This window comes from Cervus canadensis, chromosome 12 (assembly GCF_019320065.1).
Source record: "Cervus canadensis isolate Bull #8, Minnesota chromosome 12, ASM1932006v1, whole genome shotgun sequence".
Taxonomy (NCBI): domain Eukaryota; kingdom Metazoa; phylum Chordata; class Mammalia; order Artiodactyla; family Cervidae; genus Cervus; species Cervus canadensis.
Genome location: NC_057397.1, coordinates 35,075,226 through 35,147,112, shown reverse-complemented (window position 1 = coordinate 35,147,112; position 71,887 = coordinate 35,075,226). Strand labels below are relative to the sequence as shown.

The 71,887-nt window shown below is 44.3% G+C and overlaps 2 protein-coding genes across 2 annotated transcripts; one reads left to right on the top strand and one right to left on the bottom strand.

Annotated features, from left to right (window-relative positions):
• Positions 1-36,325: 36,325 nt before the first annotated feature.
• Positions 36,326-66,434, bottom strand: RDH10 (retinol dehydrogenase 10). The gene is made up of 6 exons (XM_043483368.1): positions 65,729-66,434; positions 63,877-64,112; positions 42,049-42,147; positions 40,712-40,857; positions 38,754-38,885; positions 36,326-38,646 (listed from the first exon to the last, which is right to left on the bottom strand). The coding sequence occupies exons 1-6, from the start codon at positions 66,015-66,017 to the stop codon at positions 38,523-38,525; spliced, it is 1,026 nt and encodes a 341-aa protein (XP_043339303.1). The 5' UTR covers positions 66,018-66,434; the 3' UTR covers positions 36,326-38,522.
• A 938-nt stretch (positions 66,435-67,372) lies between these two features.
• RPL7 (ribosomal protein L7) lies at positions 67,373-70,538 on the top strand. The gene is made up of 7 exons (XM_043483369.1): positions 67,373-67,691; positions 68,349-68,457; positions 68,721-68,887; positions 69,345-69,482; positions 69,601-69,710; positions 70,004-70,213; positions 70,484-70,538. The coding sequence occupies exons 1-6, from the start codon at positions 67,678-67,680 to the stop codon at positions 70,210-70,212; spliced, it is 747 nt and encodes a 248-aa protein (XP_043339304.1). The 5' UTR covers positions 67,373-67,677; the 3' UTR covers position 70,213; positions 70,484-70,538.
• The last annotated feature ends 1,349 nt before the right edge of the window (positions 70,539-71,887 follow it).

Sequence of the window (71,887 nt, the reverse complement as noted above, 5' to 3'; positions counted from 1 at the left end):
CTGAGGATAAGTTAAATGGCTTAATAGATCCTGGCAGCTTGAGAAGGGACTAATGGTCCCACGTTAATTGGGTACACAGAGTGAAGATGAATCTCTGAAAAGGTATTTCAGATTTGCCTGTTCAGCTCTCACTGGCTTCCGAGCAGCACATTGCTCAACCCCAAACCGATGCTGATTATTAATGAAGTATAAATGCTTGGAGATTAATATTTGCATCAACTCCATATTCCTCATCCTCTTGTTCACCCCTTCTGCAAACACGGAGTGAGTACCTACTGTGTGCCAGGCATTGGGCCAGGGCATAGAGACAGATGATGTCACTATCTCTGGCCCCCTGAACCTCGATTCTAGAAGGCAGAGGACAATACTAAGAAACAAAGAGACGGGTGCCTTGTTAGGTGTGGATGCAAGAGAGGTGCAAAGGAGGGAGGAGGGTGGTCCTGCCTGGGGTGGTGGATGGCAGCGAGGCTGCCTGGTTGTGTGGGGACTGGCGGAACGGGGTGCAGTCGAGAGAGGGCTCCTGGGAGGGGAGACAGTGCACCCACAGAGCCTGCGCGCTTGACTCTCTAGGGATGAGGAGTTGGAGTGGGCACACGTGAGCCGAGGGAGGGAGTGCAACCTGGAAAGATGGACCGGAGGCCTGCAGAGGAGTCTCAGCTGGGACTGTCACCAGAGGACCGGGACCCGGCCGTGCCATGCACTCAGCTTTGCCTTTTGAAAAAGACACGGACCAGAATGTGCAGATCTTACTTGAGAGGAAGTGAGATCAAAACCAGGGAAACCCCTTACAGGGGTCAAGGATGTGAAATAGGTTCTGAAGCAGTTTTGCCATTCTCACTGGTCTCTCTGAGCTCACTTAACCTCTCTGAGTGCCTCTTCAAGGTGAGGAATACAAGGCGTATCTCAGTTGCTTTGGTTGCAATCTTGAACTGGCTCAGGCAAAAGAATTGATGGGAAATCTCATGTTTGGGAAATCCTCAGGGCCGTGAGAATGCTTGCTGCTGGGAGGCGCCTCCCCATCGCACTCATTTCTGCCCTCAGCTGACTATCGGCACCTTCATACACGTTCCCTTACTCTGCACAGCGTGCAAGCATGGCCACTGCCATGACCACATCAGATCTCAGCGCTTCCCCACCAGAAGTGCCTGCAACTCTGCTTTTAGTTCCACTTTAAATCCTCTGAGGAACAAGGGACGAGATACTGGAAAACAGTGATAGCTTCCATTCCAAACTCAGGGTTGTATCCTGAAAAGGAGCATTTTCTAAAAGTATGGGTGCAATGGAGTGCAGTTCCCAGAAAAAGAATAGAGATGCTGGGCAGATAACCATTAGGTCAACTTTATAAAAATATTTTACAGATACAAAGCCCCCTGCAAATAGAAGACATCATTCACTCTTTGAGAGTGGGACTTCTTTGGACTCATTTCTAGTTGCAGTGTGTAGATACTGACACATTATAATAATGATTAAAATAGGGACTTCATAAAAAATTTGTTGTTGTTCAGTCACTAAGTCGTGTCCTCCTCTTGTGATTCCATGGATTCTAGCCTGCCAGGCTCATCTGTCCAGGGAATTCTCCAGGAAGAATACTGGAGTGGGTTGCCATTTCCTTCTTCAAGGGATCTTCCCAATCCAGGGATCAAACCCATCTCCTGCATTGGCAGTTCAGTTCAATTCAGTCGCTCAGTTATGTCCAACTCTTTGCAACCCCATGGACTGCAGCACGCCAGGCTTCCCTGGCCATCACCAACTCCTGGAGCTTGCTCAAACTCATGTCCGTCAAGTGGGTGAAGTCATCCAACCATCTCATCCTCTGTCGTCCCCATCTCCTCCTACCTCCCATCTTTCCCAGTATCAGGGTATTTTCCAATGAGTCAGTTCTTCGCATCAGGTGGCCAAAATATTGGAGTTTCAGCTTTAGCATCAGTCCTTCTAATGAGTATTCAGAACTGATTTCCTTTAGGATGGACTGGTTGGATCTCTTTGCAGTCCAAGGGACTCTCAAGAGTCTTCTCCAACACCACAGTTCAAAAGCATCAATTCTTTGGCATTTAGCTTTCTTTATGGTCCAACTCTAACATCCATACATGATTACTGGGAAAACCATAACTTTGACTAGATGGACCTTTGTCAGAAAAGTAATGTCTCTGCTTTTTACTATGCTGTCTAGGTTGGTCATAGCTTTTCTTCCAAGGAGCAAGCCTCTTAATTTTCTGGCTGCAGTCACCATCTGCAGTAATTTTGGAACCCAAGAAAATAAAGTCAGTCATGATTTCCATTGTTTCCCCATCTATTTGCCATGAAGTGATGGGACTGGATGCCATGATCTTAGTGGTTTGAATGTTGAGTTTTAAGCCAACTTTTTCTCTTCTTTTTCACTTTCATCAAGAGATTCTTTAGTTCCTCTTCACTTTCTGCCATAAGGGTGGTATTATCTCCATATCTGATGATATTGATATTTCTCCTGGAAATCTTGATTCCAGCTTGTGCTTCATCCAGCCCAGCATTTTGCATGATGTACTCTGCATAGAAGTTAAACAAGCACAGTGACATACTCCTTTGACATACTCCTTCCCCAATTTGAAACCAGTCTGTTCCATGTACGGTTCTAACTGTTGCTTCTTGACCTGCATACAGATTTCTCAGGAGGCAGGTAAGGTGGTCTGGTATTCCCATCTCTTGAAGAATTTTCCACAGTTTGTTGTGATCCACATAGTCAAAGGCTTTGGCATAGTCAATAAAGTAGAAGTAGATGTTTTTCTGGAATTCTCTTGCTTTGGCAAGCAGGTTCATTGCCATATGAGCCACCATGGAAGCCCTCATAAAAAAATGGTATGGAGTTATCAGATACCATAGATGGAGTTAGGAAAATTATCAGACAGCATACACACAGGGGAGTCAAATCTCACCAGGGATTAAACCTCAAGTCCACATGCGCTGTGGAAATGACATGTAATCGAAATAATCCTTAAAACCCTCCTCCCTCCCCCCAACCCAGGGGGATACCATATTGAAATACCACTGACCATGTCTCAGTATGTTTGACAGAACTCTTTGCGCTCCAAGTTGGAACAGATCACTGTTTCCTTTGATTGAGCACCAGATGGCTTTTATTTAAGAGTGATGCTTTCTGAAAAAACAACATGAGTCCCACTCAGCAAGGTGAGATGCCCAGGACAGGACAGCAGGTGCCCTTTGTCCATCTCATGCTTTCTGTGGATGTGCTCACTGTTGTTGCAGAGGCTCTAGGGTGAGGGTTTTAGAAGTTGTGGCATGTGGGCTCAGTAGCTGTGGCTCCCAGGCTCTAGAGCACAAGCTCAGTAGTTGTGGTACATGGGCTTAGTTGCCCTGCAGCATGTGGGATCTTCCTGGGTGAGGGATCCAACCTGTGTCTCCTGCATAGGCAGGCAGATTCTTTACCACTAAGCCACCAGGGAAGCCCTTAGATGTGTTCACTGAATGCAGTGGCAGGTGGAATTGCTTGCCTCATGTCACTGTTATTTTTATTATTCTCAGTGTTACTGAGAATTGCTGAACAAATGTAGTTAAAATTATGTAAGTCTAATAAGTTATTTCATTTGTTTGCTTGTTCATATATAGTCTGGTGTCCATCTACTAGAATGGATATTCAATCAGTTTGAAAGTGTGTCTGCCCTGTTCACTATAGACTCTCCTAGCATTGTTTAGTAAGACTTCAGTAAGTACATGTTGAAAGAGTGATCTTATTGCTCTAGACACCTTGCTTGGTACTGAAGGGGTGGGTGTGGAATGGGTGGAGGGATAAAAAGACCAGTGAAACTGGCCTTTCCCTTGGGAGCATGGTCAATCTAATAAAGGAGATGAGCTATAAAGTGCCTGAAAAGACATAAAAAGACAATAGTACCGAGCAGGAAGTGTTCACTGTCAATGAATAATAGAAGGAAAAGTTCTGGTGGACTCTTCGAGGAAGTAGGACCTATCTCTAAGGACCGTCTTCCTGCTTTTCTACTCAACTCCATCCTGTTTGCTTCTCCATTCATCCACAGAGGTGTCAGCTTTGCATCCTGGAGCAAGTTCAAGTCCAAGGATTTACTTCAAACATATGCTGGTGCTTGGAATCTGCTCAGAGATGTGCCTAGGGCGGGGAGGAATTCTCACACTGGCTGGTGATCAGTTAGTATCAAATATCAGATTTCTCTTATCTGAGCTTGACAAAACCTGTCATTGCAAGGACTAGTTGTGATAATGAGGTCTTAACTTGGTGACCTCCTGTGGTAAGGGGGTCTTACCTTCCTCCCCGACCATGGCACATCCCTACTTTGTGAGGAAGAACCTCGGGCTGTCTGACTGCCCGTGTGAGTTTACAACCCCTAGTTCCGGAGGAGAGCTTCTGGGGACAGCCCCACCTCTGTCCTCACAAACCTGCCCATCTGCTCACAGACTCTCTTCTGCTTTCAGGGGCAAGACTGCCTGACCTGCTTTGGTCTGGGAAGAGTTTCTGTGCTGGTGGCTTTAGACTCATGTCCTGACGGGGACCAGGTAACTGGGATCTTGGGTGAGTACAAGTGTGGCCAGTGTTCACCGTCTAGAAGGAGGAGTTACTTGCTTTACCCGAGGGCCAGGTCACTTACAGCCCACGTGGAACACAAAATTTATTTTATTTAATTGCAGAAAAATTAGAAAGTATGCATATATAACCACTGTACACAGGTGCATTTTTGAATTCTCTTACTCTCTCTGTGTATAAATATACAAATACAAAAAATAAGGTACTGTCATTTTGTAACCTGCTCTGTTTTTACTTTTACCATATCACAGAATTTTTTGATGTTGAGAAATACAGACTTGCCATGTTACTTTTAACGGTTACATAATATTGTGCCATCATTTACTAGCATCCTATCATTGGGTATTTCACTGTTTGGCATTTGGGGGCTATCATTAACAGGCAGTGATGTAATAAACCATTTTGTCCATGCTGTGACATTCTTTTTTGTGTGTGACATTCTTATTTGATAATTTCCTTAAAAGAAGTTCCTAGAAATAAAACTGTAGAAATAAAGGGTAGGCACATTTTAATGTTGGATCAATTTATCTCCTGCTGGGATAGATTACAGGGCCACCAGTGAGGCACATGCATTGTTTCTGTCTTTACCACTATGAGCTCTTTTGTCTTTTATATATATATATATGTATATAATATACACATACATACATATGTATATAATATATATTATTTATATATAAATATATATTAAATATATTTTAATATTAAATATATTATATCATATTATATTAGTGTTAGTATTAATATTGTTAATAATGTTATTAATTATTAATAATATTAATATTAATTTATAATATTAATAAATAAAATTATATTATAATATAAGTATATTTAAATATATATTTATATATGTATACATGTATATAATATATAGTATCTATTAGTATAATAATAATTATTATATAATATAATATATTATATAAATTATATATTATATAAATATATATAATATAAATATATAAATAATATATAAATTATATATAACAATTATTATAATATAATAATAACATTTATTATTAATATTAAATAGTAATAATTAATAATTAATAATTAATTTAATCAATGTTAATTAATTATTGATATTAAATAATTAAATATTAATTTATGATATTAATAAATAATATTATATTATAATATAAGTATATAAGTATAAGTACATATAAATATACTTATATATATAAGTGAAAAAGAGTGAATATACATATGAGTATATATATAAGTATATATAAATATAAGTATGTTTAAAATATATATTTATATATGTATATATGTATATAATATATAGTATCTATTATTATGTGTATTATTAATGCATATATTGTATGTATATATTATATGGTATAATATATATATTATATATAATTATATTTATTTTTGACTGTGCTAGGCCTTAGCTGCTGCAAAGGGCTTCTCTAGTTGCTGCAAGCAGGGATCCTCTCTAGCTGTGGTGCGTGGACGTCTCACTGTGGTGGCTTCTCCTGTGTGGAGCGCGGGTTCTAGGGCACATGGCTCCGCATCTGCGGCTCGTGGGCTCTCAAGCGCAGGCTCGATAGTTGTGGTGCGTGGACTTTGTTGCTCCGTGGCATCTGGGATCTTCCCGTATCAGGGGTCGGCCCCGTGTTTCCTGCACTGGCAGATGGATTCTTTACTACTGAGGCATCAGGGAAGCACAGCTCTTGTGTCTTGCATCAGTTTTCACTTTTTACTTCTTGTGAGTTTGGCCACTTTTTCATATGATGAATGTTTCTTTAACTTTCTTCTTTTGGGGGTTGATTGCGTCTTTGTGGGAGAATTTTAAAATTAATTTGATTCGTTTATATACTTATGTCTTTATTGCCGTGCACCAGCTCTCTCTAGTTGTGGTGAGTGGGGGCTGCTCTCTAGTTGCAGTGCAGGGGTTTCTCATTGCGGCGGCTCCTATTGTTGTGGAGCATGGGTTCCAGGGCATGTGAGCTCAGTAGCTGTGGGGCAAGGGCTTAGTTGCCTCATGGCATGTAGTATTTTCCAGGAATAGGGATCGAACCCGTGTTCCCTGCACTGGCAAGGCGGATTCTTAACCACTGGGCCACCAGGGAAGTCCCTGTGAAAGATTTTTAAATGCGAAGCAAACTGATTCCAATTTAATGGTCAGACAAATGGAAGTATGTTGTTTTACTAATGTCCACCTTTTCTTTCCTGTATTTTCCACCTCCTCTGTCTGATCCATGTTGTTGCCACCCCCATCCCCCATCACTGCACATTCAACATTGGGTTCCCATCCCCTGGCCTATCCCTGCTGTGGTCCATGGCCAGAATGACACACCACCCCCATCTCCACCCACAAATTGCTTCAGGCATCCCCCAGGACAAGATTTGGTCCATATTTCAACCTTATTAATGCTGATAAGCCTGGACTGAGCTGAGCATGAAGGGGCTAAAAATGAATGAAACAGGGACTTCTCTGGCAGTCCAGTGGTTAAGACTCTGTGCTTCCAGTTCCAGAGGTATGGATTTGATCCCTGGTCAGGAAGCTAAGATCCCACATGCCTCCAGGTCAAGAAAGCAAAATATAAAAACAGAAACAATATTGTAACAAATTCGATAAAGACTTTACAAAAAAATGAATGAAACACAGTTGTTATTCTGAGGAGCTGAGCATCTATTAGGAGAGTCAAACAAACCACACATCACTAATGCAAGGCGGACTCTGAGAGGTCCGCTGATAGCAGTGAAACAGATCTGAAAGAGGAGACTCTAATTTCCACTCTTGGATCTCAGGTGATTTCTTAAAGAAATGGAGGTTTGAGGGGAAAGGTATTTTAGCAGTACAGTCTAATAACAAGAGCAACCACTTATTAAATAACTGCCATATGTCAGGTTGGGACATATGTTATCATTAATTCTTTTAACAGCTACACATGGTAGGCATTATTCTATTTCACAGCTGAGGAAAGAAGAGCTCAGCGAGATTTAACAACCCGCCCAAGGCTGCTGGGTTGTGTTAGAGTGGGGATTTGAACCCAGGTCTATCAACATTGTTTTGTCCTCTTCCAGTTACCCTTTGATCCTACTCTTTGTAGGATCGAGAGTATGTAGATCACAGGATTCTTGGGGGATCTTGAGCTGGGCCTTGTCTCTTGTCCCTACTGCCATCAAGGCTCAATTCAGACATCACCTCCTCCAGGAAGCCTTCCCTGACTTCCTCAAGTTACCTAGATGTCACCCATATGCCTCTCCTCAACACACACATTTGTAGGTGTGACCATGTGTCTTCTTTTCTCATGGATTTACTCATCAAATATGAATTGCCTACTCATTGGTTTCTGCCCATTGGATGGTAAGCTCCTTGAGGGTAGGGCTGCATCTGGTTGTCTTCACATTCCCAGTTTGTGAGAGAATGACAGAGTCACAGGGGCACTGTGTGTGGAGAAGAGGGAATGAGTAGGCGTGAGGCATCCTGGCAGGATTTGGCAACAGGTCATGGGTGGTAGATGAGAGCTTCCCTGATGGCCCAGTGGTAAAGAATCTGCCTGCAATGTAGGAGCCACAGGAAATGCAGGTTCAATCCCTGGGTTGGGAAGATCCCCTGGAGGAGGGGCATGGCAACCCACTCCAGTATTCTTGCCTGGAGAACCCCATGGACAGAGGAGCCTGGTGGGCTATAGTCCATAGGGTTGCAAAGAGTCGGACGTGACTGAAGCAACTTAGCATGCATGCATGCAGACATGTGTGCACACAGGGATGGAAGAAAGCTCTGAGTTGCAGGGTAATGGGGAAGAGGGATGTGGAAGGAGGAGCAGGATGACTGGATGGTCCCCAGCCCTTCCACAGGGGTAGGGAGTCCAGGATCGGGGAAGTGAAGCCATTGGTTTTATTTGTGTGTGTGTGTTGCTGCTTGGGCTTTTCTCTAGTTGCAGCGGGCGTGGGCTACTCTCTAGTTGCTGTGGCTTGTCTTATTGATGATCATGGGCTCTAGAGTGTGCGGGCTTCAGTAGTTGAAACTCCTGGGCTCTGGAGTGTGGGCTCAGTAGTTGCGGCACAGCAGCTTAGTTGCTCCAACGCATGTGGGATCTTCCCAGACCAGGGATCGAACTGCATTTGGCAGGCGGATTTTTTACCACTGAGCCAGCAGGGAAGATCCTGTTTTGGATTTTGTAATTATTTTTTTACATTAAAAAAAATTTTTGGTAGTGCCTCAAGGCTTGTGGGATCTTAGTTCCCCCACCAGGGACTGAACCTGTGTTCCTTGCAGTGGAAGTGCAGAGTCCTGACCTCCAGACCACCAGGGAATTCCGAGGTGAGGCCATCTGAAGTTCACGGGTCTAATGCCATCAGGGACCCATGATAAAAGTAATGTGGGTGTGTGGGTAAACTCCTCGCCTCTGGTCTGAAACTGTCTGGGTCCAAGTTCCAGCTCCACCACCTGACCCCCTTCATACCCCTGGCAATGTGGAGACCTGTCTGTCTCAGTTTTCCTCATTTCTAAACAAGGCTTTAATCCTACTCCGAGGCTTGGGGAGGATGGAGCGGAGACTGTGTGGGACCAGGGCTCACACCATCGTCCTCCTTTCTCTCAGGACGTCTCCCAGCACCTCAAGCTCTGCCTCAGGTGCAGAGTGTAAGCAGAGTGTGCGCTTCTACTGGGGAACCAGTAGAGCTTGAAACGGCTTGAACCGGCTCAGCCTCAGGCTGAGCTTGTGTTGCTAAAACGTCTGTAGCTGAGGTGTGTGTTTGTTTGTTTAACGTTTTGGGCTCTGAAATCAGAAGTCCTGGGTCAAATCTCTACTCCAAACTTACTCCTGTGGAATCTTGAGTTTGTTACCTAACCACTCTGAGCTTCAGATTTTTTTTCCCCTTATAAAACAGGGATGATGATAACAATAGTGTGTGCCTCATAGAGCGGGTCTATCCCTGGTGACTCAGATGGTAAAGAATCTGCCTGCACCAGGTTCGATCCCTGGGTTGGGAAGATCCACTGGAGGAGGGCATAGCTACCCACTCCAGTATTCTTGCCTGGAGAATCCCATGGACAGAGGAGCCTGGTGAGTTACAGTCCATGGGATCACAAAGAGTCGGACACGACTGAGCAACTTTCACATTCACATAGTGTTGGTTGTGAGAGCTCGTTGAGATATTCATAGTATATGACTTCTCATTAAACTTTCACAGTTCTCTGTGAGTCCCCTTGGGCTCTGACTTCTGTGCAGGAAACTGATGACTGCTCCCCTCTCCACTGCCCACCCCTCATCCCATGCACACAGATCTCCCCCCTGCTCCTCAAGTTGACTTTCATCTTGGGGCCTGTGCATTTACTGGTCTCTTGCCTGAGTTTTTCTCCCCTGAGGTCTTTGCCAATTAAAAAAAAAAAAAAAATTATCCATCTAGCTGTACTGTGTCTTAGTTGTGGCTCACACTCTTAGTTGTGGCATATGGGATCTAGTTTCCTAACCAGGGATCGAACCCAGGCCCCCTATGTTTGGGAGCTAGGGGTCTTAGCCACTGGACCACCAGGGAAGGCCCAGTGTTTGCCAATCTTTCTCCCTCACTTCATCAAGTCTGCTCAGTGTGATCCCCTTCTCAGAGCAGTCTCCCCAGATCTCCCCACCACACTTGTTTCCCTCCAGCCTACCCTGTCACTCCCTCTCCTTTACTATTTTTCTTTCTTGACTAGCCCTTACTTCATGCAATATTCACATTTATTATTGTGTTGTATCTCTCTCTCCTGGAATGTAAGCTTCACGAGCATAGGGACCTGGTCTGTCTCCTGGAAAAGCAATCGGCACAGAGTAGGTGCTTAATAAATGCTTGTGGAATGGACATGTGAAAAAACAAATTTCTTACCACCCCCTAAGAGCATAACCGATTAAATGTTGGCTATTGTGCCTCTCAACATTGTCGCTACTCCTACAGAAAAGCAGAGTTATTTGGGTTAGGGCAAGAACTCTAGAGTATAGTGCGTGGTTTCAAATCCCAGCTCTGCCTTTTTCTACCCATGCAGCTGACTGTATGTTCCCTGGACGTCACCTTCATGGTGTTGTGAGGAGCAGACAGGTCAATGGTGTGAGGCCCTAGGGCAGCTTGTGGGCAGAGGAGGCATGTCAGTCATTGCTATCATGGTGTCCATGGTTCACACTCAGCCACACTTATCCGAACACTCAGGTTTTCAGAAAAACAGATGCCAAACTACCTCTCTCCCCTTTTCTACACTGTATATTTTGTTTTTACTTTTTTTAAAAAAAAATGGAGGTAAATTCAAATAACATTTTGATGTGAACTCTTCAGTGGCATTTGGTACATTCATAACATTGTGCAATCATCAACTCTACAGAGTTTCAAAAGGTTTGAGTCATTCTAAAAGGAAACTGTGTATCTATTAAGTAAGCACTCCCCAGGCCTCTCTCTCTCCAGATCCTGGAGACCAGGAATCCATTTTCTGTTTCTATGTGCTTACCTCTTCCGCATAAGATATCATATAAATGGAATCATAGACTAGATGACATTTTGTATCTGGCTTCTTTCTCTTGGCATAATGTTTCCAAGGTTCATCCACATTGTAGCAGGTGCTGATACTTTGTTCCTTTTGATGGCTGAATAATATTCCATTGAAAGGATATATGACATTTTGTTTCTGCCATTCTTCCATTGATGGACATTGGGTTGTTTCTGCTTTTTGGCTATCTATGAACATGTGTGTACAATCACCTGTTTGAATCCCTGTTTTCAGTTCTTTGGGGGAATGTATCTAGGAGTGGAATTGCTAGATCATATAGGAACTCTGTATTTAACTTTTTGAGAGACTGTCAGATCATTTTCCAATGCAGCTACACCATTTCACATTCCCACCATCAGTGGATGAGGGTTCCAATTTCTCTACATCCTCACCAACAGTCGCCTTCTGACTTTTTGATGACAGCCATCCTAGGGGGTATGGAGTTGTATCTCACTGTGGCTTTGATTTGCATCTTCCTATTGATGAATGACACTGAGCATCTTTTCCTTCACTATGTGTTGTTGAACCAGAGGCAGGACTTGACTCAATTGTCTGGTCTGAGGTTGTGCTTCATAGGAAAATGCACTGGAGACTGTGATTCTTCCCCTTGGTTTCCCCTTCATCATCAGGGTGTGAGACTGGCTTTCTGGGTCCTGTTTCACTTCCATATGTGGCAGAGGAATTGGAGCCCAACCTCCACTGCTAAACTGGGCCATCAGCCCCTGACTCAAAGTGTGGGCAGGAGAGAAGGAGGAGTAGCTGGGTGCAGACTCGGAAAACAGATTATGGGTGTTCTAAGCCTGGCTCTACATCATCTCTATGACTTTGGGCTGAATGAGTCACTGCCTGTCTCTGTGTCTTTGTGTTTGCCTGTAACTGAGCTTAATAATAGTAACTGCCTCACAGGGTTGTTGTGAAGATTAGATGAGTTACTATATGAAAGCCAGCACTCGGTCAGGGTGTGCAATTATTGTCCCCGGCATTCTGAATTTCAGCTTCAGCTAGCCACGGCCCATCAAGCTCAGGTTTTTCCTGCTCAGCTCCCCAGCCTCCTTCAAGTTCTTTAAGGACCATCTTCCATTGAACTACATAGGGACTCTCTTATCTGTTGTTTGGCTGTCTTCAAAGCAAAAAAAGAGTGTGGTCTCAGTTCATAGCTCCTATTGTATCAAAGCAAAACTTTGATGAAACTCTTTGAACAATGTGCAGCTCTGATCATCAGACATGCGGCCAGGAACATGGAATGGAAGAGGTAGAATGTGAAAGGCCAGTGTAGTCCCCTGGACCACAGCTGCCTGGGCACGATAGGCAGAAAGGGAAATCCACTTCTCCTTCTGTCTCAGCACCGCCCCCCCCCCACACCATCTCTGAATCCTGCCCTGCCTCTCACTGGACCTCAGTCCCCTTGGCATGAGGCTTAGCCAACCTCACCTCTACCCTCCAGAAATGCTTCTGGGACTCCACCTGGGACCTGTCCTAACAATGGCTCCCTGTGCCACAGCTGCGCTTCCTTCAGCTCCCCTGATTCTCTCATGCCCTCCCCTCAAGCCTTAGAAATCCTAGGCAGAAAATCTCTTTCTTTGGGGAAGAGAAGAAAGTCCCTTTGAGCTTCTGTGTTTATCATTTGTTTCACAGCCTGCTTTGCAGCCCCAGTGAGCAAAAATTGTTTCAGCTGCCAGAGAACATTCTAGCCAGGAGAGGAAGCTGGGCACTGGATGGAGAGTGAAGATGCGGGTGGGGATGCAACCCACAGCCGCATCACCAGTTCTTGTCTCAAGGGCACATCTGGGGTGCTTGGCTAGAGCCATCCATGCTCTGGGCGGGACAAGTCAACCCCTTCTGGATAATCCTTTCATCCCGCAGCAGGGGCTCTAAGGCTCCGGTCCAAATGCTTGCACACTTGTAGCCACGTCCTCATCTGAGGAGCAGGTGAATAAATGCATTCTGTGATCAGCACAGTGTCCCGCTGGCTCTGATTAGCTTCATGAGTTCTTCAAACTCAGACTTTTCCAATGACCTACCCACAAGAGTGCAGCCCAGGCTCTTAATTCAGTGGATACCCATGGAGATCCAACTTGGAGAGCCCCAGCCCAAGGCAGGCGGGAAGATCCATGGCCTTCCCAGGAGGCCTGAGACTCACACATGGTTCCTTTCTCTCCTCTCTGCGCTTCCAGAACTTCCCAGATGCTCAGCTGTGTCCACCCGTCTCCACGTTGGTAAATCAGGGATGTGGGTTGCAAAGACTGGAAACCTCAGTTTCCCACAGCTTCCAACTCAAGTTCCTCTGCTAGACCTCACCTTGAACTATGTATAGCTCTATTTATTTAAAAAAATATTTTATTTATTTATTTGGCTGCATCAGATATGGGACATGGATGTGCAAACTCTTAGTTGTGACATGTGGGATCTAGTTCCCTGACCAGGGATCAAACCCTGGCCCCCTACATTGAGAGCACAAATTCTTAGTCACTGGACCACCACGCAAGTCTCCTGGCTGTTTCCTTTGCTTAGAACACTCTCCCCCGAGATTTCTACATGGCTCACCCTCTCCCCTCTTATAAGTCTTTACTCAAAAATCACCTTCTCGGTGAGACCCACCCCATTCCCTGTTATTTTCCTCCAGATCATGTAATATCTTCTGTGAAAGTGTTAGTCACTCAGTGGTGTCTAACTCTTTGTGACCCCCTGGACTGTGCCTCCGTCCATGGAATTTTCCAGACAAGAATACTGGAGTGGGTAACCATTTTCTTCTCTAGGAGATCTTCACAACCCAAGGATTGAACCAGGGTCTCTTGTATTGCAGGCAGATTCTTAACTGTCTGAGCCACCTGGGAAGCCAACATATTGTATAATTTTACTGTTTGTTTGTGTTTATGTCCATCTCACACCATGCCAGTGTAAGTTTCCTGTGGACTTGTTTTATCACTGACGCATCCTGTCGACCTGAGAATAGGCCTGAACAGCTCACAGTAAGCTTGCATTAATTATTTGTGAAATGAACTAGTAAATTACTGAATAATTTGTAAAATACCTTTTAGTTCTGTGGGCTTCCCTGATAGCTCAGTTGGTAAAGAATCCGCCTACAATGCAGGAGACCCTGGTTTGATTCCTGGGTTGGAAAGATAACACTGGAGAAGTGAAAGGCTACCCACTCAGAGTTGGACATGATTGAGCGATTTTCACTTTTAGTTCTGTGAAGCTGGGAATTTGGCTCATGAAGGGAAAGAAGTCTGTATTTGGAATCAGAGGGGCCTAGGATTTAGTCCCAGCTTTGCCACTCACAAGGTAAGTTATCTGAAGAAAGTTAGCTGAAAATGTAGGTATCTCAGTTTCCTCATCTGTAAAATGCAGTTAATAATAGACAATGTTTATTTTGTGTTTGCTGTGTTCCAACACTTAACAAGCATAGTGCAATCCTTTTTTAAAAAATATTTATTTATTTCACTATGATTTTTTCGGCCACACTGGGTCTTTGTTGTGGCATCTGGGCTTGTCTAGTTTTGGGGAACACGGGCCTCTCTTGTGGCTCCACAGCCTGTGGGATCTCAGTTACCCAACCAGGGATCAAATCTAAGTCCCCTACACTGGAAGACAGATTCTTAACCACTGAACCCCCAGGGAAGTCCTGCACATTTCCATCTTAAACAAGTTCTACTGGGATGATCTGACATTATGAATCTCCTGATATGATTCAATATTTAGTACTTTATCACCTATGATGCATTCTTGCCAAAAATATTTAACCTGAACCTAAACGACCCTTTTGGCCTAATTTCTAGTTTACAGGAAAAACAGAGATAGGGAGACATTAAAATAGTGTCAGGAAAAAAAAGACAAATTCATAATTTGGGACATTCTTGAAGACAACTGAACCTGGAAGAATATCAGCTTCATGAAATTAACGATAGAGATAAAGAGTTGTTTTAGATTAAATAATATAAAGAGACATGCAGTGCATGACTCTTGCTTGGGAAGTAGTTTAAGAAAGCACTGGACTTCTCTGGTGGTACAGTGGATAAGACTCTGCCTGCCACTGCAGGGAACAGGGGTTCAATCACCGGTCCAGGAGAATTCCACGTGCTACTGAGCAAAAGCCTGTGTACCATAACTGTTGAGCCTTCATGCTGTAACTACTGAAGCCTGTGGGCCTAGAGTCTATGGTCTGCAACAAGGGGAGCCACCGCAATGAGAAGCCTGAGCACCTCAACCAAGAGTAGCTCCCACTCGCCGCTATTAAAGAAAGCCTGAGTGCGGCCACAAAGACCCAGCGCAGCCAAAAATAACAAAAAATTAATTAATTTTAAAAAAGAAAACACCATTTGCTTAGGCAAAAACTAGAAGAATAATACTTACAACCAGTTGAATGGATATATAAACATATATATTTTATAATAGAATATGATGTAGCAGTATAATGCATTAAACAGCACAATATTCTGGTGTGCATCCTCAGCTGTTTCAGTCGTGTCTGATTCTTTGCGACCCTAAGGACTGTAGCCCACCAGGCTCCTCTGTCCATGAGATTCTCCAGGCAAGAATGTTGAAGTAGGTTGCCATGCCTTCCTCCAGGGGATCTTCCCAACCCAGAGATCAAACTCACATCTCCTGAGTCTCCTGCATCACAGGCAGATTCTTTACCCACCGAGCCACCTGGAAAGCCCACAATTTTCTATTTAGGTATATATTAAACAATGTACTGATGCATCACACTACATATATGTATCTCAAAAGCATGTGAATTAAATAAATCAGACCCAAATGAAAAAAAAAAAATCAGTGGGACATACATTTGAGAACATTTGAATATGGACTAAGAATTTAAATTATTTTAGGAAATCCTTAGGTTTTTTGTTTGTTCACTTTTAATTTGGCTCTGCCTCACAGCTGATCCCCTTCCAGGTATTGAACCCGCATCTTGGCAGTGAAAGCACAGAGTCCTAACCACTGGACCATCAGGGAATTCCAGGAAATCCTTGTTTACCTGGTCCGGTGCAACATGGTGTTATGGTTCTGTTAGAGAGAAACCTTACTTTTAGGAGATTTCTAGTGAAGCATTTTGAGATTAAGTGTCATGATATCAGCAAATTGCTTTATGATGGTTCTGTTAGATAGATAGATAAACAGATGATAGATAGCTAGATGACAGACAAAAAGTGTTAGTTGCTTAGCCATGTCTGACTCTCTGTGACCCCATGGACTGTAGCCCGCCTGGCTCCTCTGTCCATGGGATTTCCCCAGCAAGAATGCTGGAGTGGGTTGCCATTTCCTTCTCCCGGGGATCTTCTCAACCCAGGAACTGAACCCAAGTCTCCTGCATTGCAGGCAGATTCTTTCCTGTCTAGCCACCAGGGAAGCCCAGATAAATAGATGTAAATAAAATCAGTATGGCATGAAGTTTGCAACTTTTGAATCCAGGGATAGGTGTATGGGTGTTTATTGTACTGTAGGTTTTTTTATTTTTTGTATGTTTGAAAATTTTCATAATTGAAGCCTGCAAAAAGATTCCATGGAACCTCTGTGTTTACGCAGCAGCAGGAATGAGGGAGAGGAACACTTGGCCCCAGATGGCAGCCAGTAGTGGTGCCCGGCTTGTCCTCCCTTCCCACCTGCAAAGCCCTGGGCAGCCCCTCTGCCACTTCTATAAAGTGCAATGATCAGTGACTTGTGTAATGTCCTGGAGGGGAGATCGATGTGTAAAAGAGACGCTACTTGTGTGTGTATTAGTCACTCAGCCGTGTCCAACTCTTTGTGACCCTGTGGACTATAGCCCACCAGGCTTCTCTGTCCATGGAATTCTCCAGGCAAGAATACTGGAGTGGGTTGCCATTCCCTTCTCCAGGGTCTTCCTGATCCAAGCATCAAACCTGGGTCTCCTGCATTGTAGGCCGGTTCTTTACCATCTGAGCCACCAGGGAAGCCCAACAATCCTTGTGGTTACTGTTTAAAAATTCTACTCAATTTAAATAATACTTTGAGGAAAACCCCCTAATTTTCCTTAAGCTTTTAAGTTCAACTGACAACTCATTATTTTATTTATAAATCTAGTAAATTTTAACAATCACTCTTAAAGGGGCTTTTTACATTTTATTAATCAAATCCCCTTATATATTTTAAATTGGATTTATAAATGTAACATATTTGGCTTTATTTATAAACACTTCAAATAGCTAACAATCAGAACATTCCCCAAGACTAAAACAATCCTAATAAGTATAATAAATAAAACTTAAAAATCCAACGCATCTCAAGTTCTCATAAACATTCCAAAATTGTTTACAAACCTAGTAAAATCACAAATCTAAACAATTACTCAATTACACATTTTAAATTGGAATCATGAGGCTAATATATTAGATTCTTTAATGCCAACACCTCTTAAACATTACAAACACTCAAAATGCCCAATATACACAAATCATTGCAAAACCTAATAGAAGAGTATTAATACTTAGGTTGAATCCCTTCCAAGGACAAAGACACTTACACATGGAGGAAACAGCAAAATTGAAGCTAGCAAGTTGTAGTTCCCATCTCAGTGGACGGAGGTGATTTTACTGTGGACATAGGGTCCAGTTTTCCTTGTGACTCACAGATGCGTTGACTAGAATTCTTGCTTTGTAGAGGGGTTTGGAATCTCTAGGCTTCAAAGTATATGTCACCCAAGTCTCTATGTGATCTGAGTCTGTAACTTCCTGCACCAGGGTTGCTTCATCTTTTTTATTTGTTGCCTGAGCGACTGAACTGAACTGAACTGATTCTGTTTAGAGGGGCTTCCCGGGTGGCACGAGTGGTAAAGACCCCATCTCCCAATGCTGGAGACGTAGGAGACTCGGGTTGGATCCCTGGGTTGGGAAGATCCCCTGGAGAAGGGCATGGCAGTCCACTAGAGTATTCTTGCCTAGAGAATCCCATGGACAGAGGAGGCTGGTGGGCTCTGGTCCATAGGGTTGCCAAGAGTCAGACACGACTGTGTAACTTAGTACACACATACACTCTGTTCAGAATCCCCCCCTCCCATATATTCTTCTTGTCTGGGAGGACCACAACTCTCATAGCTACTTAATGACACACATTTGGATTGTTTGCCACATGGTTTTGTCTAACTCCACACTTGCGATCATAAAAGTCATGCTAGGGCTCTGAACCTACTTACCGCCTCTGTCCCATGCTAAGGCAGCAGCTTGTCCAGCAACGTCCCTGGGGCAGGACACGGGTCTCTTCCAACTCAAATCCTCCCAGACTATTTTAGCTGTTGCCACCTCCTCATAGCTCTGCATGGGGGAGGGGCAGGAGGCTCTTTACCCTCAGACCCCAGAATCAATATTCTTTCTCAACTTCTTCTCCATCTTCTCCCTGTGAAATCCCCAGCCCTGAGAGTATTTCTGTGGAGTAAGGGTGAGTGGGATCACTTTACTCTTCTTAAACCCTCTGATCCCAAATGTTTTGGGTACATTCTTCTTTCCTCTAAGGAATGCTTCAAATGCATACATTTTTAGAAGGCAAATGCAGGAAGGGATTCATGGATTTCTTAGCTTTGTATCTTCTGACTTTTAGAAAATAGGAAGTATTCAACCATGCAAAAAAAGAATAAAAGTCAATATAAAAATGTCAGCATACTCTGGTTACTATACCACCTAGTATATTAGAGTTTAATGATTTTCCATTATTTCCCTCTGGTGTATAGGTAAATAGGATTTCCCTGGTGGCTCAGACAGTAAAGAATCTGCCTGCAATGCGGGAGACCTGGGTTTGATTCCTGGGTCAAGAAGATCCCCTTGGAGGAGGAAATGGCAACCCACTCCAGTATTCTTGCCTGGAGAATCCCATGGACAGAGGATCCTGGTGGACTACAATTCATGGGGTTGCAAAGAAAGGGAAACCACTGAAGTGACTTAGCACGTATGCACATATACATATATATACTTAGAAAACGACCAAAACCATTATACAGTTGAAACCCCTGCACACTCAACCCTCATCTGATCCTATTCCTTTCTCTCCCCTGGGGCTAGTACCATCTGGTTTTGGAGCTTAGCATTTTATGGATGGTTTCATAGTGATTCTTATATTTAATATATGCATCCAAGAATAAGCATAAAATAATTTTGCATATTTTTGAACTGTAAATAAATGACATACTGCATCTCTCTACAATGTCCTTATTGTATTCAATAATATACTTTGAGACTTACACATGTTGATGCATATAGCCATAGTTCATTGCTTTTTTCACTGCTTTATAATAATCCATTGAACGAGCATATCACAGTGTTTGTTCTCCTCTTGATGGGCCTTTTGATCATTTCCAGTCTGTTTATACAAATATATTGCAATGGTTGTTCTTGTTCACATCCTCTTGTGCACACAAGTGAGGATTTCTCTAGGCTTTTTATCTAGGGTGGGGTTGTAGGGTAATGCTGTGTGTGCTGCTTGAATTTTGCTGGAAATGTCAAAGGTGGTACACTCTCTCCAGCAATTATGAGAGTTCCTGTTGCTCCACACCCTGGACAAGGTATTGTTAGAGTTGTTTCACTTTTGCCAGTAGTGATAGGCCTGAAATGGTATCTCTTTGAGGTTTTATTTTGGTTTTTAATTTAAAAGATTTTTTTTTTTAGTTGCAGCATGAGAACGCTTGGACTTCCCTGGTGGCTCAGATGGTAAAGAATCTGCCTGCAGTGCAGGAGACCCGTGTCAGGAAGATCCCCTGGAGAAGGGAATGGCTGCCCACTCCAGTATTCTTGCCTGGAGAATCCCATGGACAGAGGAGCCTGGTGGGCTACAGTCCATGGGTTTGCAAAGAGTTAGTCGCACTGAGCGACTAACTTTCACTTTCACGTGTGAACTCTTGGTTTCAGCATGTGGGATCTAGTTTCCCGACCAAGGATTGAATCCAGGCCTCCTGCATTGGGAACTCAGAGTCTCAGCCACTGGACCACCAGGGAAGTCCCTCCTTGTGGTTTTAAATCCCATTTCCCTGATTATCAGTGAGATCTGCTTACAGATCCTTTGCTGTGAGGTTTTCTTCTCCTGTGGCCAAAAGCAGGGGACAGCCCAGCTGTTTGAAGTTGGGGGGCAGACACAAGAGTTGGAAGGAACTGATAGCTTCAACAACCATACAAAGGATGAATTTTGTTTTGTTATCCTGTAAATACACAGTGGTTGCCTTGGCAGCAGGAGGCTCCATTGCCACCCTGTTGCTTGTCTATCTTTTCCTTATCACCCCTGCACTTCCCTCTCCAGCAAAGCTTCACTTTCCTAATCGTCCATAACGAACCCGGAGTATTAGATGAGGTTCACTTGCCAAGGGCTGGGATATCCTCGACTCCAAAGGCATGGCACCTGCATAGAAAGACCTTTATCTCCATCCTGTGAGCTTTGTTTGGGCATCAGTTCCAGGTTGGAGTCAATTTTGTGGAATAAGCACTACAAATCTGGACACTCCGACTCTAGATTTTTTTAACGACGTGTAGGATCTCAGTTTCCCTGAACAAGGATTGAATCTGCATCCTCTGCATTTGAAGCACAGAGTCTTAACCACTGGACCACCAGAAGAGTCCCTGAAAGCTAGGATTCTAAATATACTAGACTCATTGGAAAAGACCCTGATGCTGGGAAAGATAGACGGCAGAAGGAAAAGGGGATGACAGAGGATGAGATGGTTAGATGGCATCACTGACTCAATGGACGTGAGTTTGAGCAAACTCTGGGAGATGGTGAAGGATAGAGAAGCCTGGCATGCTGCAGTCCATGGGGTCGCAAAGAGCGGGACATGACTGAGCAACTGAACAACGACGACCGATGCTCAATATTTCCTGGGGAGGTGTGAAGACGTTCATGGAATTCTAACTCTTGGACAGTGTCACTTTTTTTTTTTTTCCAGTGTCACTTTTTAATACCTATAGATTTTTTAAAAATTTATTTATTTATTTATTTTAACTGGAGGATAATTGCTTGACAATACTGTGATCATTTTTGCCATACATCAACATGAATCAGCTATAGGCATACGTATGTGTCCCCTCCCTCCTGAACCAGCCCCCCCACTGCCCTCCCCACCCCACCCCTCTAGGTTGTCACAGAGTGCTGGCTTTGGGTTCCCTGCTTCATACATCAAACTCCCACTGGCTATTTTACATATGGTAATGTGTGTGTTGCAATGCTATTCTCTCAAATCATCCCACGCTCTCCTTCTCCCACTCTGTCCAAAAGTCAGTTCTTTACGCCTGTGTCTCCTTTGTGCCCTGCACGTGGGCTATACCTATTGATTTTATGGCTCCCTTCCCCACTGACTGGGGCCACTTCTTTTTCACAGAGAAACAAAGTGGTATTAAAATTTCTATCACTTCTCTTCTATCTTAATGTACAAAAGCCATTAATGCCTTGTGAGTATAAAAGAATCTAGCTGGCATCTGGTCTTCCCATTTGGCCCAAGAACTCCCTTAAGTATGCCAGTTTCTTGACTTGTGGAATTCAGATTGGGCCCCAGCAAATTTTAAATGATGGTGTGTCTTCTTCAGTCTGTTTCATGAATATTCCAAAACACAAATGTGAAAACTTGAATGGTAAAAGTTTATTAAGCACATTCATTTATTCTTTTTTTAAAAAGAATTTCATTGAAATAAAATTTATGTACCATACAAATCACTCATTTAAAGTATGTAATTCAGGAAATTCCCTGGTAGTCTAGTGGTTAGAACTTGGTGCTTTCACTGCCAAGGGCTGGGTTCAATCCCTGGTTTGGGGACCTAAGATCCTACAAGCTACACAGTGTGGCCAAAATTAGTAAATAAAGTGTACAATTCAGTGATTTTTAGTCCATACACAGAGTTGTGCAACCAACATCAAAGTCCATTTGAGAGCATTTTTATCACCCCAAAGAAAAACCCCATACACTTTGGCCATCACACCCCAACCTCCATCTCTATTCCTTGTTGTAAACAACTATTGATTTAATTTCTGTACCTACAGCTTTGCCTGTTCTGGACATTTCATACAAAGGAATGACATGGCAATGTGTCATCTTTTGCACCTGGCTCCTGGGAGTAATGTTTTCAAGGTTCATTCAAGTTGAAGCCTGTAGAGCACATTCATCTGTTGATGGAAACACATATTGTTTCCGCCTTTTGACTATTGTGAATAGCACTACAATGAACACTCATGTACAAGTTTTCATTTAAATACTTATTTCTAAGTCTTTGGGGTATATGCCTAGATGTGGAATTGCTGGGTCATGTGGTAGTTCTTGGGCTTCCCAGGTGGCGTTAGTGGTAAAGAACCCGCCCACAATGCAGAAGACATAGGAGACTTGGGTTCTATCTCTGGTTTGGGAAGATCCCTGGAGGAGGGAATGGCAATCCACTCCAGTATTCTTGCCTGGAGAATCCAATGGACAGAGGAGCCTGGCAATCTACAGTCTATAGCGTCGCAAAGAGTCAGACATGACTGAAGTGACTTAGCACACACATGCACATGGGAATTCTTGGTTTAACTTTTTGAGGAACTACCAGATTGTTTTCCACAGCAGCTGAACCATTATACATCCCCACCAGCAATGTGCAAGTGTACCCAATTCTCCCACATTCTTGCCAACATTTGTTTTCTGTTTTTATTATTATTTTTATTATGATAGCCACTCTAGTGGATGTGAAGTGGTATCATCACGATCTTGATTGACGTTTCTCTAATGATTCATGAAAGTGAACATCTCATGTGCTCGTTGACTGTTTGCAGATCTTTGGAGAAATGTCTATTGAAGTTCTTTGCTCATGTTTTAATTGGGCGATTCAGTTTTATACAGTTGAGTTGCATGTATTCTTTCCGTAAACATTTTCTGAGCAAAAATTTTGTGTGAGGCATGGGAGAATGACACGGGAGGAGAAACACAAAGATGGATAAAGTAAGATCCCTACCTTCTACTTGCTTGCAGCAGAGATGTGAACAGTGAGTGCCCCTAGCACTGACCTGGCACTTGGAGAGTTCAGTGGAGGGAAGGAGACTGCACTTCTGGTGGAGCAATTTTGGGGCCCCATGGAGGGAGTGAGCCTGGGACTCCACATGGAAAGTGGGAAAATGGTAGAAATGGCCTGGCCAAAGCTCAAAGATCCCCAGGTGTCCCGCACGTTCAGTCATGTCCGACTCTGCCATGCTATGGACTATATAGCCTGCCGTGCTCCTCTGTCCTTGGGGTTCTCCAGGCAGGAATACTGGAGTAAGTTGCCATTTCCTCCTCCAGGGGATCTTCCAGGCCCAGGGATTGAACCTGCATCTCCTGCACTGGAAGATGGATTCTTTACCATTGAATCACCTGGGAAGCCCAAAGACCCCCAGGGAGATAGTAAATCCAGGAGAATGTTGGGGACAGAGGTGGGGGGAAGCATGCAGAGGAGGAGGGATACATGAATGAGATTATACACAATTAAAAATTGACAAGATGAAGAGAAGGAAATAACAACATACTCCAGTATTCTTTCCTGGAAAATCCCATGGACAGAGGAACCTGGCAGGCTATAGTCCATGGGTCACATGACTGAGCATGCACGCATGAAGGGGGGCGTGGAGGGAGACGGATTGGTAGCAATAAACAGGTAGAACTAAAAAAGGAAAAAATTGATCAGATGAAGCTACAGAACATAGAATAACAACAACAACATGAATGGAAGTTTCGTCTGAGGATTTTAAGTGCTCGGAAACGGAGTACCAACCTACCAGCAACTGTCCCCTGGATGCGGCAACAGAGCAGTTGTACCAGTTTGTGGTGGGGCTGCTATGACTCAGGTGTGTGAGTGTGGCTGAGAACAGACTGCCTGAAGACCTTGGAGCCCAGAGAAGTCCTGTTTCCTACTAGGGGACTTCTGTGTTAGCCTGGACCACTCTGCCGAGCCAGGATGACTGGTGGTCTGCCCCCGCCTCTGGCTCCCCACTCTGTCTGAGCCCACGGCCCACTCTGTGAGCTATCGGTCCCGGCAGGGCCTCAGCTTAATGGTTTCTGGTCATGCCTCAGGTCACTTCCAACCCAGAGGAAGGACCAGGACTCCTGAGAAAAACCACAGTGGCCTCATTATCTCCCACCCCAGACCAATGAGAGAACAGGCTCCCAACTAGGTAAACTCTCACCTCAGTTTGAGAAGGAAAACAATGGTGCAAAGCAATAGCTCATGTGCCCTGAAGGCCTTCTCGGTGCCCAGCCCTGGGAGGAAACCAAGACTCACCCTGATTTGCAGAGAGCCCTGGTCAACCACACAGAGGTGTAAACAGCAGCTGAATTCCCAAGGTTGCTCAGAACCGGCTACCCCTCAGGACTGGGGGGTGTTCCTGATGCACTGGGAACGGTCTCTGGCCATGAGCACTTTCCTAGGAGCATCTCTGGAGACTCGTGGGGAAAAGGTGCTGTATTTCATGTGAGCATGCTTGATGTTGTGAGTGGGGTACAGTCTGGGAGCGGGAGAAGTCACTGGAAACTGGAGCCGGCAGTGTTGGTGGCTTAGAAAGTACACCTGGCAACAGCCTTTGCAGTGCTCACACGGCAATCATTTCCTCTGTCCAGCCGTCCGTCCCCTAAGGATGTGTGTCCTGGTCACCTTTGCATCCTCACTGCCCAGCATGGGGCATCAGCTTGTAGTGCTTGCCCTGTGATTTCTTCCTCTCTTGTCACAGGCAAAGATAGCATCCAGTAAGGAAAATCTGCTATGGTCACTTATGGGTGAAATGTCACCTTCTTCATAGTGGCCCCAAAGTCCAGGCCATTCAAGTGTTTTTTGTTTAAATTGCAGTAAGATACACAAGTGGGCTTCCCCAGTGGCTCGGTGGTAAAGAATCCGCCTGCAATGCAGGAGACTTGGGTTCGATCTCTGGTTCAGGAAGATCCCCTGGAGGAGAGCGTGGCAACCCACTCCAGTATTCTTGCCTGGAGACTCCTCATGGACAGGGGAGTCTGGAGGGATACAGTCCTCAGGATCACAAAAACTCAGACATGGCTGAGTGTGTGCATGTGGCATGCACACACACACAAGATACACGGTTCAGATCAGTTAAGTCACTCAGTTGTGTCCGACTCTTTGCCACCCCATGGACTGCAGCACACCAACTCCTGGAGCCATGCAAACTCATGTCCATTGAGTCGGTGACGCCATCCAACCATCTCATCCTCTGTCATCCCCTTCTCCTCTCGCCTTTAATCTTTCCCAGCATTAAGGTCTTTTCCAATGAGTCAGTTCTTCACATTAGTTTTTTGAATGTCGAGTTCTAAGCCAACTTTTTCACTATCCTCTTTCACTTTCATCAAGAATTCTTTAGTTTCAGGAGGTGGGAGGGAGGATCAGGATGGGGAACACATGTAAATCCATGGCTGATTCATGTCAATGTATGGCCAAAACCACTGTAATATTGTAAGTAATTAGCCTCCAACTAATAAAAATAAATGAGAAAAAAAAAAAAGAATTCTTTAGTTCCTCTTCACTTTCTGCCATAAGGGCGGTGTCATCTGCATATCTGAGGTTACTGATATTTCTCCTGGCAATCTTGATTCCAGCTTGTGCTTCCTCCATCCCTGCATTTCTCATGATGTACTCTGCATAGAAGTTAAATAAGCAGAGTGACAATATACAGCCTTGACCATACTCCCTTCCCAATTTAGAACCAATCTGTTGTTCCATGTCTGGTTCTAACTGTTGCTTCTTGACCTGCATACAGATTTCTCAGGAGGCAGGTCAGGTGGTCTGGTATTCCCATCTCTTGAAGAATTTTCCACAGTTTGTTGTGATCTACACAGTCAAAGGCTTTGGCATAGTCAATAAAGCAGAAGTAGATGTTTTTCTGGAATTCTCTTGCTTTTTTGATGATCCAGCAGATGTTGGAAATTTGATCTCTTGTTCCTCTGCCTTTTCTAAATCTAGCTTGAACATCTGGAAGTTTGTAGTTCACATTCTGTTGAAGCCTGGCTTGGAGAATTTTGAGCATTACTTTGCTAACGTGTGAGATGAGTGCAATTGTGTAGTAGTTTGAACATTCTTTGGCATTGCCTTTCTTTGGGATTGGAATGAAAACTAACATTTTTCAGTCCTGTGGCTGCTGCTGAGTTTTCAAAATTTGCTGGCATATTGAGTGCAGCACTTTCACAGCTGCTATCATCTTTTAGGATACACAACTATGGTACAATTTACCATCTTGACCATTTTTAAGTTTCCAGTTCAAAAAATATTTTTTTCTGACTGCACTACATGGCTTTGTGGGATTTTAGTTTCCTTACCTCCACCTTGGATTGAAACTGGGCCCTGGCAATGGGAGCATGGAGTCCTAACCACTGGACCACCAGGGAATTCCCAAGTTTACAGTTTAATAGCATTCCACATATTCACATCTTTGTGTAGTCAGTCTCTAGAACTTTTTTGTCTTGCAGAACCGAAACTTTGTACCTATTAAATAAATTCCCATTTCCTTTCCCCCCATCCTGCCCTCCAGCCTGCCCCTAACAACCAACATTCTACTTTCTATTGCTGTGAATTTGATTATTCTAGTTATCTCGTATGAATGGATCGGACAGTATTTGTCCTTTTGTGACTTGTCTATTTCATTTAGCATCATGTTCTCAAGGTTCATCCCTGTCGTAGTATGTCTCAGAATTTCTTGTCTTTGTAAGGGGGAACAATATTCCATTGTATGTCTATTCCAAATTTTGTTTATCCACTCATCTGTCAATGGACATGTGGGTTTCTTTCACTTTTTCAGTCAGTCAGTCAGTCAGCTCAGTCGCTCAGTCGTGTCTGACTCTTTGTGACCCCATGCACTGCAGCATGCTAGGCCTCCCTGTCCATCACCAACTCCCGGAGTTTACTCAAACTCATGTCCATCGAGTTGGTGATGCCATCCAACCATCTCATCCTCTGTCATCCCCTTCTCCTCCTGCCTTCAATCTTTTCCAGCATCAGGGTCTTTTCCAATGAGTCAGTTCTTCACATTAGGTGGCCAAAGTATTGGAGTTTCAGCTTTAGCATCAGTCCTTCCAATGAATATTCAGGACTGATCTCCTTTAGGATGGACTGGTTGGATCTCCTTGAAGTCCAAGGGACTCTCAAGAGTCTTCTTCAACACCACAGTTCAAAAGCATCAATTTTTCGGCACTCAGCTTTCTTTATAGTCCAACTCTCACATCCATACATGACTACTGGGAAAACCATAGCTTTGACTAGACGGACCTTAGTTGGCAAAGTAATGCCTTTGCTTTTTAATATGCTGTCTAGGTTGGTCATAACTTTTCTTGTGAATAGAAGCTATGAACATAGGTTACAAATACCCCTTTGAGGCTCTGCTTTATTTTTAAATTTTTATTTATTTTTTTATATTTGGCTGTGTTGGGTCTTCATTCCGGTACTTGAACTTCTCATTGTGGTGACTTCTCTTGTTGCTGCTGGTGGGCTTCAAAGCATGGGCTCAGTAATTGTGGCACAGGGGCTTACTTGTCCCAAGGCATGTGGGATCTTCCCAGACCAGGGATTGAACCTGTGTCCCCTGCATTGGCAGGCGGATTCTTTACCACTGGACCACCAGAGAAGTCCTGGAGACCCTGATTTTAATTCTTCTGGATATATATGGAGAAGTAGAATTGCTGGATCATATGAAAATTCTATTTTTAATTTTTTGAGGGACTACCATACTTTTTCCATAGTGGCTGCAGCATTTTATGTTTTAGCACACAGCTGTTTACAACAGCACTCAGGTGTTCCAGTCTTTGAAATACCTGTTCTTCTAAGACTGAGGTGTGCTCTTTAAATAGCTTATTTGAACTTAGAAATACAGAAACATTTTCTTTCTTTTCCTTTTTCATCTTCCCACCTCCCAGATTGTAGCTGGTGTGGTTGCAAATGAATCTGGTTTTTGGAGGTCTGATACAATGAGAAAATACTAGAAATCCCAAGGCTGATTAAGGAATCTGCTTCAGGCTAAAACACTCCACTGCCTGGGAGGGCCAAGTAGACTGGCCTGGGGAATCCTACAACTGTGTGTATTTTTCTGTAGTCCACCATCACCTCCTCCCTTCCTCTTAAGCTGACAATGAACTGATCTGTGAAGTTACTTGATTTTTTTCAAGTAACTTTAAAGCACTACTTCTTCCCTTCTAAGAGAAATAATTTCAAATGGACAGTTCTTCATTGAGAACCCAGATTGCGCACACTTTTTATCCTGTGGCTCTCGGAGCTAAAACCTAGAATTGCGAATGAAAGTTTTTCCCGAAACCTCCATCCCAGAGAGGGGATCCTGCTGGCCCCTCTCTCCAGAATGTGCTGCGTTGCATCTGGAGCAGGTAAGGAGGGATGGTTTCTGGCTTTCAGCTGGCCTCGGGAAGGTCCTTGGGGACAGACTCCAGGCGGTGGTGGAGCAGGAAGTCGGAGCAGCTGGAGGAACTCTGGTTAGGGAATCTCCCCCGGGGCCACAGCTTTTGCTCCATCTAGTTCCTTCCGTGACAGCCGGATTCATTTCTTCACTCCCTGGCCAGGTTCTCTGTTTCTCCAGCTCACAGTCCGGGGTGGGCGGGGATAGGGGAGTGGGGGGATGGCTCGAGGGGGCAGGGCAGGGTGGGGGGAATCTCCCTCCGCTGCTTCAGGAATGCTGAGGGCAGCAAGTTGGACTCCAAAGGCTGTCATGAGAAAAGCATCTTCGGTCCCCTCCCGGGAATGTGGCAAAGATCCTCTAGCATCCATCTTGCTGTAGAGCTCTGAAAAGTCTGACAATGCTGTTGCCAAAGTCAGAGCAAAGCCATAGAAAATGAAAAGTCAGATTCTGGACAATAGAAGCATCTAGTTCTTCTTTCTCTTTTTCTTCTTCTCCTGAAAAAGGTAAGATTTCCATTGCCACTTCAAGACAGAAGGAAATGATGTGTTAGGGGTCCGATTTAACTTCTCTGTGTCTGCCTCAGTGCTCATCTTTTACAAAATGTGGCTAACTTTTGTTTTTCTTTCTTGAGTTTCCAAGCCTGGTGAGATACTCAGACGGGTTGGGAGGGCCAGCATCGGTGGAACAGCATCTATAGGTGCCTCACAAGCTTTTCTGGTCTTTAGAACCTTATGTACTGGTGAGGTTGATTGGAGTAAAGTCTACCAAGGCACATGAATGCAAAATTCCTTTGTCCACATAATTCCTTTAGAAGCAATAGAGCAGGAAAACAACTCCTTTAATGCACACAAGATTTGGTAAAGTTCCTTTTTATTGCATGGATGAGATGGCCACCAGGTAAATGTGAAAAACACAAAGGTCATTCAGTCAACATTAATTGAGCATCTAACTGTGTGCTTGGCTCTGTTTGATGTGCTAGGACTAGGATGGTTGCGATAAATAAACACGACTGTTGACCTCAGATGTACAAATAATTGCAACATAGTGAATTCCATGGGGTTGCAAAGAGTCAGACACAACTTAGTGACTAAAACAAACAACAACAACAACAACAGATTTTTGTGTTATAATAAAAAGACATATCTATTTGTTCTTTGCCCCCAGTTCCTGGCATAGAACTCTTAAAACCTTTGGAATTTCAGGAGTGAAGTGTCTTTTGTTATTTATAACAAGCCCCTTTCAACCAAGCCTGAGTTTATGCTAATGAGGTGACTCAAAGTTGGCAGTTAGATGGTTTCAAGGAGGGGGTTGGCCTTGCCTAGAGGGTTGGAAGTTTTAACTGCTATTCATCCCCTCCCACCAGCAACCTCTTGGATAGGAAGAGGCGATGGAAATTGAGTTCATCAGTGGCCAGTGATTTAGTCAATCTTGCCTACATAATAAAACTACCATAAAAGTTCTTTTTCTTTTTGGCCATACCATTTGGCTTGGGGGAATCTTAGTTCCCTGACCAGGGATAGAACCCCTCTGTAGTAGAAACACCGAGTCCTAACCATTGGACTGACAAGGAACAAAAATTCTTTTTTTTTTTAAATTTTTTATTTTGTATGACTTCCCAGGTGGCACTAGTAGTGAAGAACCTGACTGCTAATGCAGAAGACATGGGTTCGATCCCTGGATTGGAAAGATCCTCTGGAGAAGGAAACAGCAACCCACTCTGTGTTCTTGCCTGGGAAATCCCATGGACAGAGGAGCCTGGTGGGCTACAATCCACGGGGTTGCAAAGAGTCGGACAGGACTGAGTGTCTGAGCAGGCTAGCTGATTAAAAATGTTGTGGTAGTTTCAGGAGAACAGCCAAGGGTGAAACTTCTGGAACTATGAGATTTGGAGAGCTTCAGGTGACCGTACACCTTGAATGCTGGGAAGGTGGTGTGTCTGGAGAGGGTATCACCTTTCCCCTCCACATCCTTGTTCTGTGCAACCTTTTCAACTGGCTGTTGATTTGTATCCTTTATAATAAGCTGTTATCTTAAGTACAGTGTTTACCTGAGCTATGAGTTGTTCCGGCAAAGTAGCAACCCCAAGGGGGTGTTGTGGGAACTGCTGACTTTGGAGTCAGCTGGACAGTTGTGTGGGTAACCTAGGGCTCCCATTTGCAGCTGACATCTGAAGTGGGGGCAGTCTCGTGGGACTTAGCCTTTAACCTGTGGGTCTGTGCTCGCCTTGAGCGGTGTCAGAATTGAAACTGAACTGTAGGACCCCCAGCTGAGGTCAGAGCTGAGAATTGCTACTGGAAAAGCCAAATGGTATTACAAACAAGGTCTCTGTTCTTACCACCATGACTATCATTACTGCTAGGCTGAACCCTCTGAAACTGCCTTTTTTGTAAGTCAAAAATAATTGTCACAGCATTTTGGTATAATTCAACCTAATACCTTTTCTTCAGCATTTATAATTGGTAGTAGGCACAGTACTGAGTGCTTTATGTGAGTCCCCTTGAATATTCCTCACAATATTCTTGAGATTGGTACTACTGTAATTCCCAGTTTATACTTGAGGAGACTGAGACTTCCAGAAGTTAAGGAAAAGGCCAAGGATAAATGGCCAGTGAGGGGCAGGCCTGGTTTTGAGCACAGGCCATATGTCAGCAGATTCTAATATGCTCCTTTCCTTGGGCTGCCTTAGCAGAGTGTCACAGACTGGATACTTTTTTTTTTTTAATATTAGGAATGAGAGTAAACTTTAATAATAGTTCACATGTTAAAAAGAGTAAATCTACGATGAGTACATTTCTTTGTGTACAAAATGAAAAAACACACAGGGACTTCCCTGGTAATTCAGTGGTTAAGAATCCAATCTGAAATGCAGGGGATCAAATGTTTGATCCCTGGTCTGGGAACTAAGATCCTACTTGCCACAGGGCAGTTAAGCCTGGGAGCAGCCAGGAAAGATCCCACATGATGTAACAAAGATCCTGCATGCTGCAACTAAGACCTGACCCAGCCAAATAAATAAATACAAATAAATATTAAAAAAAAGAAAAAATATACAATGAAGTGAAATTTAAATATATATACAAGGCAATTTTTGTGTACTAAATAAAACACATCATTTATGAATAAACGTACGGCATGTGGGATCTTAGTCCCCCAACCAGGGATCGAACCAATGCCCTCTGCAGGGGAAGCACGGAATCTTAACCACTGCACCATCAGGGAAGTTCCTTTTATGCCTTTAAAAAAATTTATTTATTTGTTTATTTGGCTGCTCCAGGTCTTAGTTGTGCATTGTGAACTCTTAGTTTTGGCATGTGGGATCACGTTCCCTGACCAGGGATCGCCCTCAGACCCCTTGCATTGGGAGTGTGGAGTCTTAGCCACTGGACCACCAGGGAAGTCCCCCTTTTATGCATTTTTGACCAAGAGGTTTATATTCTATATTAAATCATAAGATAAAAGAAGTTATAGATGGTTTTTGTTAAATGTATTCTCTCAGTTTCAGAGGCTAGAAATCTGAAATCAGGATTTGACAAAAGGCTTCATTCCTTTTTGTTAGGGTCTGGAGGGGAAATCTGCTCCTTCTTTCTTCCTCACTGTTCTTGCTGGCAATCCTTGGCATTCCCTGGCTTGTAACCGAGTCCCTTCCATCTTCGCCTTTGTCATCACACAGTCTTCTCCCCGTAGGTTTCCATCTTTCTCAGAAGGACTCCAAGTGATTGGACTGAGGGCGTCCCTCCTTGTAATATGAACTCATCATGATTACATTTGCAAAGCCCCTATTTCCAAATATGGTCACATTTACAGGAACTAGGGGGTTAGGGGAGAAGGAAATGGCAACCCACTCCAGTATTCTTGCCTAGAGAATCCCGTGGACAGAGGAGCCTGGTGGGCTGCTGTCCATGGGGTCGCATAGAGTTGGACATGACTGAAGCGACTTAGCATGCATGCATGCATTGGAGAAGGAAATGGCAACCCACTCCAGTGTTCTTGCCTAGAGAATCCCAGGGACGGGGGAGTCTGGTGGGCTGCCGTCTATGGGGTCACACAGAGTCGGACACGACTGAAGTGACTTAGCAGAGCAGCAGCAGGGGGTTAGGAGTTCAGGATATTATTTTATTTATTTTTTTTTTAGGATATTATTTTTTTTTTGCCGGGGGGGGTGGCGGCAGATTTTGATCCACACAACGTTGAGCTTCAGTGGGGAATCTATGGCTTCAGGATGCTGCATGCCTGTGTTGCTGCCAGGATTCCAACCTGCCCGTTGGCTTCCTGGATCACACGTGCCCTTTACAGAACCAGGCTAGTTGGGGTGACAGCATGGGTACAGGCAGAGGGCGGGAAAGGAGGAGCCAGTCTCCTCCTCTGTGGGGGAGGGGAGGCTGCTGAGAAATCCAGGTGGACCACCCAGGACGTGTGGGCAAGGCAAGGGGGCGTTTTTCATGGCTGTTGTGAACACACATCTCTCCCTGCAGTATGGTTTAAATCACCTTGACAGGAAAACCTCAAACGTAGAATCTGAGCTGAAGATGCTTTGTTTTTCTTGCTAATCAGTTCTCTTGCTTTCGGTGAGTGGTTAGAAAGATTTCAACATTTGACAGCTGAAAAGCTTGTTGGAAGCTCCTGGAAGACATCTTGGGAATGCTCTGCAGAAATGCAGCAAGTTAAATGAGAACTAGAGACCTAATGAGTAGAATTCACGACTGCGTATCCTCAATACTTGTCCAAGAGACAGGGAAATGTGTTAAGCACTGTCGTATGGTAGAAACTGCAAGGCCCAGGAAGAGTCACGAGAGAGGACCTAGGACTGTGGTCCCAGACAGCTCTGGCCTTGATTCCTGGGAGAACTGGGGAGTCCCCGGATGTTCATCTTGACCTTGGGGACCTGCCTGGAGTAGATCTTGTGTAAGAGTTTAGTACTTGAGGGAACCAGATAGGAGACTGTCTCGTTGAGCAGACTGATAGAAGTTGGTTCTATCCCATCTTTTTTGGCAAGTCACAAGGAGTTCACTTGAGCTAACAAGTATCCATTTGGCGATACTTGGAAAGCACTTTGGTTTTCCCCCAGGTTCTCATGAAACATGGCCTCGCGCATTTAAGCAAGTCATGCTTCTGAGGCCAAGCCAACAAAATGGTCAGACCGCAGTCTCCAGCCTTCACGTAGAAAGAAATTGTCCTCTGGTCATTTCAACAATAACTCAGTTACTAGGAGTCCAAGTACTCGGGTAGATAGCCTCCATATGCTATCTGTTAACACTGCCCTTCACCTTCTGGGCCTCTGCCCCAGGGCTGGCCACACAGACTCTTTTTCCTGGGCCAGACGGAGGTTTCTGAAGTGTGACTCAGACTGGAGATTAGGCCCAGGCAGAGGAGATAATTGTTTCTAGTCAGGAGGAGGAAGTTCCCGTCGGAACTTTGCTCAGACGTCACCCTTTATGACTCTCCCCTCAGTTGCTCTCACGTTCCCCGGGTTTTGAGCCCTGGACCTTCTCATTCTGTGCTTCCCCACTCCCAGTTTCCATCCAGAGTCCCAGCTCCCACTTCTGTCCTGAGGGTCAGGTCTAACGTCCCCCTTTCTGTTGGGGATGGATTATCAGCTCGAATGCAGTTTTTCCTAGATTCCCTGCTGGTTCTGCGTTCCCATTTAGAAACGACCTGGCTCTGTTTGACTTACTTCACTTAGTATGATAATCTCTAGGTCTGATATTCAATATCTTCTGAGCTTCCCAGGTGGTACAGTGGTAAAGAATCCACCTGCCAATGCAGAGATGCTAAAGACGCAGGTTTGATCCCTGGGTTGGGGAGATCCCGTGGAATAGGAAATGGTGACCCACTCCAGTATTCTTGTCGGGAAAATCCCATAGACAGAGGGGCCTGGTGGGCTGTGGTCCATGGTGTCTCAAGGAGTCGGACGTGACTGAGCACAGCAGTATATAATGGAAAATCACATGAATAACTACATCTAGGCCGGCTAGAAGTCCAATGTGCTATCCATTGTGCCACACAGCCAGTTAAGGAAAAACATATGAAAAAGAAGATATATAGGTGTGTATAATTGAATCACTGCTATACACCAGCAATTAATTCAACATTGTAAATCCACTAGACTTCAATTTAAAACATTTTGTCAGTTAAAAATAAAAACAGGGACTTCCCTGGAGATCCAGTGGTTAAGACTCTGTACTCCCAATGCACAGGGCACAGATTTGATCTCTGGTCAAGGAATTATTAGTAGACCCCACATGCCACACAGTATGGCCCAAAAATAAAAGAAAAATTAAAAAACGGAAACAATACTAAAAACAACCTGGCTTTTGACTCGAGAGGCTCCAGTCACTCGAGCCTAAGTCAGATCTTGTGGGCAATCAGCTGTTCGGCCTTATAGAGTTCTCCTACCTCCTAAACTCTGTTATTTTCCAGTCTCACTGCCAGGCTGGCTCACAGGCCCGTCACTGCTCAGCATCACAGCTTCCCTCCTGACTGCTCTCCTGGCTCCCAGCAGCTCAAAATTCTTACAACTTGACTGATGTTCTTAACTCCCCAACTCTGCTCTTGTCATTTCCCTGCCAAAAAAACCTCCCTGGGCTTCCCTCTTCTCCATCAAATGAAGCACCCCTTCCTCCTCCCAGAATGAAGGCTTCTTTTCAAAATGGGCCTTTTGTGGGGGTTGCGTGGCACTCCCTTCATATGTTCTGTTTCAGACATGATGAGTATTATATTTGTTTTTCAACTGCAGGGCCTTTCCTGATCATTAATTTATCCCTTGCAGTGTCCACGCTATCACCCTCATCTCCATCTGTTGCATCACCAACCTGAAGGGTTTATCTCAAGTGCCTCCCTGCCTCACTAAGACCTTATCACACCTGAGGTTAATCTGTGGCATATGCATAGAAAGGTACATGTATTTGAACTTGCGCGCAAATTGTATGCTACTTGAGTCCCTGGGCCTAGTAGATGCCTGGTTTATCTGTTAAACTGAGTGTGGACAAATGCTGGCTTGATGCTCCCCGCCCCGTCCCAGCCACTTCTGGCCCATTACAGCCTTGCTTTCTCTACTCTTTTTAATCAGACACAGGCAATAAATTTGACATGGAAAGAACTACCTCCTCACCCCCCGACCAGCCCTCACTGATTTTATATTTTGTTGGAGGCAAAAGCAAATTTCCAAGATTCAGGTCAACACCAATTTCAAATTCTTTCTGCCAGTTGGAAAAGAAAACTTTGAAAAAGACATTTGACTTTTTTTTCCCCCTCAACTTGGGGAAAAGTTTGAAAGCTGTAGCCTTTCAAGGAAACAGGATACTTTAAAAAAAAAAAAAAGAACACAACAAAAACCCACCCACCAGCCTGGCTTTATGTAGTTCAATCCTGTCAAGCTCATCTAATCTTTTGTGACAGACCAACAGACCTGGTAGATCAAGGGGGGAAACAATAGTTGGAATTTATCTTTGCTGCCTTCGAAACTTTTGATTCCTGGGTTCCACTCAATATGATTACAATTAAGCTGCTTGAGAGGTTAGAGAGAACCAGTTCTAGCTAGGGGACAGAAGTGGCCTCCCTAGGGGGTCAGCCTTGAGCCCAGTTGCCCTAAACAGTGCCTGCAAGGGCCAGACAACAGAAAAAGGTAACATATTCCAAGTCAGCATTAATCTCAAAGTGGAATTAAGGGTGTCAATGAATAATCAGCCAGAAAAGCAGCCTTGGCAGTTACTTAAATGATCAACACAAGTGGGCAGGGTTGACTTGAAGAGAGTCACTTTCGGGGAGAAGAGCACCATTAATGTACCTCTAGCCTAAGAACAGGAGCCTGGAGAAAAGCAGTACGACACGTAGGAGTCCCGCAGCCCTGAGCTTGCATTGACTCAGTCCCCTTCCCAACTCCACAGCTAAAGATGGGAAAGAGAATTTGGATGGCATTCAAGGAAGAGTCACAGAGGTAATTCAACTAAGGCTGAGACATGGGAATTGAAGACTTATACCAAAAAGTTAAATGAATTTTGTTTATTGAATTTAGAGACGGACAACTTTGTCAGGGCAACAACAAACAAGAATAGAAAAAGGTTTAAATGACAACATATGAGAATAAAATTAAATGTAGGGGAGACTTGCTTTAGCCTTAAGATTGGTAAGTGGGTTTTAGAGTATTGGAACAGATATCCTGTTGGAGGGTGCTAGGGGTTAACTGAAGGGCACACCAGAAGAACCACTGAAAATATGTCTCCACCCATGTTGTTACATGAGGTTTACTTCAAAGCACAGTTGACTCTTGAACAACATATGTTTGAACTGTGCCAATCTACTTATACACAAATTTTTTTTCAGTAGTAAATTCTATAGTACTACACAATCTGTGGTTGGTGGAACCAGTAGATGGGGATTGGGGAATGGAGGAACCATGGATACAGGGGGCTGATTATAAATTATACATGGATTTTTGACTACATGGAGGATTGATCCTGTGATGTTTGAGGGTCAACTGTACTTAAAATCCAAAATGGAAAATAAGAGATAGCCAGTGCCTCAATGGCTTCAAGTTTAGTTATCATTTAGAAAAAGAAATTTAAACACTGAATAAAGCTATTTCTTAGGACCAGGGTTGGGGACCCTACCGGTGAGGCAGTACTTTCCTATATGTGGATACACGGCAGAACTCATCTGTGCTGCAGCCGGACAACACACAGGTAATGGGATTCTATCTCCCCACCTTTAGTATCAACAAGCCCTTGATAAAGTATCTAATCTGAGAAGATGGTAACATGGGAAATGTGAGTGTAGGGCACCCTAACCTACCAGTGTCCCTGAACACAAGCCCATTCAAACGTTTTTCATTAATGAGTGATATGGCATAGAAAATAAGGACACAGTGCCTGTCCCGACAATACTGCTGATAACTAATGATCACACAGTCATTTGTATGTAAGTTGTCTTTAAATTTAATCACTCCTTTATAAAATCTCCCAATTAATTAGTAAAAGATGGCTTATTTGAATAGCCTGAAACATTGGCTGCTATTTAAACAAGACATTCTAAAAAAAAGAGCAATCACATAATAGTTTATAGTCATTTACAAGTGGATGGTATACATTTAGATACAGAGGTAGCAGTTCACTTTTACAACGTTTCACTGATACACATTTACCAAATTCAAGGCACAAAATAGTTTGCTTTACAAAAAAATACTGTAAAAATGTCATTTGCTGTTCTACAATGTGAATAAAACTTTCAAAAGAATCTTTACACCTTTCCATATGTATTCCATAGTGTAAGATTTTTTCCCCCCTTGCTAATCATAGTTGGCACAAAAACGGGGACGTTTTTATGTGCACAAGTTCCCACTTTTAGAAATTGTTTCTTTGCAGAGCTGCTATGTATTCTAGATCAAAGTCCAACCAAAGAAATGAAACACAGCAACTTTCTTAGGAAAGGGCACTTTCTGTATGCAGCAAAATTCACAGGTAGAAAATCTATGATCTTTTTTTTTTTTTTTGGATAAATAGGTCTCCAGAGGAATAGATCCTTAAGGAAAGACCTCAGAGATACATTTTAAAATTCGACCAACAATTCGGTCATTGTGACTTTAACAAAGAGACCTGATCACATGACTTTACTGTAACAATCAGACATCCTCTACTTCCAATTGAAGGAGATTTCAAAATGCCTTTTTAAAAGAGCTGTATATATACACACCATGAAAGAGCCACACAGGCTTTGCAAAGCTGAAACTTAGAAAACATGAGAAAATACAGAACTGTCAGTCCTTGAAGTTGCAAGGGTGTCAACTTGCTAGAGATTAATTACAAGAATTAATAAACTCTATGGGAATGAAGGAAAACAAACACGTGAAACACACAGTCATTATCATCTTGAGACTTCCTGTTCATTCCAAAAATAATAATAATGGTGGCCTGGCGACGTCACACAGCGGTTGTCTAAAAGACTGGACTGGTCTTAGGGTTCTGCCTGCAAAGGACCCCGTTGGCAACAACTTAAGCTCACTTTTGCTGATCACGTTTTCTAAGTACTCTAGTCAGTTAATTTACACTTTATTTATTTTTGTAAAAAGCTGATTTGAAAAAAAAAAAAATGGATGTAGAATCCAGAGAGTATCAGTCAAGCTGATGTGGGTCGGACTAAGATATCCTGATCGTCTTCTGGTAGAAATGATATTCGGTACAAAAAAGATCCTCAGATTCCGTTTTTTGCTTCGTTGTTGTTTGTGGCTTGTTTCCTTTGAGCGATAAATGGGTACATACACTTGTCTGCTCCTAGGAACCGATACATGCACACAACTGCTTCAAAAGGGAGGATGCTGGAAAAGGAAGAGTCACAGTTAGCAAATGTGAGATGTGGTGTGTTTGTTAAGTTACAGGGTGGGTGTGGGAAGGCCTGCCAAGCGGGGAGGCCCCTCACACTCACCTCTTCATGAAGGTCACGATGTACATGAGGCGGGGGGTGCAGATCATGGGCTGGTCGGTGAGGATGGCCTTCATGGCCTGCTTCACGCAGTAATCGGGCTTCAGAGGGGGCAGGAAAGGCTCGATTTCTTTCCTGGGAGTTACACATTCAAAAGATGAAATTAAGAATTCACACAGTATATGGAAGGCTGGAAATACACATCAAAACACGAAGGGTGATGTTATCTGAGCAATAGGATTTGCAATCTGTTTTGTTCACTTCGTTGTGCTTTCACTGTATTTCCCAAATTTTCCTACTGTGAACATATTTTATTTGCACTGTCTGGAAAACAAGCTTTTTTTTTTTTTTTAAATAAAATCAGAATTGGTCTGCTTGTCTGTAAAGTGAGAAAGTTATGTTTTCAAAATGCCTTGGAATGTATTTCAAATTATTATTTTTTTCTTTCAATTGAAAAAAGAAAGGGTGTCTGACATAACAAACAGTAACCCCAAACAGGATGCCAAACTTAGCATTAAGTGTAGTTCAAATGATGGTGTGTAAACACCAACATAAAGTTTCCTGAGTGAAATAAAATTCAGCTGTGTGCCTCCCCCGATGCCTAGAGAGGAAAAGCCTGGGGCTTTTTGGGGGGGGTGGTGGGAGGAGGGGGGGTGGTGTCTCTGAAATGGAGTGCACCACACGAGACAGCCTACCTTCAGCTGAATTCACCCAGCTACCCGCAGAAGTAACTTAACAGAATTTACTCCCCTCACTTTTCATTGTCCCCCCAGAGCTCTGGACACCCGCTGTGGTGCTAACTAGGAGACAGAGCTCCTCGGACCCTCTGCAACTGGTTCTTAAGTTTGTAAGAGGCAAAAGGCAAACCAACACACACACACACACACACACACACACACACACGGGAAGAGGTGGGGTCCAGTCCATCCCAGTCTGAGACTGGGACTGGGACTCAGCCTGAGACTGAAATGACTCAAGCCACCTCCACTTACTTCCCAGCCCAGCCAGGTTCAGGATGTGTCAAGATTGGCCCTGACCACCGGGAACTGGCTCACTGGTCTCGCTTTGTCTTTCAAATTTGTCTAAGCAAAGACCTTGCCGTCAACATGTCTCTGCAAGTGTCCTCTTCGTGAGTCACGGCTTTGTTTATTCTGCGTGGCTCGAGTCAGATGTGACTTGACATGGCTATTCCCACGTGCCTCCTTTCAAAGTGTGGGGGTGTTTTATTTCATTTGTAGAAAATCTGTGTTTCTTCTCATTCTGTCAGAGTGACTCTAGCTACAGACACTCTCTGCAAAAAGGAAGTTCCCAAAGGTGGGAAGGGTCTTTCCGGAAGAAAGGCCACCCTCCTCAGTGGCAGTGACACTGTTCTGTATCCAAACCAAAGTCACATTTATGTGCAAACATGGATGTTAAGGGGCTTCCCAGGTGACGCAGTGGTACAGAACCCGCCCGCCAATGCAGGAGATGCAAGAGACGCGGGTTCGATCCCTGGGTTGGGAGATCCCCTGGAGAGCACAGTAACCTGCTCCAGTATCCTTGCCTGGAGGATCCCATGGACACAGGAGCCTGGCGGGCTACAGTCCACAGGGTCGCAAAGAGTCGTCCACGACTGAGGGACTGTGCACTAACTACACTGATGTTAAAGAAAGAAAATCACTTCCAAAGAAGTCGCTTCTAAGCAAAATCCTAGGTATTTGCTCCCTGAAGGTAGAGAGGTCATTTGCTACTGATGCTTCTTGCCTTCTGCAAGTTAATACCAGCCCCTGCTTGTCAATCACACATGCGTCAACTTTACAAGCCTTGACCAATGAAAATGACACATGAGCTAAGATGTCAGCTGTTGAAGTGCCAGGCTGCTTATGGTTGGAGATCTGACTGATTTCACATAGTCTCCCAAGACGGAAAGGTGATTTGTTAGAACTGCTAATCGTCAGCATTGAGGCGGGTCCTTTACTGACCTGATTCGGCAGCCCCTGAACATGCCAGTGTCCACCAGGTAAGGGCATACCAGCGTTGTTTTAATTCCATCCTTCTCTGCGGCCTTTAACTCATGGCTCAGGGATTCATGAAAACCCACGACTCCAAATTTACTGGCGCAGTAGTCCTAGGGGCACAGCAGAGAGGGCAGAGGTACTCAGTATAGCGCGCATTCCGGACCAAGCCCCAAGTCGCCCCGTTACTCAGGTTACAGGTCTGATACAAAAGGTTACAGGTGACTAAGCAAAGAAAAGGAGAGCATTCTAAAAGACGGGTATCTGATGTGGTTTGGTGCAGAAATAATATTTTCAAAGCAACAGCAGAAACAGATGAACACTTTTTGCCACATCAACGAAGTATCAGATTACTTTGGGGGAAGTTACCACAAAGGAGTCTATGAAAGCTAACAAGCTGGGGCTAAAAATGGAGAGAGGCTCACTTTGAAGTGTCTGGAAAATTTACAAATGGCCTCTTGTTCAGTAAAGGAGACTGAAAAACCAGTTTGTTTAAATTAATGCTAGGAGAACAAAGGCGACTAGAGCTGGAGTTATGAGCTGTTATGATCCAATTTTCTTTTTAAGGGCCAAGTGAAAATGGAAATGATAACTTCACCTTGTAAACTTCAACTAGAACTCAACCTAAGGACTCACAGTATAGAAAGGAAGTTCTTCTCCATTACCCAACTTTAAATTTAGGAATGGAAATGTACAATGTAGAAGCCATCTCCTGTGCATCCTTTTGCATATTTGCATGGGGTGATGTTTTCTATTTTCTCCTGCAGGCACCCGTGGGACAAACAACACAGAACAAACACATGCCTGCTTTGCAACTTGAAGCTGGTGAAGAACAGGGTCTGATTAAGCCCAGTTCCACAGACTTAACTTGCAGACACCTCACACCCACCCTAACCATCTCATCTGAGGAGCTAACACAAGATAGCTCACTTTTGACAAGTTGACCAAAACAGTGTCAACCTTTAGCCTCATTTATCTGTTCTCTGGGGCACTGCCAGCGCCCTCCAGTTTCATCTTGACCCTGTGTCTTCCCACTGTCGTCAAGTAAAACTGCTAATGAGAATGGGGCCATACTCAGGACTGGCCCACCTACTTCTGCTGCTGCCGTTGGTCTGTCAAACTAGTGTTAAGTTTATGGCAGAAGATGTAGAGTTGGTGGGTGCTGGGGTGCACTCCACGACAGCACACAGGTACCTTCCTGGGGCTTGCAGGAATATGAGGGCAGCAGACTCGCTTCTAGGACTGTAGTGTATTTGTGAGGAGGTGAACTCACTGAAAGAAGGAAATGCTTTATAATGACAAACCTCAACTCCAGCAGTGCTGAACAATCCCAAGGAACTTGCAACTGTCACAATATGGCCATGATTAATCTCCAGCATGGTAGGAAGAAAAGCCTTAGTGGTCTGAAAGAAAAGGAAGACGTAAGCTTCAGAACTGACCTTTGGATTTCACCTAAAAAACAAAAACAACAACAAAACCAAACCAAAACCCCACCAACTCAAGATCATGAAACAAAGTTTTATCCATATAATGCTACATTTCCCAATTTGTTTTAAAATATTTCACATTTATCAAAAAGAGAAGATCCCTGAAGCGTCCTGGTTCACTCAGCACCGTGTCATCGGCATGGCAGGCCTATTACAAGCCGTGACCCACAAGACTGTAACACAAGCGCTTTCGGGGACCACGTCCAGAGATGAAAAGAAAGCCATTAGGAGAAGGCTCTTTATCACCTTTCAAGTGAGTTATCTGCTAATCTAAACTACTCCTGGGTCAGAGATCTTTTCATGCTTGTGACAGTTGAGTGCAGCATCTCATGGTTTGGGAGGGACCTCCTGCTGCCCACAAACAGGAGGCTCCTGAAATGCTTGCCTCATGACTACGTGAAGACCCATGAAGGCTGAGATATTCCAGCAGCATCTTCAAACATCCAAGCTGTATTATCAGAGTCTGCTCACAGGAGGTCAAGTATTTTAGGTGTAAAGAAAGAGGGTAAAAGTACAGAATAGTTTGAATGAAAACTCTGTCCTAACGCTAACTTTACATGACAACAGCTTATGGCATCTGACTGACCAGGCTCCGCTGTGGGGTTTCCTGGAGAGTGTCTTTCCTGTGAAGGCAGGTGACCAGCCCTAGGGGGACAGAGCATGTGGCAGAAGCTCCAGGGCAGGGGACCCAGAGGTGGCATCCATTTCTCATTTCACTAAACCTCTCTTTTCCCTCTAGCTTTCATGCCTTCAAGACACAAGGCTGTAATTTTTCTTTTTTTAAATTACTTCAAATTGTTTAAGGTAATCTATTAACTACTCCACTAGGCTCCCAACAGTTTTATAACCTGCTTCCTAAAAGAAAGCAGCAAAGAGCAATCCATCTACTGCTGAGTTATATCCCACTGCCAACACAGCTTCCCATGATTTATGAAGTTAAAAAAAAAAGCCCAAACACTGCCCAGTGGACTTAAAGAAGAGTTGCATTCCCTTCTCAGAGGATTTCCTGGTTAAGACATCACTGCACACATATTTGATTTGCTCTGATAACTTTTGTGTGGACAAGATCAGTCATTCCATTAATTTTGAAGTTTTTTCCATGTTCCAATCCATGATGCATTCAGTTGTCACATGAAATTTTGTGAAGCAGCCCAAGGTCTTCCCCAGTCTGACTCCTGATCATCATATAACCCCTCAGTCCCCACTTACATCCACTGTGGGCTGTGCATCATTGTTCCCTGAAAGTTGCTCAGTCGTGTCCATTCTTTGTGACCCCGTGGACTATACAGTCCATAGAATTCTCCAGGTCAGAATACTGGAGTGGGTAGCTTTTCCCTTCTCCAGGGGATCTTCCCAACCCAGGGATTGAACCCAGGTCTCTTGCATTGCAAGCGGTTTCTTTACCAGCTGAACCACAAGGGAAGACCAAGAATACTGGAGTGGGTAGCCTATTCCTTCTCCAGTGGATCTTCCCAACTCAGGAATCAAAGCGGGGTCTCCTGCATTGCAGGCAGATCCTTTATCAACTGAGCTACTAGGGAAGCCCTGGGTCACGCTTATTCTCATCTGTACAGTTTTACCCATGAGCTCAACTCTTCTCTGACAATCTGCCCCCAAAGTCCTCTTATATAACTCAAAGTGTAATATCAATCACATATTTACACAGCCTCTCACGCTTTTCAAAGTGCTTTATGTTAATTATGTCACTGGAGCCCCTTAAAAATTCTCTAACACAGGTAGTTAAGAGTGTTAAGTCTTTAATGTTATTCCATTCACCCTGACTTTGTCCATATAACCAGTATCATTCACTGTGACATATATGTTCTGTGGTAATTTGGGTTTTTTTGGTTGTTTCAGTTTACAGCACCTGCAAACTCTAGGCTTTATAACTTGTATATGAGCACTATATCATAGAATTACAATAAAGTAACATCACAGGGAAGCTTATCTACGTCAATCTAAACTAAAAACACATCCTTCAGTACTCATGCCTATGAGTCTTCTTTTAAATATCTGATTATAATCAATTGTTTCTAGATTAGCTCAAAAGTATAAAATTTAGTCTTGACATTATCCAGAGATCACTTCTAAGTATTAATTGTTTCCCTAGTCTTGGAAGAGAAGGCTCGATTTACCATGAAGGTCCTATTTTTAAGTTAAGAAATTAGAAGGACTTGAGAGTAAATCCTAAGCAATTACATACAGTACAGAATACTAGCAGGAATTTGCTACGTGGTGACGACAGATTTGAGTTGCTGACCATGGTCATCCCCAGGCTGCTTCCATGCTAACTCTACCAGGTGGCCAGCCCTCCCCAGAAACCCAGACGCCCAGTGGGCTGGCTCTAATGACTTCTCCATGTTCATGCTCCACGCTGGTGCCTGCAGGTGTTAAAGGACTAATCCATATCCCAGCACGTATGAAGGCAGGTAACTGTCTTAGTTCCTCACTGTTTTTAAGTTTAACTTCTTGCAGGGTTCTAAAATGGATTCATGTCCCCTCTAGCCTGCTGGAATTAACTTCCTTCAACTGGTATTTCTTGAACACCTACTACTTGCAGGACCAGATTACGATCTGGCCAAGCAATGATGGGGAAACACGTGAGCAGGTCTCATTCTTGTCTCTAAGCAGAGACTTTTATACGCAGGTGGCACCGTGATAAAGAATCCGCCTGCCAATGCAGGAGACAGAGGAGATGTGGGTTTGATCCCTGGGTTGGAAAGATACCCTGGAGAAGGGCATGGCAACTCACTCCACTATTCTTGCCTGGGGAATCCCATGGACAGAGGAGCCTGACGGGTTTCAGTCCATGGGGTTGCAAAGAGTCGGACATGACTGAAGCAACTCGGCATACTCACCTGCACCAAACTGCGTTACATCAGTACAACAAATAGAAAACAGTTCTGGTTTATCCTTCACAAAAGCAGCGTGCTGCAGCTGCATATTCTAAAAAGTCTGATTTGAGCCTGCTTCCCCCCCCACCCCACAGAGTAGTTTGGAGGGACATTTAAGCTGCTGAGTTTGTGCTTAAAGGAAATAAGAAAAAAGAACAAGAGAAACAAAAGGATCCAAATATAGCTATGTGACTAAAGTCTTTTCCAACTGTGTGTTGTAAACATATTTTTTAGGGAAACAGGCTTCACTTTAAGTAGCTAGTAAAGTGTGACACAGGTTTGTTTGTTTTAGTATGAAGCTTTCTTTAGAGGGAGGGGTTGATTTTTTTTTTTTTTTAAAGGGGTGTGGCAAGTCAAAGATTCTTGTAAAATCTGTGACTTCTTTTCCCCATCAGGGACAAATCTGGCCTTCTGTAGAAACAAAACCCAGAGTGTCATTGTGCTTTCTGCCTTCCAAGGCGAAGGCCTATGTTCATCTAGAAAGCTCACTACTTACAGGTCTAACACTGCAGATACTACAACTCTTGGCCAGACCAGGGACAACACACCAGGTTCTGAGGAAACTGGGAGGGGAAGCGAGCCGTTCAAGGGCCGGGTGGCCTTGGGACCCCGACTGATTGTCTTCCAAAGCTGGTGGCCACCACTCAGCTCCTCCTGGGTGCTGGGCGGAGGCAAGCCTGGGGGAAAAGCTTTCATACCGGGCTGCTCAGGTTTCTTTTTAAACCCAAGTTTGCACGGCTCAGGCTGGAGCCTGATCCACGTGACTGAGCACTGAGGCTGTTAATCATTTCCTTTGCTGCCTGAATGGAGGCGAGCAATTACTGCCCAGGCGTTCTTTCCACAACCAAACCCCAGCCTTGTGTCTGGGGCACATTACCACATACACTTTGATCAACACGAAGCCTGGTCCTTATGTTAGGAATGAAAAAAAAAAAAAAGGCTGTAAATGGGTGGCAAGAAAGCATCGTGTTCTCAGGAACTTTCCAGAGTAACCCGACAAGTTTTCCTTTCTAATTACTCTTGCCCTCGACAGTCTGGTGGGTGACATCTGAGATAGCACATCATATTCCGTCCTTGACACGGTTTGACAGCACAAAGAAACCTGGCACTTGGTAATGAATCACTAATGTGCACAAATAACATAGCACGCGTGAGAGGGGGACCAGCAAGAGGGGAAGTGCTAGTTGCCATGACACCAGTCAGGTCAAGCTCAGGTTCGTGATCTTCAACTTTGTCTCAGACTCGTTAGAAGAATATAAAGAGCAAATCTGTGGCTCACACCCAAAAGGTTTGAGTGTAAATTCACGCACGGGCTGCTGACAGTGAATCTGAGAGGGGCGACTCAGAGAGCCTGCTGAACACCGCTGAAGGACGAATTATCAGGAGTTACCAGCTAGTCAACGGCTCTCTAAACGAAGTACATTTCATCAGTCACCAGAGTTAGCAGGTCCCAATGGTAGCTGGCAAGGTTAGCTTGATGCTTAGCCTAAGTCTGACTGTGCTGATGGGGACTTCAGGTCCTATTCGGTGGTGGTGGTATAATCGCTGAGTCTCTTTGCGATTCTATGGACTGTAGCCGACCAGGCTCCTCTGTCCAAGCGATTTCCCAGGCAAGAATACTGGAGTGGGTTGCCATTTCTCTTCCCCATCCAGGGATCGAACCTGGGTCTCCTGCACTGTAGACAGATTCTTTACTGACTGGGCCACCAGGGAAGCCTGCACTCCAAGATCTGTCCTCTTCTTCAAATGTCTGAGACACAGGGGAGGACATCTAGTTTGTCATCAGGAAAACTTGGTTGATTCTTGGTCAGGGCAGGGTTGGGGGGCTCAGAGTCAGCAACCAATATACCCCAGTTTGTATGTTGAGTGAGACAATTTAGAGTTGGAAGGGACCCAGAGGGATTAGTTTATCTGCAAAAGAGAAAACTTTTAGTAATGGACTCTGGCTAAAAAGTGTGATAAGAGACCTTTGATTACCTGTGATGAATTTTATCACAAGACTCCAATATCATAACCTGCACTGGCTGACAGGGTTGCTATGTGATTAAAAAGAAAAGAAAGAAGAAGGATATTCAAATGGACACTGACATTGCTATGAAAACATGCTTCGCAAGTTTAATATCTCCACAGCTCCTCAGGGTTCCTCTTCAAAGCATTGGGACCTTTGAAAGATAACTGTAAAGGTCATATTTATAATATAAACAAGAACTTCTTAAACAGAAGTGTGACTGGACATAGACATGACATGTCATATCTTGAGAAATCTTTTGAGTGTTAGGTTTACGCCAAATTAACTCCCAACAGTTCCAACCCTCCAGACCATTCTTGGTGCTCTTAATGACAGACTGCAATGCAGAGCCCGCAGCTGCACTGTCAGGACAAATTAACCTAAAGTTAAACAAAAGAGAATGTGAAGAAATGCGGTATCCAGCAAAGTCTGACTCGAGACATTTCGAGATTGATGACATTTTAAAGGTATAGGTAAAACACTCAGAATATGTTTTCCATATTTGCGAGTTTTTCAAGGTTAATGGACACTAAGGGAGGAGCAAAGCTAATTTCTCACAGTAGGAAAAGGCCACATCCTCTATTTTTGTGCATTTACCTGACTGTCCTGCGGTTAATTCAAGAAAAGGCATCTTTAAAAAAAATCATTTTGAAGTATTTCTCTCTCACCTGAATGTCCAAAAATAACACAGAGAACTTTCATTTCTAAGTGAAGTCGCTCAGTTGTGTCCGACTCTTTTTGAGTCCATGGACTGTAGCTCACCAGGTTCCTCCGTCCATGGGATTTTCCAGGCAAGAGTACTGGAGTGGGTTGCCACTTCCTTCTCCAGAGGATTTTCCCGACCCAGGGATCGAACCCAGGTCTCCTGCATTATAGGCAGACGCTTTTCCGTCTGAGCCATGAGGGAAGCTCAGGTCCCCTTCATTTCCAAAGGGGACCAAAAACCATATTATGATGGGAAAAGGCTTGCCATCAGCACACGTATTGGACAGTTTTCTGATGTATGTTTAAGGGTTTTCAGAATCTCCAAATAAGAGCAATATATATGATTTGGAAAAAATGCAATTGAGACTCTATTAAACAAAGAACATTTAACTGACAGCCTTGCAGTATCCCTCCAGACGGTTCAACGACCCTCCTTGGTGTTTTGCTATTTCTGCCTGTGTCGCTATGAGAGTCACTTGTACTTTATCAGAATCACAAAGAGACGTACTGTTTATTTACAAGGCTAAAATGACATCTGGTGGCACATTCCTCTGAAAACTCAGTCACTGCTCCTGGAAAACTATGATTCAACACTACAAACTATTGAGGGTGCTGAAAGTATAGGGAACTGGGTTTAAAAATATAGGATAAATCATTAGTGCGTTCAAAGATTAAAAAAGAGTGACATGCTCCCAAGCTAATTTGGGAAAGGAACACATGCCTAAATAAATAAGTCTCAATCCTATCGATTTACAGGTGTCTGTTTAATCCATGTACTGACCACCAATGTTGGAAACTTCATTTTGGCCATAGAAAGTGTAACTTGAAAATTTTTATTACAAAATTATCCTCAATTAGGAAGTCAAACTCAAATCTGTATTTGTGAGCAATACACTGGCTTTCAATACTTCATTTGCAGTTGACAGTGTGTGTGATCAAGTTCAGTTGTGTTCGAATCTCTGCGATCCCATGGACTGTAGCCCACCAGGCTCCTCTGTCCTTGAAATTTTCCAGGCAAGAATACTGGAGTGGGTTGCCATTTCCTTCTCCAGGAAGTCTTCCTGACCCAGGGATGGAACCTGTGTCTCTAGTGTCTCCTGCACTGGCAGGCGGGTTCTATACCACTGTGCCACTTAGGAATCCAACACAATTTCAGAAATTCATGTAATGTGAGGACGGCCCTTTTTTTCCCTTGCCTGTTTGGGTATGTTTCTAGAGACAAGAAAGATCTACTGACAAATTGTGCAATAGAGTCTCCAAGATACTGAAGGCTGGACTGAGTCTCAGACTTAACAAGATGTTCATCAAAGTCTCTATGTGCTTGATACAAAATTTTCTCTCTTTAGCTGTAGAGAATATGTCATCATCATCAAACTCCTATCGGTGTTACATCTACTGTCCTTTTTCTGATTATTCTGAGCCCACAGGGACTGGGTTAACATTTAGAGGCATTAGCAGTTAATACTTAACACACATGCACGCGTCTACTCCTGCAGTTGCCCTGCAACCGAGAAGCTAATAAAAGAGCTGGGCTTTTCAAAGGAGCACCTAGATGATGACACCATTAGTTATTCAGCAAAAACAAATGCTTCATTAACTTGCCTTCCCACTGTTAAAACATAGGATGGATCTAGCTTGAGGCAGGGACTCAGATATCAACATTCCCTGACACTTCAGAGTTCACTGTGCAGAAACGGCAGAAAGGAGGGGACTTAAAAACTCAATGTGTCTGGAAAGTACACTGGCCTTTACTGTCCAGAGACCACATAGTTCTGACTGTCAATCACTTAATCTTCCTTGTTAATTGACCTCTCTTGGCTTAACTCCTTTGGGAGACAAAAAGGACATCTCCTATAATGCAGGAGACCTGGGTTCGATCCCTGGGTCGGGAAAATCCTCTGGAGAAGGAAGTGGCAACCCACTCCAGTACTCTTGCCTGGAAAATCCCATGGACGGAGGAACCTGGTGAGCTACAGTCCATGGACTCAAAAAGAGCCAAGATTTCTTAGCTCAAAAGTGTGACGACGGCTTATATCCAATCATTCGTTCTTCGATTCCCACCAAGTGTTCAATACACAAGTCTTAACACTGAGGTATTACTTGCCTAAGACTCTCATAAATGACTCAGTAAGGTATCAACTCCATTAGCGCAGTTGCCAGCATCTGGTGAGCAGTAAAAATATCTATTCGTTAAACATTTATATGTTGTCATGACTGTGCCTTTTACAGTAAGATAATTTGAATCCATGCCTCTTACCTAGTTAAAAAAAAAAAAATTACAATCATTTTTCTGTCTTTTACTTGAGTCCAGGGAAGCTCGGTGTGTTAAAAGAAACAATGAAAAAAAAAAAAAAGAGCGAGAAAATGAATGCTGCCCACTGGTTCTGAAATGCTACATTCTCTGACCCTCCGCCAGCTGAGTCCTAGATGATCAAAGGAATGTGCCATGAGCTCCAGCTAGGGTCCCTTCCCCGATTTAATAACTCTTTATAGAACAGTGAAAATCACCCGAAAAATTGCAGTCAAATAGTCTGCTAACAACAGGTTGTCATTAATCCCTTTGCTTTGCTTTCACATCACCGAAAGTGTAGTAAAGACAGATCTTCCCAAGGGCAGGGGCTTCAGTTCTGCTCCAGAGACTGGTAACCACTTCCAGGAGGCACACCCACAGGCACAAGGGCTCAGCCACTGCCTAGGTGGCAGGAGACCCCCACCCCCAAACCACAGCCCAGCAAGGCCCCCATGATCACTTTCTGTCATCTCTTGTACTTCATATGTGCAAAGAGTTCAAATTCTTCTCTACCTTCTAGGGTGCTTATTGTAGGAGTCTTTATAGAAAATCAAATCTTTACCTAAACTCAAGGTACATCTCATCAAGAGCTTACTACTAAAAACTTCCTTTATTCTTAGGCATGCACTATAACAATTCAGAACTCACTCACTGTGTATGAGGGTCCATGAGGCACCTGTATTGTGCTAGGCATTGTTTAAAAACATCTTTGCAATCGCATGGACTGTAGCCTGCCAGACTCTTCTGCCCATGGGATTTACTAGGCAAGAATCCTGGAGTGGGTTGCCATCTCCTCCTCCAGAGCATCTTGCTAACCCAGGGATCAAACCCACACATCTTCTGCACTGGCAGGCAGATTCTTTACCACTGAGCCACCTGGGAAGCCCTTGTGAAAGAAACTTAAGGATTGTAAAAGCCACATTTTCTAGAAATCGGTTCCCAAACTATGCTATACATTGGAATCATCTGGGGAAGTTTCTTGTGATGCCAGGGGAAGACCCTGGGCCGGTTATATCCCGGAGGGAGTCCAGCCTCTGGAGCCAACGTTCCCCAGGGGACTCGCTGTGCAGCTGCGTTTGAGAGCCTGGGAACAGAGTCGCCTTGCCCTCAGCACCACCGACATTTTCGGCTGGATAATTTTATGCTGTGGGAGGCCTGTCCTGTGCATTGTAGGATGTTAAGCAGGATCTCCGGCCTCTACCCACTAGATGCCAGAAATAACCCCACCAGTTCTGACCCAGGAAAATGTCTTTAGATGTGGCCAAATGCCCCTGGGGAGGAAGAGTCCCCATGAGAACCACTCTTTAGAAGGAACACGCACATTAGTAAATCAGGTTCCATGTGGTCCAGTGATGATTTTTGTTTGAGCTCTAATTCTCATATTTGTCATCACATTTTCTAGCTTTGGAAGACATTCTAGACTTAAAAAAAAAAAAAATCACAACTTAAATTCATGACATATTCAATCACTTGTTGATTGGGTTAGGCTCAAAAGCCCATTCTTTTTACTTTGCATGTCAAAACCTTCAAACCACCACTCTAGCACTCACTTCAGAAATACTGTTGAAGGTAAATAATGCTGACAATTTGCAGGGACCAGGAGCGGAGGAGGGGGATGCACAAGAGGCAAGGCCTCTGCCTTCCTGCAACTCGCTTTCAGACAGCTGTTTGGGTCCTAGGCAGGAAGAACATAGCTCTTCAGTGCACTGTGTGAAACTCCATCCTGGGCACAGCAGCCAAGGGGAGGAGTGGGCAGGAGAGCACCTTTTAACAATGGCCTGGAACCACAAAAACAAAACAAACAAAATCCTAGACAAGGATGGACCCCAGAGTCCCTGGCCTGGCATTTTTCTAGTCTACAAAATTCCTAAAGGACTAATTAGCTCTGGGGAAAAAACATGTAGAGAATACTGAGAACGTGGGAATGGAAATACATGCTCAAGAGCAGTTCCTCCCCTGACTGTGATATGCCCAAGAACCACCTGGCATCTAAATCAAGTGCAGACCCTGACCCAGGAGGTCTGGGAGAGGCCTGAGTTTCCTAATGTGCAGCCTGGCGGGTTACACTACTGCTCTGGACCACAGGCTGAGCAGAAGGTTGCAGTGTGAGCCAGCTAATGTCTACTCCAAACGTCAAGTGGCTTCAAATCGATTTCTCCTAGAAATTCAACAAAAAAGGCAGACTAATTTCTTTGCCCTCTCTCCTAACTGTGTTCTCTGAATCAGGGTATCTGGGGTTGAGAGGTCCCGTTCTCCACTCCACACATCCTTTCCCCAATAATGTTTTGTCGGACAAACACCACTTCAAATTGATGTCAAGAGCCCTGGGAGATTTGTATGGACAACGATGGGAGTTTATAGGCTGTTTATATATTTGCCTTGGTTCCATTTTTAGCACCAGCAACCCCCTCTGCCGTGGTCTGAATGTTAGTGGCCCTCCAAAATTCATGCTGAAACCTAATGCCCAATGTGATGTTGCTGGGTACCTCATGAATGGGACATGTGCCCTTGTAAAAGAGACCTCAGAGAGACCCTTCCCCCTTCCACCATGTGAAGATACAGCAAAGATAGCTGCCTACAAACCAGGGAATGGGTCCTCACCAGACAACCCATCTCCCAGAACCTTGACCTTGACCTTATCCGGGCTCCAGAACTGTAAGCAAAAAATTCCTGTTGTTTATATGCCCCTCAATCCATGGTACTCTGCTCAAGTTGCCCAAATGGACTAAGACACCCCCATCCGCATTAGAACAAGCTCTCAAAAAGAGACCCAGAAGATTTCAAAATCCTTTCCCCTTATCTATAGAGGCTTTGATGGCTTAGTTTTCAAGGCAAGGAATTTAGACCTTTTTAGCCTCAGTATTCACCTTTTAAAATTTTCCACATTTACCTTTTGAGGTTTTCATGCTTTGATTAGCCTATGAGAAAACCCTAATAGGAAAAGAACTATTCCTTTAAAAATCAGATGCTTAGTCCACAAGTTTGGACACTATTAGCTGACCAAAGCTGCACAATTTTGAGAATCCATGATTACATTTTCTAAGCAAAGCTTGTGGAGTTATCTGGAATTCTGATCTCATAAGATTATTATGTAACAGAATAAAGGTTTTACATTTTCCACGAGATAAGCCTAGAACAAACCAACAAAAACCAAAACTCAAACCACACTGTTATTGACATTTCAGTACCAAGTATTTACAGAACTTTGTTCAGCCGGTCCGTCTAGAAGAGCCCTTTCTATTCATTACTTTCTGTGTCTGTCAGTGCTGACCTGCAAATGAGGAAGAGAAAGAAGCTGGGTGGCTAAGGATATACCACAGTCTCCTCAATGAAGTAACCACCTCAGCTATAGACCACAGAAAATTATAGAAAAACACATGAATTGGGCTTTGGTAATAAAATTGTAGTGTGGTACTGGTTCTTTATAATTTTACATGCTTATCTAATTTATGGAGCAGACTTTTGGGGATATTGTTAGGGTTAATTAGTCATTGCTAAACTAACCATGCTAATTAAAAAAAAAAAGAACATTTGAAGGTGTATTCATACATTATAGCACAGGGCACAAGCATAAGTGACTCACAGGAGAATTTACCTTTGAACATGTGGCCTGGAGAAGTATCTGCAGAGCTTCTACACTAAGGGCCTGGGCTTCCCTAGTGGCTTAGATGGTAAAGAATCTGCTTGCAATATGGGAAGACCTTGGTTCGATCCCTGGGTCAGGAAGGATCCCCTGGAGAAGGGAATGGCTACACTCCAGTATTCTTGCCTGGAGAATTCGAGGGACAGAGAAGTCTGATGAGCTACACTCCGTGGGGTCGCAAAAAGCCCGACATGACTGAGTGCTCACACACAAACTAAGGTCCTAGGCTGAGGGTCTAGGTCCTAGATTCTTCCTTCCCCAGTGGAGCCCTAAGGCAAGTCCCATAGCCTCTCAGTTTGTCTCCTCATCCATAAAAATGGGGATAATGGCTCTATTTAATTGAGAGTTGCTGTGAGGAGCAAATGAGAGAAGAGCATTCATGAAAGGGCTTGGTAAAATTTAAGTGCTATGTAAAAGTACAGTAAATGCACCCAAGGCTAATTAAGCATATATTTATAGGTTACTTGGGTTAGAAGTGCTATCTATTTTTGGTTATGCTGTTTCTCCAAGTTCCTGCCAGTTCCAGGTTCTTACCATGGATGGTTCCCAGGCCCCTGCCCTCCGCGCAGTGTCAGACCACACTTCCGGCAAAAACCCAGGACTGGACCACCAGAAACGGTCTCACACACCCGGGGGCTGACAGCTGCCTGCCCTCTTCCTCCAGAATCCTGGGAGATGCTCAGAAACAACAGACACTTTCCAGTAACACCTCTTCTCTAATCCTTTTCTTCAGTTCTGTTCTCTAGGGGTCAGAGAACCACCGTTTCAAAAGACAAATGACACTGCTTGATGAAGGAGAATCCAGCAAATATAAAAATACTAAAAGTCAGTCCTGAACTATTTAACAATAATTTATCAGACCTGAGGTTTCTCTTTCCCGAGAGATTACAGAACTATCCCCATTAAAAAGATCCTTGAGAAATCAGTAGGGGGCAGTATGTTAATTACAATTTGCAGGTGGGAAAAAATTCAGGCTTTGAATTTGAAGTTTTCACTTGTCCTCAAGCTACCCATGTGCTTACATAAGTTACACCACAAATATTTTCCCAGTTACACTGATTTGGGAAGTGTTATTTTGAGCCTCATTGTTTAGAGTAACACTGAGAAGCTGAACCGTGTTAATATTCAGCAATTCCAGTACTAAGCCATTTGAAGGCAAGGCAAGAAATTCACATTTTTATGCAAGTGGCAAATGAAGAGAGAAACACTTTGGTTTCCACAAGCCCCCCCACAACGCCAATGTTTCCAATTTTAACACCGCTGCCACCTTTCACACATCTTTGTGGGATCTTTGGAAGTTTCACCGACCAAGTCATGTTGTGTTTCCAAATGTGAATTCACTGTAAGTGGCTTGTCAGTTGGGCTCATTTGACAGCACTCAAGTTTGCGGCGGTAATTGCCCTTCCTTGTTCAATATTCTAGCAGCATTTGCTGCCGTGTTGGAAGTCTTATCATCATTATGAGAGGATATTCTTTTTTTTTTTTTCTCCCTGTGGTTCACTTAATTTTAGCTTCAGAGCGTTTAGGAAAATGGTCCCTGACAGGTATGAACTTGAGTTTTGAGGGACTTGACAAATAAAGTGAAAAAGAAAAAGAAACACCTCGGGAGCAGGCCATGCTGGATAAGAGCAAGTAAAAGACATTGGCATCCTTTTGTCAGAAGGCATGCCCGCCGGTGCTGTGATGGCGTAAGCCTGTGTAAACCCGGAGGTCCAGGTGATGGGAACTGGCTGGCCAGGTGTGGCGGGGTGAACGAGATTAGGTCCTAAGGCCATGCTCTGACAACAATCACCCTAAACAGTGGTGTCTGATCAGGGTTAGACCACAATCTGGGAGGTTCTCTAAGACAGCCCTATCATGGGGCCCTGCTGTATGCTTTACCTGTCTACTGTATATTTTCAAAGAAAGAATTAAAAGATTCCATCCTCTGAGTAACTTTCTGGTTATGCTTCAAGGGGTCTCTGCCCAGGTCAGTTGACAGGACTTTAAGGGGTTAGTTCTTTGAATAGCCAACTACAACAGTAACTTATGAGATAAGAAATCACTAACTAAACCAAGAGAGATTAACACATTTTAATCCGATCCCTGGAGTTACAGGCTCAAAACACTGGATTTAACCCCTTCAGCTGAGGCAGGGAACAGGTCCCTATTTCTTAAGGTCTCTCAAGAGTTTGTCACACTCCAGAGATGAACGACAAAAGGCCCTTTATCTTGGAACAACTAGTGGCTCCGTGAGGGGAAGGAAGACACAAATTCACCCTGCCAGGACACCCCCTAGTGGAATTTCAGCATAGTACAATTTGGGGGTCCAAAACCATCCCCGGTGTTTTGGACTTAACACAGCCTCTGGAGCACTCTTCCAGGTCCAGAGGCTGTAGCTGCACCACCCAAGGCCAGAAGCCTTCTTCCCCACTGAGCACTCCCACACAAGGCACGAACCACACGCGTCATCTCTCCATCCAGTCACACAGGCAGATAGCCGGATTAGGCAGAGACAAGTTGCCTACTTGTCATCATTACAGTTTCTGAAAGAACTAGAACAAGAATTTTAGATGAATCTGCTATTAATATTCCTTAACTCAAGGGGAAAAAAAAAAATTTAAAGAAGGGTTTCCTACTTAAAATTATTCCCCCTCCCTATTGAGGGTATTAAACTGCTTGAAAGGAGTTTTCTGATTGTCACATCTTACGTATGTTCAAATCAATTCACTAGAATTTGCCAAAGATCCTGAAAATCTGAAAAATGGTTAAGGTAAAGATAAACACTGCTTTCAAACTGTGGTGCTGGAGAAGACTCTTGAAAGTTCCTCGGACTGCAAGGAGATCAAACCAGTCTAAAGGGAATCAGCCCTGAATATTCACTGGAAGGACTGACGCTGAAGCTGAAGCTCCAGTACTTTGGCCACCTGATACGAAGAGCTGACTCACTGGAAAAGACCCTGATGCTGGGAAAGATTGAAGGCAGGAGGAGAACGGGGTGACAGAGGATGAGATGGTTGGATGGCATCACCGACTCAATGAACATGAGTCTGAGCAAGCTCCAGGAGATGGTGAAGGACAGGGAAGCCTGGCGTGCTGCAGTCCATGGGGTCCCAAAGAGTTGAAGACAACTCAGTGACTGAACAACAACAAAAGACAAGCGTAGAAGAGAGTACATTGAGAATGTGAGCAGTTAAGCATTTAAGCACAGGGTCTGTAGCCATCCTCTGGGCCACGGTGACCTGATCCTGCAGCCAATCGAATGGCTGAGGACTCTCCAAGGTGCTCCCCACTCAGTCTTTCTGAAAAAGCTAGTCCGGAGCTTCAGCATTAGTGCAGGTTAACGAATGCTGGCACTTTGACGTGCCCTGTAGGTTATGTCTACTTGGGCAGATACTGGATAAAGCCCTGGATGTAGAAACAATGAAGGAGAAAAGAACATCAATTTTGCTTCCAAAAATCAAGATAAACAGCACATAATCAAACAAGAGAGTGCCATTCCCTGAACAAGGAACATGAAACTATTCCATTCTACAAGGACTGCCCCTTTAGTATATCAAGACACTATGAAGTCAACTTGAAGAAAAGATTTCAAATGTGTTCGTTTCTCTTTCTCAGGAGTAGTGATACATTTTGTCTGAACTATTCAACTTTTGTCCCCCAGGAAGACGGGACCCAAATGGTAGGAGAGGTGAGCGTGCCGGCCCCTTCAGGCCCAGTGAGGTGATGGGCTTGGCAGGCAGGTGGAAATCGGCTTTGGAAGGCTGGAGCTGCCACGCTAACGAGCCTGGACTTCACACTGTGAACAATATGGTCACGCAAGGGCTAGGGGTAAGGCTCTAGTCAGCATAATCTTTAAGTAGGCATACAACCAATTCAAGTCTGCTTAGGTAACCTGAGGTTGGAGAACAAAGGCTGGAAACAGGGAGAGAAGTTAACAGATTCTTTGCAGAGACCAGGCAAGAGGTGATGGAAGCACAGAGGAGGATGTGGGAATAGAAAGGAGGGGATCAAAGTACACGGTAGCAACGGAAGAGTCAGGCTTTGGTGACCCATGAATGTGTGCAGGATGGAGGATTAAAGACATTGCTGATGTTTCCAGGCCTGGCATCTGCCACACACCAGGGGATTCAAGAGGGGGCAAAGAGGAATTGCTTTCTGTTTTGAGATTTGCTGGTTTTAGGGAATGTGTGGAAGAGCCAAGACAGTTGTATGAACTTGGGAACTCTCAGAAATCACAGTCGAAGCCACTGAAATAAAGAGACTACCCAGCTTGAGGAGCACAGTGAGAAGCGGTCTGAGCATGCCATGCTAGATGGCCCTCAGATCTTGGAGGCAGGGAGAAGAGAGAACTGGGAACACAGAGGAGAAGCAGGAGAAAGTGGGCTTATCATGGCAGCTAGATGCCAGGATCTCAAAGAGATGCTTGACAGGATCACTTTCTGTAGAAAGGTCACGCCACACACTGGATATGGCCATTAAATAAGCTCCTGCCATTTTCTCATGTGACATTGGTTACTTAGCAATATTTTCTAAACAACTGAGATAACCAGATTACAACATATATCAAAGGTGCTGGGAAGATTTTTGTAGGATGGTTCCCTGCTCACATCGTTTATGTAAGGTGACAGTTTATCATGTCATAGATGTTTATTTCTAGTAGCACTAGATTTGGGTCCAGCATGTAATATATCAAATATAGACACTTGAAGCTCAATAAGCACGTGATCTTATTTTATGTTAGGAAAGAAGGCTATGAAATGATCCTGATAGGAATGTACAGAATTCCAGGTACCAAGCAGTTGCTATCTAAAGAGGCATTTTACACGGTTTTTGACTGTGACCATAAGAATTAACAAGATAAACCATGCTGACCCTATGTCAGTTTACAAATCGCTTCAAGACACAAAAAGTTTATTGCAGAAGCTCAAAACATTTGATTTTTATGCATATGAATTTATTTAATAACAAAAGCCAGCTTTAGTACAGACTTGAAAATACATCACAACTTTCACATTTTTAGTCGCTGTCCTAAGACAGGAAAACCATACTCTATAAAATATTTACCCTAAGAATTAAGAATTCTTAATATTACATTTTGGAGGAGGAAGTATCATCTACATAGTTTCATAAGAATACTTCAGAAATGATTTTTTAAAAAAATTCTAAATCCAAGAAGCCATGAACAAAACTAGATTTCTCTAACCAGAGGACAGAGGAATATAGTATTTGAGATTAAAAACCAATAAATCGCGTAAGAACTTAAACATTAATGATTAGGGACCATTCATGAGATATTAGGTACAACCACAGCACTAATGTCTTTAAGTGCTACATTACTCAGATCTAGTTGGTGGGCTTTTACTTTTCCTGGATGGATTTTAACTAAATAGACTTTAGACATTTGGATATAGATAAATGCCCAATTCTGTAATTAGTATTTTAAAACTGTGAAACCTTTTAAGTTAAGTGGTCTATTAATTAACTACCAATTATCTTGTCTGACTATCATATCAATAGAAGTAAATTACCGACTAGCAATTTGACAGATTTAGTCCTTTACCACGCAAAATTTCTTTAGAACATACAAAGGCCTGGAGTTAAATGCTTTTGCTTCCCCCTTTTGGTTAATCGGGGATCAATTTGCTGCTCATGTATAAACACCAAATGCAGCTCTTTGGTCAAAAAGGACCTACAGAGAAACTCTTTTAGAAATGACAAGTTATGATTTTTTTTTTCTTTTAAAGATTCCCTTTAAAAATAACAAGTGAAGCAAAATATTAATGTTTTGGGGGAAACATGGGTTTGCAGCTCCTATGTGGAGGCCAGTTCTCCATATTTCAAAGGATACTAGAGAGGTATTTTCAAGTTTTTGCCTCTTACCCAGATGCAGAGTGAGTCTGAATAGATGGTTTCTCTGATTTATGCCAAAAGTCAAGAGCACTGTATTGCACACATTCCCACATTCTTGTCCTAACTGAACGTTGCACAACAGATCATGCTGATTAAAACCTACCCCCTAAATCTATCACTTCTTGACTGGTGACCAAGACAAGGTTCTGAGGAGAGCTGCTGGGCTAGAAGAACCCTGACTATCACAGCTTTGCGACCCCATGGACTGGAGCCCGCCAGGCTCCTCTGTCCATGGGATTCTTCAGGCAAGAATAGTGGAGTGGATTGCCGTTCCCTTCTCCAGGGGATCTTCCTGACCCAGAGATCAAATCTGGGTCTCCTGCATTGAAGGCAGATCTTTCACTGTCTAAGCCACCAGGAAAGCCCAGAGCAGACCCGAGGGCTGTGCAAAATAAAGCTAAGTACTGCAAACACTTCTAATGGGTATGGAAATAGGTCCAAGGCTGAGAAGCAAGAAAGGAATTGCATTACAGACTTAGAGAATGAACTTACGCGTGCCGGGGACAGGGAAAGGATGGGGGGAAGGGATAGTTAGGGAGTTTGGGACGGACATGTACACACTGCTGTATTTAAAATGAATAACCAACAAGGACCTACTGTATAGCACACGGAACTCTGCTCAATGTAATGTGGCAGCCTGGATGGGAGCGGGGTTTGGGGGAGAATGGATACATGTACATGTATGGCTGAGTCCCTTTGCAGTTCACGTGAAACTATCACAACCTTGTTAATCGGCTATACTCCAATATAAAAGTTTAAAAAAAAATCAAAAAAGAAACGAACCATGGCCAGAATTCTCTCCATGAGGCTCAGCTAGAAACAGGAATGACTGCCATATAGTCAAACTGAGCTGATCTGAACTTATCAACCACCAGCCTTGCACCAATGAGAAGAGTCAATATACTATAGGAAAAAGCAAGCTTACAGGTGGGCACGGAGAATGGAAAAGTTGTGGACGAAAACAAAAGGAGAGACACATGGTAACAAACATAAGATCCCTCACTTTGAGATCCTGTCAATCTCCCGCAGCTTGAATTAGTCCAACATAATGCTTACCATTTGAAACTTCAGAAGCCAGACTCATGGGAGCGTTCTCTGAGTAGGTGATCTTCTAAATATTTAAGCAGAAGCCTAGCCTCTACTATCAAACATTTACTAAGTGAGTAGGAGTAGAGTTCTGTTCCTGGCAGAGGAAAACAAACAGAGGTCCGTAACAAGTTGCCTTCAGACAGCTTGCCATCTACCTGGGGCTCCGGGGGCACAGTGGGTCAGGAGGTACACCAGAGAGCACGCAGCAGGCACCAAGGACGAGGATGACAACACTCACCGCGAGAGATCAACAGAAAGAAGAGGTCAGTCATTCAACTGCAGCTCCATCAGAAAACAAAGGGTTGGACGAGATGGTCTCTAAGGATCCTTGTGGCTCCGACACATCAAAACACGAGAAAAGGGCCAGAGTGAGGATGCAGGTCATAGGAAGAACCTGAGCTAGCTCTGAAAAGATATATGGAGCAGAGCAGAGGGCCGTCCAGGCCGGAGGACTGGTACAAGGGGTGGTTTGAAATCGGAGCACCCACAGTGAACATCCACACGGTTTCCAGTTCACTGCCTATGACTGTAGTGCTGGGTCAGGATCAACACACTGTTGATTATGTTATGAACACAGACATCAACTGCGACTTAAGTCTGGCTCAAGATGACCTGTTCCAATCACTGTACGAGTCTTGGCTCAGATGATCCACTCTTTAAAATGTATGGGGTAACTCCTTTTCCCCACCCCGATGCAGTAAAAAGACATCGTGCTAGTACTTTTTCTGGATGGAAAGCAGTATATGACAGTACATCTTGGAATAGTTACCATGAACATTTTCACCTACAGGGACTACTGGAAGGGAAGCTGAATTCAGGTGGTTCTTAGACTACTCGATGCCCTCCCCCCAAAGAAATCACTGTAAAATTATAGTAAGTCGTCTTTTAAATGTTGGCTTGTGAGATTTCTTCCTAAATGGTTTGTGAGTCTTGGCAAGAAGTCAGAAACTCCAACTCTTAAAATGAATTTTCTGACTCAATTTTGAAAATAAATTCTGAGGTTTAGATGCTTAAGGGAAAAACAGCTGGAGAATTCAGGAGCCTCCCATAGTTTAATATGAAGTGACGTCATTCCAGTCAAAGCATCCAAGAACTCCCTAAATTGTGCAGTTAAACAACATTTCCAAGCAAAGGAAGGACTCAGGGAAGGTGGTACGTTCCTCATTGGTAGAGAGAGATTTGGTGCCACAAAAATTTTTATGTTCGAAATTTAATTTCCTCCTTAGGTTAGAAAGTCTATCAACTGATGTGCATTTTCAAATCTGAGGCTATGGATTTTTTTATGCCTAAAACACTTGACTTGGCTCTCTTTTTATAGGATGTCTGACAAAAAGAAGCTTTCCTCTTACAAGTATCTAACTTCAGATTGTACAGGGTTTTCTAAAAATCTGGTTATGTGTGACATTCTACAATTCAGCAAAATAATCAAGCAGGGCAACTGGGCAAGGTGGTTAAACTTCAGAGTACTTTGTGGACATAAAGGTTTACAGTTTGGAAACCGTGCATCGTCTCAGAGGTGACTGGGAAAAAAAAAACAATCTGGGTGTCCGTGGTTCATAACTAGTCAATTGATGGCTAGAGCTCTGTTTAAGAATGACAAACGGACTGAAATCAGATGCAGTTGCTAAGGCAGCCTCATCCTCACCAGGCTTTAAGTATGAAAACTACTGTCTACCTGCAATTTATGTACATCTTTTATTTCAAGTGGTGGCTGTTTGATTTACTCCAAATTATAAACACACAAGATTCTTGATGAACTGCGTTGCTAAGTTTATTCTCTGGCACTGGCTTTTACCCACCTCACTACCTGCCACCTGTTTCTGCGGCCCCCACAGCAACAAGGATTTTTATTCAGTTTCTCACTCCCACTGCGCACAACACATACCCATCTACGCGTGCACACATGCACACACAAAACATACCTGAAGCCCTCCAAACTGTATTTGGTACCTTACGCGCTTAAAACATAGGTATGAGTTAGCGTCCGTCATTTATATGTTCATTTTTAGAGCTTTGGAAATGAACTAAAGCTCATGCTTGAACAAACAACATTAAAATGAGCTTCTGCAGGGGTCACAGAAATGGTTTACTGTTCAAGGAGCAATGTTTGAACGAGTACTTCTAAAGCCAGATTAAGTTTTTAAGCAGTTGCTAAAAAATTAATGAGGTTTAATGTGACCTATTTAGGAGAAACAGTTCTTTGTTGTGTTCTGTTAGAAGACTAATCCGCCTATGAGACAACAAATAAACAAAAATCCTATTTCGTTATCCCTTCTTTATTGGATCCCACCTGCCTACAAAAGTAAAGGGGGGTTAGAAGAGCATAAAGTGGGTCAAGAGTATACAGTTAAAGGGGAGAGCTTTACGCCTACCATTACTGAAAAGGTCAGCTGGCAAACTGGGATTAGTTTTGCCCCCAGAGCAGAAGGCCCTCTCTCTCATCCATTTAGATGAGGTAACAGTTCTGTGATGACTGGAAGCTGAAATGGTTCAAGCCCCTGTGTTGCCAGGTCTCAACCCCTCTGCCCCCTACACAAAGGGACTCTGTGGTCCTTTCAGAGTGACTTCTTAGAGATATGTCTTCCAAGCTGAGAAAGTTCTGAGATATGCCCCAATATGCCACAGACCCTGGGGATAGTCAATGGATGGTAAGCGGCTGCCAGGGTGGCCTGACCACTCCCACCGGACCACAGATGCTGATCTCAGAATCTTTGGCACTTTCTGAAATGTGGCTCAGCAGTAATTTGGAAGCCTAAACTCTGACTTTAGGAATTCATAAGAACAACTGATGTTTTACAAACTCAACAGAAAGTAAAATAAACAAACCCAGGGTTTTATACTCCCTCTTGTTATTTTTATGGCAATCTTTCAAACTAGTTCAAAATGTTCAGTCCTCTACCCTCTCCAGAAGTTCTGAATTGGGGTTGGGGGTGGGGGGAGGAAAACAACCATTTAATAGTAACCTGCATACGCTGTAATTCACCAGAGGGGAAGAGAGAGTTGGAAGGAAGCTTTGTGGGTGAAAGAGTACAGGTGGCTTTCAGGCTGGTACTGAAGTCTCGCTCTTTCCCAACCTTCTTGCTGAGTAGGGTCCGATAATAACAACAAGGATGTTTATATTTACCCAGAAGTGTGCGTGGCAATTGACCATCATGGTTCTCTCAATGAGCTCATCGGGACATTCCAGAAGGTGATGCCCAGACACCACGCCGGCGTTATTGACCAGGACGGAGACCTCACCCACTTCCTTTCGGACCCTTTCTGCCGTCAGGTAGACATTCTCCCTCTTTCCCACATCACAGGTGTAGGTAAAAACCTGCAAGTTACAGTGGGGCAGAATTTCTTCCTCACCATTCCCAGCTGTCCTCAGAAGTCCAGATGAAGGGAAAAAAAAATGGAATAGAGAAGGGACGGGAGGGGGGTGCAAAACATGAGTCACGTGGCCATCAGTAGGACAAAGATCACACAAAACAAAAATACTACAGTGAGCTTCAAGTTTCTAACACCATAAGGCTTGCCAATGACTGCACTTACAGCTGCCTTCCTCCCCCTAGTCTTTGGGAATTACAGCAATTTACTGGATAACTTTGCTTAGGGGAAAATCATGTAATTGTGACCAGCCCAATACAAGTCAGACCTCATGGGATTGGCTTTCTGGAGCTAAAGACACCTGGAATGAACGGATCTCAGCCCAGAGAGTAACACCTCCTCCTCCCAAACACACACACACTCCTTTTTGGGGGGAACAGTGGTCAGAAGCAGCTCTTACTCTTTAGTCGGTGTGCCCCAAGGCTCACAAATCAAAACTGTAATTAATAATCTGAATTCAGCCAAAGCCCAGAAATGAACTGAATTTCTCACAACAAAGTGGGGATCACACTGGTTCGTCCTACCTGGAGTAGGACCTGGAGAACCAGCCTTACATAAACCGAGTTGACAGGTAAATATGTGATTTTCCTGTATAAGAACTCAATCTAAAAACCTGATCTCTTCTCTGGAAAACAACTACTTTTCTCTTTTAGGTTTGGGCAGGGAGCACAGAAATCTGTTTGCTACCTTCATATCAATGGAGAAAATGTACCAGTTTTGACCTTTGGTTTTCCAAAGGTCAGATAAAACACAGGTGCCAATAATTTTAGTGACAAATGATGGATATGGGGAGGGGTGGTGTCCAAGTTAATCCTCCCCCCCAAATTCGGTGTTTTCTCTGGAAATGAAAAAATTGTCAAAAAGCAAGAGCCATTATCAAATCCAGACAGATACTTATAGTCGATTATGTTTTCCACTTTGGCTTTTTTTTTTAAGTCTCAGACTCAGGTTAGTTAATAAATATCCAGAAATGCAGATTTCCTAAGGTTATCAAAAACATGGAATGAATTTTACAATAAGGCTTAAATCCTTCAAGCGTTTTCCCTTAAGAGGCCGGGTGTCTTTCAATTGGGCTGAGTATGTAACTAAAGCACTGACTTAACATCTGCGGTGCAACAATGTTAATTATTTTCCCGTGGCTAAACTTATAGTGAAATCATCAATGCTGCCCTCGTCTCAGCCCTTCAGACCGCAGTAACATACGCGTATGTATCAATGAGCAAGTCTGAGAACAACTTCCCAAAGACACTAGTTTCTCCTTCCCAAACGAGACTGAGACATCTCTTTAGGATTCAAACCGGGGGTCCCACGTTCCCTCGCCCTGCGTAGACTCCGAGCGCTTAGGAAAGCCCACTGTCTTCCCCAAAGGGACTGGACCTCCGTTCAGATCGGGCTTTGGCACACTTTCTCCCTTCTGATACAGAAGGGCTCATGCTCCTGATGAGGGGGCAAATTCCACTCGCGGAAGCCTGGGTTGCAGGGGGTAGGGTGCTCTTCCTCGAGAGCAGGACCGGCCGTGACCGTGGGGTTCCGGCGCCCTCGGGGGGAGGGCGTGGGGGTGGGAAGAGGCTTGACCCAACAATGCCGCGGGCGTCGGTCCGAGTTACCTTGCAGTGCCGCGGCGTCGGCCGCCTCCAGGTCGCGGTAGATGTGGCGCACCATGCCCGCCGTCTCCTCGTTGCTCTGGGTGTTGATGTCCCAGAGCACCAGCAGCGCCCGGCGCCGGGCGAACTCGAGCGCGAAGAGGCGGCCCAGGCCGCTGCCGGCGCCCGTAATGAGGCACACCTGGCCGGCCACGCTCTTCTCCTTGGGCCGCACCAACCAGCGCGCCGCGGCCAGCACGAACGCCCAGAGCACTTTGAAAGTGACCACGAAGAACTCCACCACGATGTTCATCGCGACGTCCCGGGGGAGCCCCCGCACGAGCCCAGCGCCCGCGTCCGCCCCCTCCACCGAGCTGCCCGGGGGGCGCTGGTCAGAGCTGCTGGGACCCGAAGGCTGCGCCCCGCGCCCGCCCTCGAGGTGCCCGCCGGGCTGGAGTGCGCGGCGCCGCTACCCGCGCGGGGCCACTCCCGCCCGGGCTCGGCGCGGTGGCCCCAGGCTGTGCCCGGCTCGGCGCCTCCTGCCGGCTGCCGCCCGCCGGTCCTGGGGAGCTCGCCCCGCCGGCCGGTCCCGCTGCAGCGGCGGTGACAGCCGCGAGTTAGGCGGCGCGCGCGGCTCTCATGGCCAAGGCGCCGCCGCGGCTCCCTCTCACTCCAGGCGAGGGGCGCGCGGCGGAGACGGCACGGTCCGGCCGGCAGCCGCGGGAGTTGTCAACTTGACCCAAGTTGCGAGAGGGTGGGAGAGTGGGGTGCGGGGCAGCGGGAGCGCCGGGAAGAGGGGACTCGATCGGCGCCGGCGAGCGCTCCCCCTCGGCTTGCGGCTGCCTTCGCGGTCTCGTGGACCCTGGCCCTGCGCCCCCCCGCGGCTGTCACTCGGGCACCGGGTTCCGCAGCGCAGCGCCGCTGGCGAGTCAGTGCGCCGCCGGCCGCCGCTGAGCGGGCTCCACGCTCCGCGATATATAACCCTCCACCGGGAAGAGCCGGCGGCGGCATCGGCCCTCCCCCAGCTCGGCCCTCCCCGCCCCCCGGGCGCACCCCGCCCCCGGCCCAGCCCCCCGCCCGCCCGCCGTCCGCCGAGCAGCGGCGGGGCAGCCCCTCTCACATGGCCGTGGCCGCAGCCTCCAGCCCTCCTCGCACCTCCCATCGCGGTTCACGCCCCCACCCCCACCCCGACGTGGGGCGTCCCGACCTCCACCCGCCAGGCCGGACAGTCGGCAGCGCCCGGGCTGTCCTCCTCCGGCCGTCCGGTCCTCGCTTGTCCCCCGTCTAGTCACTTTCGTTAACCCAGGGGCTCTGGACGACTCCACCGGCGATCAGGCGCTGCGGAAGACAGCCCTGCAGGCTGGAGGAACGAAGACAAGGACCTCGGCAGCGCGGCAACGGGCGTGCCGGTCGGCTGCTGGGGTTAGCGAAGGGCCGGGAAGGCGGCCAAAAGCCGGGAGCAGCCTAGAATCGTAGCTGGCCCTTTGGATCGAAGGCCAAGAGGCTCTCCATTTACCCGGCTGGGACCACCACCGCCGCGCTTCCCTACCGACCCGGACCGGCGTTGCCCTTTCGGCGGGCGGGCCGTGAACGTGATGCATGCCGGGATTTGTAGTTCGCGCCCCGCCGACGCGTCGTTTGCATACATTACTGGGTAGAATTCGAGCCATATCCTGTCGACGCAGCTTGAAGATTAGGACCCCGAGTAGTCAAGGAATCGGCACTCTTTGCTCTCATCGTACCGATTAAAGAGTCTAGCCAATGCATTCATTTTTCCCATACACATTTTACCAGAAACTTGGTTGTAAAGAGGCTGAGTCAGGCAGTTCTTACTTCTGCGTCTGCGAGTCGAGTTCTTAGTTCCGAGTTCTTTTCTGGCTTATCCCGAGACACCTATGAGTCTGGGGCTTCACGCTCGCCGTCTTTAAGTGGACAGCGCGCATGCGTCAACTTCCTCTTTCCCGGCTGGAACCATGGAGGGTGCAGAGTAAGTTTCTCTTCGTCGTCTCGAGTATCGTCCTCCATCCCCGAAAACAGAGCCTTCCAGTCTCTCTCTCCCTCGTTCCGTCTGTAGCCTGTATCTTTGCCAACATATCTGTGTGTTTGTGACGCGCTGTGACATTACTAGTGGTCTCAGGCTAAGATGGGATTCAGGCGGCCTTGGGGAGGAGGTCTTGGAGGTACCGGGAACAAGGTGTGAGAGCTGAATATATGTGGGGTTGTCCAGTCCCTCGTCCTAGGAGGGAGGGTCAGAACCTCTGAATTGGGTTCTTCCTTAGCTGACTGTTGCCCCAAACGTCCCTGGTATCAGGCCTTTGCTTAAACATGTGGAACTTTTTTTGAACCGGGGTGGTGGTAGGTGGTTTACGAGTCACACTAATAGTCTAGGGATCAGTGTCTTGCAGCAGTCTTTCACTCTGTGTTTCGCTGTCGCTATTGTTGTTTTGGGACTCCGGGACTGATTGTAGGTTAAATGTGAATTTGTTGTTTATCATTCGTTTAAAGACAGTGGTCCGTGTTAGACATAAAGATTACAGGTATAGCATACTAGAACAGTTAAGGTACGTTGAGAGCGTGCTCGGTACTGAATGGGGAGTGATGTGCTGTGGGCCTTTTGAACTCTTTTTCTGTCTGCTGTTGTCAGAGAGAAGAAAAAGAAGGTTCCTGCTGTGCCAGAAACCCTTAAGAAAAAGCGAAAGAATTTCGCAGAGCTTAAGATCAAGCGCCTGAGAAAGAAGTTTGCCCAAAAGATGGTAAGTAAGCTTTTTGACGCACCAGTAAAGAGGTCCTGTGATTGAAAATTAGTCGGATATTTTTAACAAGGCTTATTTCAGTTCCTGTACCAGTCAGTGTGGTTAACTTTTAGAATGATCTTTTCTAATGAAGTTGGTGTCCTCTTGGAATGTTAATGTGTATGGTGGTGAGAAAGTTTCAAGAGAAGAGTATTCTATTTACTAGTATTGCTAATTGTGTTTGGGAGCCAAAAAGCAGATGAATAAGAATGTTGGTTTTTCAGCTTCGAAAGGCAAGGAGGAAGCTTATTTATGAAAAGGCTAAGCATTACCACAAGGAATACAGGCAGATGTACAGAACCGAAATTCGAATGGCTAGGATGGCACGGAAAGCTGGCAACTTCTATGTACCCGCGGAACCCAAATTGGCATTTGTCATCAGGATCAGAGGGTAAGTTCAATTTTTATTGCATTCTAGTCTTAAAGGGAAAGCTGTCCACTCTCAGCAAAATTTCACATTTGTGGGGACCTTGGTTCTCATACACTGGAACAGACACTTGAATGGTAAGCGGAATGGGGTGGGGGGAGTATTTTAGTGACGATAAGACCTGTGCCCAAAGCATCTGTCCATTCTCATTGAACACTTGAGTTCAGTGTCCTGGAGAATGACTTAAAACAGGTCTATATAAAAGGAAGTAATAAGAGCATTGGGGAAATTTTTGAATATTTTGGGGAGGCAAGCTGACAGGTGATAGAATACAGCTATAACTAAAGGAAAGAGTGGTCTTGTAACAGGAGAAGATTCCTATTTGGGTGTGACATGTTGCCCAAAAATGTTAGTTCCCTGTCTTTTTATTGTAAAAAGTGTGATGAAAGCTAAAGGAATTTTCTGTGTTTTTTCCTTGCAGTATCAACGGTGTGAGCCCAAAGGTTCGAAAGGTGCTGCAGCTCCTTCGCCTCCGGCAGATCTTCAATGGCACCTTTGTGAAGCTCAACAAGGCATCAATTAACATGCTGAGAATTGTGGAGCCATACATTGCATGGGGGTAGGTGTCTTTGACTTCTTTTTTGGTAAGTTGGCTGCATTAGTGAGATGAATTATAGAGGTTTTGACAGTCATAGTCTTATTTGGTCATTTATGTCTGTTTTTCTTCTCATATTTAGGTACCCAAATCTGAAGTCTGTAAATGAATTGATCTACAAGCGTGGTTATGGCAAAATCAACAAAAAGCGAATTGCCCTGACAGACAACGCATTGATTGCTCGATCTCTTGGTAGGTTCTGCCTCCTTGGGGAAAGGTAATTATTATAAAATTTATTGTATCAGACAAGCTGTTTTTTGGTGTCTTGAGAAACCTTCCCTTATTCCCTATACTATTTATGGAAAAATGGAAGGTGTGATTTTACTGGCTTGAGCTGTATCTTTGTATGTAAAGCCTCATGTTTCCTTGTTAATTTCACTCTTGATTTACTTTTAACTCTGTTACAGCCTGTACTCTTTAATGCCTTAAAATGTAATAGTCTCAAAATAATTTTAATAACCTTAAATAATCTTGAACATGTTCAGGGAAATACGGAATCATCTGCATGGAGGATCTGATTCATGAGATCTATACTGTTGGAAAACGTTTCAAAGAAGCAAACAACTTCCTGTGGCCCTTTAAATTGTCTTCTCCACGAGGTGGAATGAAGAAAAAGACCACCCATTTTGTAGAGGGTGGAGATGCTGGCAACAGGGAAGACCAGATCAACAGGCTTATTAGAAGGATGAACTAAGGTGAGCAACTACATTCAGAAAGAAGTTTACTTAATGCTAGAGTAAATTGATCTAAATGCTGATAAGGGTTTCACTGAGTTGGCATTTAGTGGGGGAAAAATCAACCATGTAATATGATCACAGCTGATTTCCCTTTTGAGGACGTTATGGAGAGAAGAAAAGGCCTGTTTTTTTCCATACTTAAAAGTGGAAACAGTTGGTACTGATAATTCCTGGTATATGTTAATTTTTAATTATTATGTTTAATGGGGTTTTTTTCCTTCCTTTCAGGTATCTACCAGGATTATTTTTGTAATCTGGTCCGTTAATAAACAATTGAAACAAATTGAAATGGATTGTCTTGGTTGACTTTGATCTTTACTTTGCAAATCTTGGTGTGACAAGATTAAGTCAAATCAACAGCCTAGCCTCTTGGATGCAAAACTTAGGGTCCAGCCTGTGTCTTGTGAAAACATTCCTTGGGTTTATTGAAGATTTTCCTGTACAAAAAAAAATCCTGATTTTTCAGTTGGCCAAACTGGGTCTAATCTAAGAAAGCCTATTTCACAGGCCTTTGTGCATGATGAAAAGTTCAGTTTACAGATTAAAAATGTTGCAGAAATTCCATTTTCTCAGGCTTTGGCTTGCTTATAAAATAGTAATCTTAATGTCAATTTTCTTTTTGCATTTCATTCTTATTTTTGCTTTGCATCTTCTACCCATACTTCAGTGCATTTTTAATATTTCTACTATGTATTGTGTGTAACAAGAAGAAAGGAAATTTGTGCCTGTGAATGTAATTTATAAGTAACACTCTTCTGCATAACATGGAATACATATAAGTAAAAAGTTTTACTATCATTACTGATTGAGCCAAGGGTATGATGCAGTATGAAATAGATGGCCCTAGAATTTTGATGATACTGTACCAGAATCATAACCTTAGTATTTGAAAGTTGTTACGTATATTTAAAAACAGTCTTGGGTCTTGAAAGCTGTTTATCTGGATTAGTGAGTTTAGGCTCAGTGAATCCTTGGAGGAAATTAAGAAGGTTGTTTGTAACCAATGTTACATAATTGAGTATCAGGTGTTTTGCAAGATATTTAATGTCTTGGTAAACAGTTGGGTCTGTGTTTAAAAATCATTTAATTTCTTGGTGGAGCCTAAAAGTCTTTAGCTTTGAAATTACCAATTTCATTTTACTTCTTTGATAAGTAAATACACAGCATAGTCCCCAGTCTGCACATCCCAGTATCCTGAAAGGTAGAAGTGGCTCAGAAGACGTCTGGTTACTGGAACGTTGTTCAAGTGGCGTTTGGCTAACTACCTAGGCATGGGAGGGTGGAGGGAAACAATGTAGGATTTGGAATAGTAATAGGAATGGTATTCTATATGTGGGATGGTATTTTAACAATGCCTCTTATAAAAAATATACTGAAGAGCAGTTTGAGGTTCACAGCAAAGTTCCCATGTATTATCCTGTGCCTAATACCCAGTCTCCCCCTCTATCAACACTGAGGGCCACGTGTGTTACAGTCCTTGGATGTTGACACATCTCCCAGAGTAGCCAAGTTTCTGAAGCTGGTGAGGATAGGAAGATCCTAGATATATGGAGAGGAAAGAAACAGTGTTTGGGCTGTACAGGTCTTCTGCAGAAATCAATCCTAGAAATTCAACTCTCCACATAGTTTCCA

Coding starts and splice junctions, on each gene's coding strand:
- RDH10 (XM_043483368.1), bottom strand. CDS start 66,017: ATGAACATCGTGGTGGAGTTCTTCGTGGTCACTTTCAAAGTGCTCTGG. Junction 42,148..63,876: donor ATTGCCACGCACACTTCTGG/GTAAATATAAAC, acceptor CTTTTCTTTCAG/ACCACTAAGGCTTTTCTTCC. Junction 40,858..42,048: donor TCAGCACTGCTGGAGTTGAG/GTTTGTCATTAT, acceptor CTGTGCCCCTAG/GACTACTGCGCCAGTAAATT.
- RPL7 (XM_043483369.1), top strand. Junction 68,888..69,344: donor TTTGTCATCAGGATCAGAGG/GTAAGTTCAATT, acceptor TTTTCCTTGCAG/TATCAACGGTGTGAGCCCAA. Junction 69,483..69,600: donor GAGCCATACATTGCATGGGG/GTAGGTGTCTTT, acceptor TCTCATATTTAG/GTACCCAAATCTGAAGTCTG.